This window comes from Megascapheus bottae, chromosome 10 (genome assembly GCF_031878675.1).
Source record: "Megascapheus bottae isolate mThoBot1 chromosome 10, mThoBot2.hap1, whole genome shotgun sequence".
Lineage (NCBI taxonomy): Eukaryota > Metazoa > Chordata > Mammalia > Rodentia > Geomyidae > Megascapheus > Megascapheus bottae.
The window spans coordinates 6,104,482-6,176,570 of record NC_143518.1 but is presented as its reverse complement, the minus strand read 5'-3'; the positions used below and the strand labels follow the sequence as shown (position 1 = coordinate 6,176,570).

Below are 72,089 nucleotides of genomic sequence, written 5' to 3'. Positions count from 1 at the left end.
ACTTCAGTATTAAAAGAGAAAAGGCATAGATGTATCATAAAAACCTGTTTCATAATTATCCTTGGGTAATAATAAGAGGGTTTAAATTTATATTTAATAAACAGTTATAGAAACAGCTTAAACAACTGTACATTCTTTCTTCCTCCTCTCCTCCCTGAGTTAAAAGTTAAAAATCAATTTCCATTTGAGAACAACTTGGCATGTCCTTAGAGGAACCTTTAGCTCTTGCCTAAACTGGGGATCACAAGGATCTTTATGCATGTGACACTGTGGGGCTTAGGATCACACAGCCTATGAGCCTGAGATTAGAATATCAGCCTTCCTGACAGAGAGATAATAGAAAGCATGGAGTTTATTTTACACTATCAAGCAGAGAAAGAAAGACATGAAAATAATACAGTACATTTGATTTAACCCCAATAAGTCTAGAACATGGAGTATATTTTATTGACACATAATTCTCAGTTCGGCTAAGCCACATTTTAAAGACTGATACTCCTCTGGACTAATGGCTCCTGTCCAGAAACAGCACAGCTTAAAGAGATGAAATATCACTAGAGGTTTGAAGAAGAGAGGAGTGGGCTTAAATATCCCTCCAGCCATGTACCGTGCAGCCATGTGTCGTGACTGAAAACAAAAGTGGAGGTAAAAACTCATGTAAGAGATGTGAGGATCAGAGATACAGCAGCGGCATGAGGATAGACCTGAGAAAGTCTTAAGGATGGGATCAAAACCAACAGATTTGGTGATTATGTGGATACGAATCCCAGATTTTTATCTACCACTTATCAAGATGAGGACAGCTGGAAATACTACAGTAACATGAGGTAGGCAGTTAGTTACTTGTGGGAATGTTGATTTCTGCCTGCTCCGGTGGGAATGTCTAGCAAGCTTATGGCTATAGGAGTCTTAACCTGGGGCAATACTTGGAAAAAGAGATTTAGCAAAATTGCCTTAGAAATCTTCTATAAATGCCCTGTGTGTTTATGATGTCCACTAGAAGCACTACCAAAGAATTGATAGAGGAAGAATAGTTTAGGAAGATGACAATAAAAGAGCACATAGAAGGATAAAAGGAAAAAAACAAACTTTTGTTGCACAAATTAGAACAAACAGGAGTCGAAGGTCAACAGTGCTAAATACAATCTGAGGAAATACAATCCCCCAAAGCTCATTAATTTTAGCAACATGACATCTGCTAGTGCGGTTTTAGAAAAAAAAAAACTAATAGAAGTAGAAACCACACAGCTCAAGAACTGAAGCCTAGAGAAAGGGAGAAATGGATGCAATGCATTCAACAGGCACAGTCAGGAGAGAATATGGAAAACAGGAATGGAAGGGGTTAAATAATGAAAGACCTGATTACTTTAATAGCTAAACAAAGCAGCCAGTGGAGACGCTGAGTTATAGAAACACAGCTAAGTAGATGGAGATAGAGATAGAGCTAGAGATAGATGATAGAGATAGAGACAGAGGTGATCGAGATAGAATAAAGATAATAGAGATAGAGATAAAGAGATAGCGATACAGTGTGTTGCCATAGATAGAAATGAGCACAGATAGAAACAATTTTGTTTAAAGGAGAAAGTATATAGGTTGTTCACAACAGATCTCCTCCCTTTCCATACTATAACTAGTGGCAAGACCATCTTCTAGAACTAAGGATAAACTCAGAATCCAGCTAGTGAATGTGACAAGGGCGTTTTGAGTTCATCACTGAGAAGACTAGGTGAAAGATCATGAACAGGTAACAACAATGTTGAGGGTTCACAAAGGATCACAATCGTGTACACATTGCTGATTTCCTCTAGCAGGAATGAAAGCAGAAAAGACAGAGCTCTGTGGCTCTTGACTTGAGGAACGAAGAGGTGAATCACAATAGCTACTTGGCCAATGGCAGGAATAAGAAGGAAGGCCGTGACCCTACTTTGTTTCTGATGAACACAGAGGAATGACAAGGTGATGGGGCATGAAAGCAAGGGAAGAGTTAGAACCTAGCTCAGCATAAACTTATGCAAGCATAGATAAGTAGGTATGTAAAGATTTAGTAGTGGTAACAAAAGGAAGCTGGGGTCTTACAGCAACTAACCCACGGCTCGCATGAGGAGGCTAATGAACTCTCTTTCCTGCTCACAGAAAGTGGTATATAAGGCAGAGAAATGGAGGAGGCAGTGGTAAGGTAGTAAAGAAATGCATTTTTTAAGCTAGGCACCAGCAGCTCACACCTGCAATCCTATCCCCTCGAGAGGATGAGATATAAGGATCCAGTTTCAAAGCTAGTAAGTCCCTCAAACTCTGATCTCTAATTAACTACCAAAAAAGCTGGAACTAGAGCTGTGGTTCAAGTAGTAGAGCATTAGTCTTGAGTGAGCAAAAAATGTTCAATTAAAGAACTCAGGCCCTGAGTTCAAGCTCTGGATCTGTATAATAAAAAGAATAAAAGAGTGAAAGACAAAAGGAAAGAAAGAAGGGAGGAAGGAAAAAAAGAGAGCAAGAGATGGAAGGGAGGGAAGGAAGGAAAAAGTATTTTTTCCGGGTATCTATCAGTGGCTCATTCTAGTAATCCTAACTACTCAGGAGGCTGAGATCTGAGGATCATGGTTTGAAGCCAGCCCAGGCAAGAAAGTCAGAAAGATGATTTCCAATTAACCACTGAAAAGTCAGAAGTAGAGAAATGGCTCAAGTGGCAGAAGGTCTTGAGCATAAATGTTTAGAGACATTCCCTCCCCCTGAGTTCAAACACCAGTACTGACACAAACAACTATTTTTCATAGTATATAGATCTATAGGTGCGGAGGGTAATGGGGCAAGGACAGTAGTAAAGAAAGGAAAAGTTGGTAAGAAAAAACATAATAGACAGACCTTGGAAAAGACAAGACAGAGTTGGAAAGACTTACATTTTGGTGATAACCAGGACTGCCGTGTCCAGTAAAATATCAGGTTGTATAAATCTAGGTATCTTTGGCAGGAAACTCCTTTCTCATTCCTTGCTTATTGTTTTGTTTTTTAATGTTGCTTTTTTTGGGGGGAGGGGTCTGTTTTATTTTCTTTCCTAATCTAGGATTTGAAGGAGATACAAGGAAGAGCAATTACAAAATATTTATCAGCACTACTGATAATATTCAGAAATTTAAAAGACCTTTTACTGTGCTTTTAAGCATTATACGAAATAATGTACCAATTCCAAGACCCTCCCACACACACACACTTGGGTTTATATGAACAATGAGCTGAGAATAATTTTTAAGGTGTTCATATAAATATGCAAATCTAACTGCCCCAGCTGTTCTAGGCTCAATAAGATGACAAGTTGAAAAGCGTCTCTTTTATAAGTAGAAATATGCATGTACTATTTGTTCAACAATGAAAACCCTTTGCTTTTAATAGCTTTGAATTGGAGACATGGCTCCAACTATGCAGATAACCGTCGTTTAACTACTTTAAGATGATGTGACGTCTTTGAGGCTTCAATCGATGCTTTTAAAAGTTCTTTTTAAAGATGTCCACTTCTGATGAAAGCCCCAGAATACAATATCACTCTATAACTGCAGTTTTCCATTAGACGTTTTTTACTTGAAGTTGTGAAAACATGATGCTAATACTGCCATGCCCTACTCCAAAGTGTTCTGCATCGTAAAAGGATCTGGAATTCCATTTATCAACTAAATTATATTTTGTACCTTTGATAGCAACATATTGAAACTAAACAGCTTCTCCTATCTAAGCCAAAAGATAATACAATAAAAGAATGCTGAAGTCTTTTTGAAAAGCATGATTTGCTAGATCCTTAATCTAAAACGAATTATTTTGTTTCCCCCCAAACAAATGCTGATTGTATGTCTGTCTCCAGCCTTGGCCACAGCATTTTGTTCATCTCAGTCACTTAGACTGTCAGGGAAAGAGATGAAATGAAATGACAGGGATGCTAAAAGTGTCTCAATTCTATACCTAAGAGCAAAACCCTGAGGCTTAATGGATGATTTTAGTTTCTCACCTTTCATAAGATGGAAACGTTTGTGTTTTCCTCCTGGGAAACATCAAATAAACTTCAGAGGCACATACCTATTAGTCTTGATCAAACTAATCCAAAGGTCGGTCCTATTTGGAGCTAACATAATTTACCAGATATCAAAGTTAATACCAGTTTTGAAACTGAATTTGAGGCTCACATTTCCAAGGTGGTGATAATATTTCTCCAGCCAAGTAATAACAGGAAAGTCAATCATATTTCTATAGTCTGAAACAAAACTGGAGGTTCCAAATATTTAAAATGTGCTTACTTATCCATTCTTAACACTTAGCGAAAGAGGACTGGCTATTGAGCTCTGCTTAACCTCAAGTGCAAAAAAAAATAGGCTGATAGAAACACTAATATAGAATTCATATATGACCCTAATGGAAGGAAATTGAGTCATTGGGAGGAGATGATGCTTTTGAAGTCCCCTTCAAGGCATCCGGGCATCCCTGAAGAAGCCTTCTAGGCCTGTCATGACCTTCTATGCTGCCACAGCTTAAAGAAATAGAATTAACTAACCACACATTGAAACCTATGAAGCTGAGAACCAAACTAAACCTTTTCCTTTTATTAAGATGATTATGACATAGAGTAGGTGGGGGCAGGAATGGGAGAAAAACATGAGAAGGGGTAACAATGTTCAAGAAGTAATGTACTATACACGCTACCATATGAATGTAACTATAACCCCTTTATACATCACTTTGATAGTAAAATTTTTAAAAGATGATTATGTCAGATAGTTTGTCATAGAAACGCAAAGCTAACACTTTACTATAAGTATATGATGAAAACAGTCTAAGAGATCTTTATTGTACCATTATTTTCAAATCTTATCCATTGGATTTGTTTGCCTTCAGAAAACTTGAGTTTCTGGACTCTGTATTATCAAACTTGTCCCATTCAATATCTGGGCACTGATGGGTCACACTTAGAATTTTAGCTACTAAGCAGGCTGAGATCTGAGAATTGAAGTTCAAAGCCCACCCAGGCAGATAGAACTGGGTGACTGTTTCCAGAAACTTAACCAGGAAAATAAGCCAAAAGTGGAGTTGTGGCTCAAATGGTGATGTACCCCTGTGTGAGGGCTAATGTTCCCTGACCCTTCCAACAAAGATCCCATTCCCAGGCCCTGCCTCAGTGACCTATTGCACACAAATCTCCTCTCAAAGATAGTTTCCAGATAGCTTGAACTAAGACTGGTCTCAATCAAATGTCATTTATCAGGGAGAAAAATGGGAAAGTCAGGCTCAGTGCTACTCGAATTCCTGAGTTTTCTGTGTATACAGAAATAATAACAATTCTGGTAATGACAGGTTTATAACCAATTGACTGTCACCAGTAGACTGAGGTGATTTCCTTGCCAGGTGGCTTTTTGGGTTGCTCTGAGAGTTGTATATGATCTCATTTATTTTGGGTGCCGGTGGTTCACTTCTGTAATCCTAGCTTCTCAGAAGATTGAGGTTCAAAGCCAGCTGGATATCTGTGGATATCGAGGTTCAAAGCCACAGAGATATCTGTGATCTTCTTATCTCTAATTAACTGCCAAAAGGCCAGAAGTGGAGCTGTGGCTCAACTGTAAAACACTAGCCTTAAAGCAAAAAAGCTCAGTGCCAGTGCTCAGGCCTTAGGACCGGAAAAAAAATATATATGTACTGTAGACTTAGGAAGATCATATTGTATATCAAGATAGTGTATCAAAATTAAACCCATTGTTTTACAAATCTAAATCTCTATCAATAAGCAAACATTTGAACACTTGAAACAAGACCACAAACCACTTTAATTCTCATTTCTAGTTATGTGTAGAATTTAAGTGAATAGCTACTAAAAACATATAAGGCACAAGACTTTCACAATACTTATGAGACTTAAAGGTTCTCATTTTTGTTTCTCTTGGAAGTAAATGCTTCATCTCTTATTTTGTCTACCAGACATCACCTAGAAGTTATTCATTACTTCTTAAAGACAATGACAAGAAAGACAGTTCAGAGGTCATTGCTGAAAGCTGATGATAAGGGGACAGCTTGAAGATTGAAATAACAGGACAATTTTATGTTTCAAAGTATGTCCTATCTTCCACTTCAGGCATTTTATAACCAGTTCATGTAGATAGGCATCAAGCTTTTTTCCCACTTGTCTACTGTGTGTTTTCAGGCTCCTTTACCTCTCTTCATGTGAGCATAGGAAACCATGAGGAACTATTGATTTGTCAAAAATCTCCAAGTCTTCTTGAATGCATTGAACCCGCCCTATAGAAAACGAGAAGTCCTTGTGAAGACATGTCTCTTAGCTGGCTGGTATGTGCACAGTGGTATGGAGGGTCTGTTCTATCCTCCATAGCAGTTTAGGAAGCAAAACATGGCACCATTTTTTCTAAGTTTATGTTATGCCAAGCCACCAACCTCACTGTGGAAAAAAGTATTTCTTCCATTCTGGAGTCTCCTTTTCAGAAGTTGTCATTAAGTCAAAGACATTCGTTTTTGATGGGTAGCCCCTCTAGGAGAGGAAGTAGAATCTCTTGCTTGGTCCTCCAGGCCGTTTGGGCCCTTCCAGTGTCCTGCTCACAACAGTGCTGTCATGCTGACTGGACCAGCATTTCTCCCTGCTCAACAGACAGCAACATCAACATTGGGCTCAGCTAGGATTGCTCTTACCAGAAATATGCACCATTGTTACATGGTAATAAAAATGTTGGGTCAGCATCTCCTATACAGAACAAGGCCAGAGTGGGGTCATAGCAACACCACTGCTAGCCAAGCCCTGATCACCCCAAGGGAACACTCTGGCATTGTTACCAGATGGGAAAGCCTGCATTGCTAGCCTGTCTTTCATCTTCACAAGTTCTTAAGTTTTATCCTCTCCATTCTTCAGCCACTTCCTTTAGATGCATGCCAGCACCCCTAGTGAAGATCATAGATCTATACTCTGCCTCTCCAGAATCTCTTGGTGCTATTTGGGCCAGCATGATTCACTCTGTTTTAGACATCTTCTTGCCCAGCAGGTGCTGGAATCATGCATGTAACCTGAGACAGACAGGTCCGCCCTTGGATCCTCTGACAAGTTCAGGCATGCTCAAGTCCTGGGCCAGGCCCAGCCCAGTCTGCTGCTGTTGACCTCTGTTATCACCATGACTTTGGGCATAGAGGCTGTCAAGGGTGAGAACAACTTGGTGTTGTGCTGAGGTAAGTCATCAGGAAGTTTCCAGAAAAGGAAGATGGTTTAGGTCACAGCTTAATTATGACTTTGCTGTTCCTCTCCAGTTTCATCACCAATTACCATTTTTTATCCCTTAGCACCAACCTTTTCCTGCAGGGATGAGTGACATTGTGTTTGTGAGATGAAGAGAAAAACTTTCTAAGGAAACAGGATATCTATTTTATGACAGATTCCCCTATAAGCCAGAGAATTTAGAGAACTACAAGGCTCTTGGAAGGGAAAAAAGAAAATTCAACTTTCAAAAAGTCTAGGAAAGGGAAACTAAGTTCTATTCCTAAGAAGTCACTTAATTAATGTTAATTCCCCCCAAATACTGCCAAATGCCAGCTTCAGATTAATAGACATGAATGTACACTTCTCTTTACAGTCTCTTCACAGGCTTTAGTACCTTGTGGATTTGTAGAAAGTAGTTTGTGTGCTGAATGAACAGAAATGGGGATTAAGCAGCAGACAGGGAGATGGAGAGTTCAAGGACAATGTCAAGCATCCCGAGTTTGTAACTTTCCTTTCCGCTCTTTATTTTCCATAGTTCCTCTTTTCAACATGTCCATCTTTTACTTTCTTGTCTTTTTGTTTCATCTTTTGCTTTTGACCCACTCTGGTATTTTTGGAATGGTTTCAATGCCTTCTTCCCATAGGAGAGTGTCTGGGAGGGACTTTGAAGTCTGCCTGGTTATGGGTCTCTGCTGGGGATTTTTGCTCTTTCAGAATGTTATAAAAATGTAGGGTATTCCTGTGTCAAAGCTTTTCAGCCAGCTCCAGATGAGCCCAGAGCAGCTGGCTGGGCAGAATGCTGGTTCCCTCCCCTGTTCTTCAGTTCCCATAGTCAGATGCCCACACTGCGTATCTGGGAAGCCCTAAGGCTTTCCCCATAAATCATCACAAGTGGAAAAGTGAGAGTCTTGGATTTTGTCTCTGCTTTCTAAGATGGAAGATCTAAGCTCGATTATGAAAAGGTAACCTCCAGTCTATGCAATTATCATTTAATCTATCAGAAATCACTTTATGAAACTACTTTCCCCCTCTTCCAAAGAAAATAAACTACATTCCCAAGTAAGTTGGGGGAAAGCTAGAGTACAAAACAAAGTTTAAAAATCTTGGCTCCCATTCAAGGGTTTTAAGAATGTCAGGAATATTATTTGGTGAGCTAGCAAGGAAAGAAATTAAATTGAATTTCCATTAGGTGCTACAATTCAATTAAGTAGGCATTAAACCTCTTCAGTAGGTACATATTATATATGAATTTCTGAAGATTAAAAAACTGAAGTATGAATTTATTATATGATACAAGAATTATAGTTCAATAAAGCTGTTAAGAATAGTATATAATAACTCCCCACCCCTCAAAAATAAGTTAAAGTATGGAGAAGTTAGTAATTTATGCAGTCATTGACCCTGGGGCCAAGATTCAAACTAAGATGGCTCATGGATCTGCCATTGTATTTTCCTGGAGTCTAACCTGTCACTAATAGCCAATTTTCCCAGGGAAGCCAAAAGTCCTACCCATACCTTCTCATCTGGAAGGGATGACTTCAGAGCTCCCTCTACAGAAGACTGTTGTCTAATTAGGTGCATTTCAAATCAAATGTCTTGAAATAACTATTAAAGGTAGCTAGTATAACAATACTAGTATTCTTTGAGGTCTCTGCTTTTCCGGATGCTGTGCTCAGCCCTTCACTGTGATAGAATATGAGAGGAGCGTCAGCTTTGTCTGGAATCGGAATTAGATCCTTTTCTTAGACCCACAAATCACACAATATTATTGTGGGATCAGGTCATCAAACCAGCTTATTTAACCTAGAAATGAATATTGTTATAATTTTCTCTGTATACTAAACTCTTTCACCTCATCTTAGGGAGTCCTAATAATCCTAATAAAGTTGTCTGATCACTTTTAGATTTGTTCAAGTCCAACCCAGCCAAACATGACCAGAGTTCAGTCTGTTCCAGAGAGAGCAGTAAATCTCTAAAGGCCCTCAGTTAAGATGACTTTGTCCTGATCTTTCATGGCTTTTATAAGAGCTCTTTAATCTCTTGGCTCTGCCAATTCTATGTTTATCCAGCCACAGATCCCAGCCTGGGTGGGGTGAGCCACTCACAAGCTCAAGGGCTCCTTGACATTTGCTATCTTCTTTGCATGCCTGATGGTGGGGGTAACAATCTTAGCTACTGTGTGTTCTACTCCTGGTGTCTCAGCTAAAATGGCAAAGTATAATTATTTCTTTTATTTTTTTTCTACTGTTTCTTGCTTTCTAAGTAGGATCTTTATGACTTGAGCCATGGCACCAACCCTTTTTGTTTCAGTTGTTGGTTGGTGGGTTGCTTTTTGGTTTGCAGTGGGTTTTTTTGTTGGTGGTGGTGATGGTGGTGGTGGGGTTTTTTTTTCCCTCCCTTTGGTTTAGGGTTTTTTTAAAGATAGGATCTCATGATTTTTTCCAAGGACAGGTTATTTACAGTCTTGTGTTAGCTGTGTTGACATGAGCACACCTCTGTACCCATCCTTTTTTTGTTGTTGAAATCGAGTCTCACTAACTCTAAGCCTGGGCTGGCAGTAAACCTCCAGTATCCAGATTTCTTTGATTATAAGCATAATGAACCAACACACCTGTCTCAGCAAAGAATTTCTGGCACCTTCTAAGAGATTCCATGCTTTGGTACAGTCAGAATCTTTTGTGTTGTTAGGTCCTTGAACAGCAACCATCACACCACTTTCTGTTGGGTAAGATCAGGCTTCATGAATTTTTTTAAACCATTATAGTACTTGAGCTCAGGGATTGGATGCTGTACCTGAGATTTTTAATTTGCTTAAGAGCTAGCCTTCTACCACTTAAGCTCCACTGGGGTTTTTTTTGATAGTTCTTTATTGGAGATAAAGTTTTATGCACTTTCCTGCTCAACTGGCTTCAAACTGAATCCTCAGATCTCAGCCTTCCTAGTAGCTAGGATTACAGGTATGAGCCACGAGTACCCTTCAGGAAAACTTTTTAAGGTTTTCTATATCTTTAAGATTCATCCCATCTGGCCTTCATCTCAAAATTTATAGAATATTGTTGCAGTTGGATTGAAACAAATGTTATAACTAAAACCACTTAGAAATGTCCAAAGAATCCAAGAGTCCACTAAATATGCTTTAAAAAATGTATCCTTGCTCATCTTTTTCAAATTTTAAATATAATCTAATTTTTTATTTTTCTATTTTGAAAAATACAAAATCCATATAGTATAGAAGAAATTCAGTGAGAATAGTGCAGAATATTTTTAATTTAATTTCTTTCCTTATTATAAACAATAACATATTAATCCATCTCATTGTGGTTTCATAAGTGATCAAGGGAAAAAATAACAATATAACCTGGTTTCTCAATATTCAATCTCAACAGATTTAATTAGATTTTCTTGTTTTCTGTTGTCTTTTTCTATTTTGTTTTGTTCTTGAACTCAGGACTTGGGCACTATCCCTGAGCTTTTTTGCTCAAGGATAAGTACTCTAGGACTTGAGCCGGAGCTTTTCTTCTAGCGTTTTGGTTAGAGATAAGATTCTCTTAGCTTTTCCTGCCCACGCTGGCTGTGTACTGTGATCCTCAGATCTCAGCCTCCTGCAGAGCTAGGAATATAGTCGTGAACCACCAGCACCTGACTTAAATCTGATTCCTAAAAGAAAAAAAAACAACAACCAAACTTGTCATTTGCTCGATGAACTTTTGTTGACTATTTCCATCTATTTCCAGAGATTAATGTCTTAGAGGTCATGTCGCAAATGTACATAGAAGCCTTCTATTATATAATTATAACAATGCAATCAAATGGCTAATGTTTGATGGATACACTATAACGCCCTGGCTATGCACTAAAGGTTCTTTTTGGCACCAGGATTCTGCTTAAGTCAAGCTGTAAGCATCTCTTACTTCTCCCTGATAGATCTCTGAGAAATTGTAAAGATTCAGGGTGCTGTCTTTATGAGGAGCTGCTATTCCCTCAACTGTGAGTCCCTCATGGGCAGGGCTGGTCTACTTGATGGGCTCTTATGAGTAGTGCGATCCCTGTAACAGGTTCTTCTCTATAGAATGCCATTCATATATGTTCACTCCTCTTTCTGAACTTTGTTGAGAAGATGGCAGAGCCTCCATGCAACAGGTGAAGGGACCCCGGGTTTTGCTTCTGGAGAGTCTGGAGGACAGAAGCACACCTGCTGTACTCAGGTTGATATCAGCTTTGCAGGACTGATCATTCTAATCCCCTCTCCATCCACAGGACCATCCCTGGACTCATCCCATGAGACAGGGGGCTTCATTTCTTACTCCCTTGATAATGTCTGCCTCCCCACGGATATTTGCACTCTAAGAGAACAGGTCCCTTCACCTCACTTGTATCTAAGACCTGGAACACATGCTGCTACGTAGCAGATACTCCAGAATGCAGGGCCCACTCTCACCAGAGCAAGTTGCGCTCTCTAGGCCTTAAGTCGTCTGTGAATCAGGAGCATGAAGGGAATTCATGAGGCGCCATTTGACTCTAAAAGACCCCTGTTAATCAAAATATGAGTCTCCTCTTGTCAATACTAAATATTAATATTTATCTATTTTGTCTTTTCCATATATTTACACTTAATAAATGTAATGTATTAAGACATCTTTGGTTCTATAAGCTTCTACATTACAAAAATATTAGCGTCAATATTGATATACTAAGTACATTTATTATTTTAATTTCTTTTCGTAAGTCCAAATTATTGGTGAATGTAAGAAGGGATTTATAATGTTTCCAATGTGAAATATGCCCTCAGCCTAATCTCAGATATCTGGAATAATTTTAACACCTAACAAATCCCTTCCTATTAAGCGATTCTTATTTCTTAAGTATTTTATTCCAAGCTGCCAAAATCCTTCTTGCAAAGCTCTACCACTAGCCATTCTTGCTGGGCAGGAGGGTAGGGCTAAGTTATGTGTGCTCAGAGATCCTGAAGAAACCAGAGACAAGACCATGCAAAGCTCAGTCAAAGAGAGACTAGAATACCAAAGAGATTGGGCTATCTAGGCAAGATTATATGTAGCTTTCTGGCAGGAAAGAGAGACAAAGGAGTGTCAACACAAACATATTTACAGATCCAAGGAGCTATAAAAGAAAAACATTTTTCCAAATGCCTGGCAACTCTAATACATACCAAGAGATATTATTAAACCTGAAACCTCCAATCAACCATCTTGGTTGTAACAATGGCTCAAAGCACTGGATCATGTAAATAGTAGAATAAACATTTTTCAATAAATAATTACTAAATGAGCAAGAGGCTACAAGATCATCACTATAGCCATCAGGCAATAGCAGAGTGTCTGAAATGGTTGTGGCTGTTGTTGTTGTTTGTGGGTCATGGGGCTTGAACTTGGCCTGGACGCTCACGCTGTCTCTGAGCGCTTTAGCTCAAGGCTAGCACCCATCCCTGGGCCTGAGCCTTGTTCCTGAGCTCTTCAGCTCAAGGCTACTGCCTTACCCTTGAGCCAAGCCCACTTCCCATTTTCTAGAGGTTAATTGGAGATAAGGGGCTCGGGCCCTTTTGTACCCTTGCTAGCTTTGAACCTTGATTCTCAGATCTCAGCCTCCAGAATAGCTAGGATTACAGGGGTGAGCCACTGCACCTAGCTGAACTACTTTATATAAAATTAAAGCAAGGTGGTTCTGTTTAATATTTGGGGTCTTTTCTGCTTGTCACTCAATATATTCAATACTTATTTGTATGGAACTGGGTAATCTGAGGTGACAGCTTTCGGGGTTGGAAATCCATTTATTTATTTACAACAATCAGCTTTCTACTTTCCACAAAGGGTTATACCACTCCTGGTATGCTTAGGTTTTACCTAGAATTAATCTGCAGATAATCAGGATTAAGGAGTTCCAGTTTCTTAATAATATCACGTGCCCACTTGTTTGTGTGCAGATACAATTCTTGTAAAACTGTGACTCACTGTCTTCTTCCTCCCTAGCTAAGGAAAGGTTTCAGAGTGAAACTCAGTGGCAGGACTCCCCACCTTTTTTCTTGTGCATTGACATTGGGCAAACTGAAAATGTGAAAATATGTAGAAATACTATGTATTTACATGAGAAAAGGCTTGAGTTCTCTGAAAAGAAAAAGCCAGGGGAAGAAAAGAGCAAGCCATCCTGAGAATCAGTGACAGTGAAGATAAAGTAGAGGAGCCTGGAGATCTAGAGCCTCTGGAAAGAGGTTGGAAGGAAAGGAGGCTGGGCAGGGTGAATATCAAGGAAGAGTGTTAAACCTCCCCTTCCACTGACATCATTAAAGGCTTAGATGATGTCCAGAAGATGGGCGATGAATGGGAAGGGTGCCTCTGTCCCATGCTTTTGTCTTTGTCTGGACTGTAAAGCAGGAGTATGACATAGCATTGAATGTGAATGGCATATATAAAGGTCACATATGGAGGGGATATCATTTCAGGATGGAAGGTCACCAAAGTCACACAAAACCAGGCAGGCGCTTGTCAATCCAGCCCACAATGTGTTGTGAGAAAGACAGACAGAAGCACACTTGACCTCAAGTCCATCCCTTCTCTTCTACTTTCCTCAGTTGAAAGCTGGGCTTCTAGCAGCAATCCCTACAGCTACCACAAGGCCCTGTCACATCAGCTCTCCCCTCCATGTGTTCATACAGGCTCTACCATATTGTCCCCAGAAAGAAATACAGTCAAAATCTATAACCATTTCTGAAATGGTGCGCAAGTCATTTTATTCCTTAGATTTTTCTCCCTATGGTTTCCAAATTTGTTGTGGAAATAAGAGGAAATAGATGTGGTTTTCATAACCCTTGAACTTTCCTGAATAAGGGCTTTAATGAAGTAACTCAGATTACTTAGGTGACCCCTAAATAACTTTCGTTTGGAATTAGAGCTGCTACTCACAGAGCTACAGCTCCATCAAAACTTGAACAGGATGAGTTTCCCAGTTACAGACGAGCCTGGAGGTGCTGGAATGAGGGCAGGAAGCACAGGGAATCTCCATGTTCTTCATACTCATACTTCGCCCTGTACTTCCCTTCCTTCTGCTACTCTTTGGGTTGTACTCTTCAGAGAAACCCAGTAAACCTAAGTAAAGTGCTTCCCTAAGTTCTGTGAGTCATCCTGGCAATTTCTAAAGAAGGTGATGGGGAGCCCCAATTCTGAGTTAGTCAGGCAGAAGTACCCCAAGACAGGACTTGCAACTGGCATCTGAAGTGAGGGCAGGCTTGTGGGGCTGGGCCTGGAGCCTGTGGGATCAGTGCTAACTCCACGCAGTGTCACACATGAATTCAAAGAGAGGACACCCAGATGGTGGTCAGAGCATTGGAAGAATTGCATAGTGCATGATGTGGAAACCCTACACAGCTGGTATGAGCAGTGTTGTGTGAGTGCAGAGAATCTATTTTCCCCATGGCTATGGTCCCTTGACATACATGTGTTATTTTAAAAGCAAGCCAACAAATCATCTTTCTAATTATAGCAGTTGTTAAACCATACATAAAGTATCTCTGGATATTTCTAACAAGAATAAAATCAACAATTTTGGAAACTTGATGGTCAACATTCTCCAAAAGATGGAATTAGACTGGCCTCTTCCTGTTCTGTTAAGGAAAATGATCCCCTCAGATCCCCAGCTCCAAGTCTCCTTGCCTACTACAGCTACCAGATCTGTCATAACTCATTTTGATCCTGTTCAGCGTCTACAGCGTTTCTCTCTTCTCAGCTGAATTGAAGCCACATTCCTCCACCAGTCTCCTAAGATCTTCCATAACAGACCTCAGCAACTACAGCGGAAAACCCCTGTCGAGTCCTGGCCCAACACTATCCTTGCCCAGCCATAGAGTCTAGCTCAGTCAGTTCTGCCAATTCCAGTTGTGGATTTGCCTCTGTTGATCCAAAATTCTCACACTCCTCCCTCACCAAGCCTTGAAGGTCTAGCTGAGGGTTTTTCTCTTCTGCCGCAGGCCCAGGGCTACCCATAGCTTCCTTCTTCAGACTCCTTTGAAAATTTATTCTTATTCTGTATCTGCCTGTTTACCAGAGCTCCAATATCCATCGTATTTGCCATACATAATTTAGACATTTAGTATATCAGCATATTATAACAAATATGTGAAGTATCCTTCTACCAATTTTTTCAGATATTGGACTATTTGCAGATGCATAATGAGCTATCTAGATGAGACATGGATTCAACCACAAAATTCCTTTGTTTTATGTGTATTTCTCACAACTCACCTGAGGATCATTTTGTATGATTTTTTTTAACAATTAGGGGCAGGAAATAACATTTTTTTGTATGGAATGTTTTACTTATAGCATATCCCAAAAGTTTAGGATTTGGGAGTATTCTGATTTGGAATGTTCTCATGAGGTATATTAGACTGCTACTTTTTCCTTTTGGCAGTACTGAGTTGGTCTCACGGTCTTCCTCAACTCATTCAGCTGGCATTCTACCACTTGAGCCATGCTTCCAACTCTGCTTTTGGATGCTCATTTTGGAGATGGACTCTCTTGGACTTTTCTACCTAAGCTGCCCTCAAACCACAATCTTTACTATCCTGAGTAGTTAGGAGGACAGGTATGAGTCTGTCACACACCTAACACATGTACTATTTTGATGCTATTGAAATAATCAAGTGAATATGGCAGGACTTTCTGGGAGTGGGCCTTGCACCAGGAAAACCTTGGTTCTTCTAATTGTCCATCTGACCCCAGATAGACTGTCAAAACTACATTGCATCTTTCTATTTTAACTGCCTTGAAAATGTTCTCAGTAAGTATAAAGTGACAGCCTCATCCTGAAGAGATAATTTAAGTAGCAATGGTTTCACATGCTGGGTTACGAAGTAAATTATCTTGCCAAGCATTTAAGTGATGAATTTAAAATATACAGCAAAATGCATGGAAAACTTGTTCTGTGGAACATTTACAGACATCATGCATAACCACAAAAATGTCCAATGTTCATATGAATTCAGTAAATGCTGGATTAAACAGATTTCCCTCCTCTAGTCTTGCTCAGTCTCCAACATCTGTCTTAGGAATCCCCACAGTGGGTTAGGGTTTGCAATATTTTTCCAACCCAGCTGACCACAAGATGTGTGTGTGTGTGTGTGTGTGTGTGTGTGTGTGTGTGTGTGTGTGTGTGTGTGCATGCTTCTATTGGGGCTTGACCTCAGGGTCTTCTGCTCTTGCTGGGCCTTTTGACTCAAGACCAGTGCTCTACCACTGGGAGCTACAGCTCTACCTCAAACTTTTTTTCTGGTTAATCTATCAATTCTTAGAAATTTATCAGTCTTAGAACCTCAGTCCTCACATCTCAGCATCCTGAATAATGAGAATTACAAGCACGAGCTACGAGCACCTCTCTCAGGCTTGTATTTCTATTTCTATTCCAAGAAACTTTCTGGCCAACACTAGTGTGGTTTGGGGTGGGCTTGTTTCATCCACCATATCAGGGTCTTGCTTTAACTCCTAGCTACAATTCCTTCGGAGAAGCTATAGGAAATTTTGGGATTTTTCTGATATTTGAAGAACCTGCATCTTGTATTCTGACCATGCAAAAGTTGCCAGCTGTTTCCCTGAACAGAATGTTTTCTTCAGTATTGAGCCACATCACAAGCTGGATACTTCTTTTCTATTTTCCTTTCCTCAGATTGAGTTCCAGGTCAGTGCAGTGGCTGTCCACATGAGCGCCAGGGACTCGAGAGTCCCTGCAAGCCCAGCTTATCATTCATCAGTGGAGGAAACTGGAGGACAGCTGTTAAACTCTAACTACAAAGGAGGAATCAGTTTAGAACATACCTTACCAGATTCTATTAGTTCCTTGTTTGTTTCTTGTTGCTAAGAACTGGATACATTCTGAAGAGATTGGGCTTTGTTTTGACTCACATTTCTGGAGGAATGAGGCCCAGAGGCCTCATCTGATGAGCTAGCCTGGGGTATTGCATGGCAAGTGACACAAGGGTTCAAGTATGGGGGTCCAACCCCAATAAGCTCCGAGGTTCCAGAACTAAGCACCATGCACAGAGGACGTTTCTGCTCATTGCACAATCAGGATCAGGTTTCACCACATGGAGCAGTGGAAAACTGTCAAGGCTCTAATGCATATAGAAGTGTGGGGTTTTTAGCTCAGAATCCTTGGTTCCCTCTCTGTATATTTACTTCTGTCTGGAATGATTAGCCATTTTGAATATCCATGACATTCCTAAAACTCCAAGAATTCTGTCTCTTTTTCTTTTCTGATTTGGGACACGGTGTTATTATGTAGCCTAAACTGACCTAGAACTACTCACAATGTAGCCTAGATTAACCTCAAACTCACAAAGTTCCTGCTTCAGCCTTCTTAGCGCTGGGTTTATAGTAGTGTGTATCACTACACCTAGCCAGGAAACTTAACTCTTGACTTTGAAAAACTGCTTCCTGTAATTACCTTAAAAAAAAATCTTTCTGTGCTTTGTTCAGATAAAACAAAGAGGAGAAGTAAGAGTAAGCTAAATTCTTCTCATGAGTACAGAATGGTTTTCAGGCTGAGGATTATAAAGCTATTTCCTAGTCATTTACTCTGGAATCAGCAAACTTTCTGTCAAGAGAGACAAGTAATATTTTAGGCTTTTCTTGGCCTAAAGTTTTGAAAGCACCTAACAAATTCTGCTATTGTGCCACAAAAGCAGCCATAAGCAATATGCAAGAAAGTGAGCATGGCCGTCCCAGGCATGTGATTTGAATGGCAGCCCCATTGCCCTATCAGCTAACCTTGAGGAAGTAGAAATGAAAGAAGCCAGTCCAAGAAAAATCCCAAAAAATTCTGGAGGGCTGTGGTGAGAAAATGTCAGAGAACTGTTATTCTCTGAGACAGTCCTATTCACATACACAGTCCTGATATTCTATAAACTATTTGACCAACTTTGCTGAAGCTGTTATTCCTAAGGACTTTTATGCTTATATAAGCCAGTAAATTCTCATTATTGGTTAAGCCAGGCAGTGTTGGATTTTCTTATCACATGCAAATATAAGTCATCTCCTGATACAACATGATTATGGCTATATTAAATACATCAATGAATACTTTATGGTGGTTGCTCTTAGAGTTCAATTTGCATTTTATATCTAGTTAAAACTTTTGCTGACTTACTCAGAAAAGGAAATTTAACAGCCAAAGTCTATTCCAAAAAGAATTCAGAGCCATTCATCTAAACTTTCCTAGGACATTTTAGACATTTCTAAAGTGCCAGAGGACATTATCTTTTAAGCATCTATTATTCCTATTTTATTTATAAAGCTCTCTTATATTTTAGTTATATTGTTTCTGGCTCTTCTGTTGTTTTATATAATAAAAACAAACAAATTCAACCATCAATCTATAACCCCTTGAAGGTCTGGCTCTCGCTGAGCAAGGCTCTAAGTAAAACCAACAGGCACTTCCTCTGTCTTCATAAATAATTTTCTTGTGAAATTTCTTTAATGCATCTAAGTTGGTCCTACACATAAAGCTCTAAGATGCTGTACCACCATTTTTATCATCTGTCTAGAACAAATGGGATGACTCTTAGGCAAAGTGTTGAGAAATGTCTTTCAAGTCCACCTACACATTAAGATATAAAATCCAGAAATGATAAAGGCCTTGTTCATAACGTGAAAGACAAGGATACAAAGTCTCTACCGTCTTTGAGTGCATAACAGGAGAACCTCACATGACAAACAGTCCCTTGCTCATATAATAGACTCCATTATGTCACAGCATTGTCCCTGGAGAAATCTGGGCTAGAACCATCTAGCCTTGAATATTTATCACCTACTCATCAGACCTGAAATCAGAGACATGAGCAGTGAATTTGGTTTGTGTTTGAAATCAATTTTCTACTGTTGCAGTACCAACAAGCCCAGACTAAGGGGTCTAAAACAATGTTACTTTATTGTCTTACAGTTAGAAAGAAGTTTGGAATATCTCAGCTGGGGTGCTTACTTTCTGGAATCTCTGGGAAGAAGACTCTGTTTATCTTTTCTTCTGCTTTCATTTTGCAGCTTCCAGAAGCTACCCTAGGTCTTTGAGCCCAGGTCCCTTTTTATAACCAAAGCCAGCAACGAGGGATTGAACTATTCTAGTCTGGAATCATTCTAATTTAACCTCTCCCCTTTTCCTACTTTTCAGGTTCCTTATACTGTATTGGTCCCAGTCATACAACTGAGATAATCTTTCTCTCAAGATCAGCTGATTAGCAACTATAATTACATCTTAATCTTCCTTGGCCTTGTGTATTCACAGACATGAGGGCATAGGCTATGAACATCTTTGTTTGCTATTATTCTGTTGTGTACTCAGTAGAAAATATACAAATATATATCCATATATAGAACAGATACATATGCAAATACATATGTATATGTAAATATAATGACAGGTGGTGATATGGGCAATGGAGAAGTAAAACAAGGCAGGAAATAAGACATGACTGGACATATGTGCATATGTGCAATACAATTCTGAGAAGAAACTTTCCTTTTCCTTTTTTTTTTTCTGTCATGTGGCTTGAATTTAGCTCCTGGGTGCTGTCCCTGAGCTGACTGGCTCAAGGCTAGCACTCTGCCACTTTGAACTATAGCTCCGTTTCTGGTTTTCTGGTGGTTAATCGGAGATGACTCTCATGGACTTTCTTGCCCAGGTTGACTTTGAATCTTGACCTCAGCCTTCGGTGTAGCTAGGATTATAGGCATGAGCCACTAGCACCTGGTCTAGATGAATAAGCAGAGAATGAATAAGTCTGAGGATGAAGTAGGCTAGGAGTTTAGGCAAGAGACCTCGAGAAGATCAGGAAAGAGAGTGAATGACGAGTATCACATCAAGCTTCACAGACTATAGGATTGTTTCAATAATCTAGAAACCTCCCATATTTGCCTATTTTCCTTTAGTGTTAACAATTTATTTTACTATTGTACATTTAATAGTGGCATAAAACTACGCTATAGACACTTTGGTCAGACTTCTCTGGGTTTTCCACAAATGTCCTTTCTTTGCCTCAGAATCACGCTTGTCTTCTTAGTCTTCTCTAGCCCAGAGGTTTCTTATTATGTCATGAATGTTCCTTCATACTGATCCTTGGTTAGGTACTGTCTGTAGCTTTCTCCATTAGCAAGTTTGGTTTTCTCCTTTCATGCTTTCTTTTCTTTTCGTTTCTCTCTTTTTTAAATATTTTTATTGTAATTAATAAAAGGGTTACATGATATTTTCCAGACAGAAGGTGGCATTAATTCACACACATTGATACCCTTTCACATGTCTTGGTACCCATTACCCTCCCCCTACCCCACCATCTTGGTTTTCCCCCTTCCCTATCCAATTTCAAATAACCAAATACAAATATATCAGATAACAAAGTGAGATACTGTAACAATATGATATAATCAAGGGACAGCAAAAGAGATGAGAGATAACATAGTACATTAAGGACAACAATCATTCATTATATGGTTTTAGTTTCAGTATCCTGGAGGTCCTTTCAATTAGCTTCATACTATATGGCCTTATGTATCAAGGTTTTGCTCTATTGCAAATCTCTGCTAGGAGAGCCCAAGGTTTCTACTGATTATGACAAATGAGGGAAACCATTGAGCCTAAGTTCCTTTGAGTCTGGCTTACTTCACTTAATATGATTTTTTCTAAGTCTTCCCATTTCCTCACAAATGGGGTAATGTCATTTTTTCTGACAGCAGCATAGAATTCCATTGTGTACAAATACCACATCTTGTTGATCCACTCATCAACTGAGGGACATCTAGGTTGGTTCCATATCTTTGCTATGGTGAATAATGCTACAATGAACATTGTTGTGCTAGTGGATTTAGTATGCTCTAGTTTCTGGATGGTTGGGTAAATGCCAAGTAGTGGAATTGCTGGGTCATAGGGGAGCTCTATGTTTAGCCTTTTGAGGCACTGTCATATTGCTTTCCATAGTGGTTGAACTAGTTTGCCCTCCCACCAACAGTGTAGTAGTGATCCCTCCTGGCCACATCCCCTCCAGCATATGTTGTTATTAGTTTTCCTGATCCTGGCCATTCTAACTGTAGTGAGGTGGAATCTTAGCGTTGTTTTGATTTGCATTTCTTTTATGACCAGTGATATTGAGCATGGATTCACAGCTGAATTCTATAAGGTCTTCAAAACAGAGCTCACACCAATACTCCTCAAGCTCTTCAACGAAGTTGAAAATGAAGATTCTTTACCAAACTTATTCTATGAAGCCAGTATAACCCTCATCCCCAAACCAGACAGACATTTATCAAAGAAAGAGAACTATAGACCTATTTCTTTGACGAACATTGATGCAAATCTTCTCAACAAAATACTGGCAAACCGTCTACAACAACTTATCAAAAAAATTATACACTATGATCAAACAGGATTCATCACAGGGAGGCAAAGCTGGTTCAACATACGCAAATCAATTAATATAATTCAACACATCAACAGGAGCAAGGACAAAAATCACATGATTGTCTCAATAGATGCAGAAAAGGCATTTTTTTTTGCCAGTCCTGGGCTTGAGCTCAGGGCCTGAACACTGTCCTTGGACTTTCTCAAGGCTAGAGCTCTACCACTTGAGGCTCAGCACCACTTCTGGTTTTTATCTATGTATGTGGTACCGAGGAATTGAACCCGGGTCTCTATGCATGCTAGGCAAGCACTTTAACCAAACTCCCGGCTGAAAAGGCATTTGACAAGATCCAACACCCCTTTATGTTAAAAACTCTGGAGAAACTAGGAATCCATGGAACATTCTTCAATATAATAAAGGCTGTGTATGACAAACCCACTGCTAGTATTATACTTAACAGCGAAAAGCTAAAGCCATTCCCTCTAAAATCAGGAATGAGACAAGGATGCCCACTCTCTCCACTCCTCTTTAACATAGTACTAGAATTCCTAGCCAGTGCTATAAGGCAAGAAGCAAGCATAAAGGGGATCCAAGTAGGGAAAGAGGAAGTAAAATTATCCCTCTTTGCAGATGACATGATCCTGTATTTAAAGAATCCTATAGACTCTACTCTTAAGCTCCTTGAGCTGATTCAAAACTTTGGAAGGGTAGCAGGGTATAAAATTAACCCTCAAAAATCAACTGTCTTCCTCTACGCCAACAGTGAGAGGAATGAGGCAACAATCAGGAAAGCAACTCCTTTTGCAATAGCCTCAAAGAAAATAAAGTACCTGGGAATTATCTTAACTAAGAATGTAAAGGACCTTTTTGATGAAAACTTTAAAACCCTGAAAAAGGAAATCAAAGCAGAACTATGAAAATGGAAAAACCTCCTATGCTCCTGGATTGGAAGAATCAACATTATGAAAATGACAATCTTGCCAAGGGCTATCTACAAATTCAACGCAATACCCATCAATATCCCAATGTCATTCTTTAAAGAAATAGAAAAGGGAATCCAAAATTTCATATGGAATAATAGAAGACCCTATATAGCAAAAACACTTCTTAGCAGAAAGAACAGCACAGGAGGAATTTCAATACCAAACTTTAGACTCTATTACAGAGCTATAATTATCAAAACAGCTTGGTACTGGCACAAGAACAGGCCTGAAGACCAATGGAATAGAACTGAGGACCCAGATATTAAACCACAGACTTATGGCCACCTTTGACAAGGGAGCCAAAAAAATAGAATGGAAGAAAGACAGCCTCTTCAACAAGTTGTGCTGGCAGAACTGGTTAAGCACCTGCAGAAAACTAAACTTGGATCCTTCTTTGTCACCCTGCACTACAATTAACTCCAAATGGATCAAAGACCTAGAGGTAAAAGCTGACACACTGAAAACTCTACAGGAAGGAATAGGAGATACACTAGGCCTCCTTGGCACAGGTCGAAACTTTAATAAGGACCAAGAATCACAACAAATCAGAGAAAGGCTGGATAAGTGGGACTGCATTAAACTGCAGAGCTTTTGTATGGCAAAGGACATAGCTAGTAAATTAATTAGGAAGCCTACAGAGTGGGAGAAGATCTTCACCAACCATACAACAGACAAAGGCCTCATATCTAAAATATATCAACAGCTCAAAAAACTGAATCACTCCAAAACTAACCTCCAAAATAACAACCATCCCATTAAAAAATGGGCCAAAGACTTAAAGAGAGTCTTCTCTGAAGAAGAAACAAAAATGGCCTATAGACACATGAAGAAATGCTCCACATCTCTGGTCATAAAAGAAATGCAAATCTCTCTTTTTTTAATTAAATATGAGTCATTAGTGCAATCCACACTAGCCAAGAAGCTAAATTCTACATTTGGGTATAAGGAGTATCAAAGGATTTATGTGTGTAAGTTAAAACCACTGAACAATTAGAAAGGATTTGGGAGGAGATACAGTGAGATTTTCCTGAGGCAATGGAAATATTCTGTTGAATCTTAAAGTTGCCCCCAATTAATCATGGCTTCCTTCAGTGGCTCATAGAGTTCTATATCCACAATTTCTCCTATGCACAATACTGGGAAGATTTCTGTAAGAAAGATTTGCCTCCTTTGTTATCTTTTATAAGTTTCAGGTATTGCATTTAATCCATTTTTTTCCATTTTTCCATCACTACTATATAAAGATGATATGCAGCAGGATTATTTACATAAATCTGGTCATGAGTATGGAGAACAATTCTTTTTGAACCATGTCTCCCCTTTTGTCGCTTTCTTCAGACTTTTCCCTCCCATCCACACTCACAAGGTGCACAGTTCACTTTTCACATAGTGTCAAGTCTCACTACATACTTGCTCACCCTTGTCCCATCGTTTATGTCCCCTCTCATACCCTACAAATACAGACTAACAATCAAGACAAAAGGAATAGAAAACAAAAGCAGCAACAATGGCAACCAAAAAAAGTCTCTTGTTTCCTTTACTTGGAATTTATTTCATAGAAAATTATTTTGTATAATCACCTGCGCCTAGCTATTGAGCCTTTGTCCACACTCCTATGTACAGCCTCCTTTAGCTTCAGTGTGTGAACCACTAGATTCCTGCAGAATTCATCATGTCCTAGTGTGTGAGCATATTATATAGAAATGCAAATATCTATATACATACATAAAATCCTTCAGTGTGTTTACTTGTAGATTTACAGGTACATTCCAATTACCACAAATATGGAAAACCATGCAGCTTATATTTCTTTAAACCATTTAGTTGGTTTCTATGCATGCTACGACAAGGTTCAGGTTCAGGGTTTATTATTGTTGTTCTTGTACTTGTTTTTGCTTTTGGCTTGGTTTTGGCCATATTTATTGAAGAAAGCATCCCTTCTATATGTGTTCCTGGTATCCTTGCTGAATGAAAATCTGTTGACTGTATGTGAATGGATTTATTTCTGAGCTATTTATTCTCTTCCATTGGTTTCCATTTCTACCTTTGTGCCAGTACCATAGGGTTTGATTACTAGAGTTGTTTTTATTATACTAAAATGAAGTAAAACAACTCCAGTTTGATTCTTATGATTAGTTTGCCAATCATACCACTGTATGATCAACTTCTTGTTGTTGTTGTTCTATAGGATTGTTTTTCAGTTTCTATACAAATTGACATTTGATTCTGATAAAGACCAAATTATCTATTGATGGAAATACTTACATAATTAATTATTGATATTTCATAAAGTATCCTTATTTTGCTTTTTATCACTAGGACTTTTTTTTTCAGTTTTTCCCCACTCTTCTTTAGGTTACTTGGGCATTTTAAAGTTTTTTCATTTTGATTTATTAATAATGTCTTTGATATATCACTGTATAATTTTCTTCAGAGTTTCTCTGGACATAGCAATGCATATATGTAATTGATAGCAGCCTGTTTTTCAATGTTGTCATCCTCATTAAATATTCAGTGTTCATGCAGAAAGTATCTACAACATACCTGTATGGGGGCAGTACATGCTTTATTTAGTTATTTGACTAACTACAGCCACCACCAGCCAGAGCAAGACCAGCAAGGGCTGTTAGAATGCCCTCTGTAATTGTTGACTTAAGACTAGTAGCGAAAGCAGCAGGAATTTTTGCCTTCAATTATATTTATATGCAAAATTGATTTTTAAAGATACATAAATAAAACAATAATAACTTGTTAGATAAGGAATCAGTTAAGGTCCTTAATAATATTCTATTAAAATACAATGTAATCTGTCAGGTGTCAATACTTCATACCTGTAATCCCATATATTTAGGAAGCAGAGATCTGAGGATAGTTTCAAAGCTAGCCCAGGCATGAAAGTCCATGAGACTCATCTCCAATCAAACACAAATATTAAAAATGTCATAAGTGAAACTGTGATTCAAGTGGTAGAGTGCCAGCCTTGAGCAAAAATTCTCAGGGTCAGGGCCAAGGCTCTGAGTTCAAGTCCAGGATTAGCAGTCAAATAATAGATAGATATATAGATAGATAGATAAAATATAATGCAATAACTAATAAAAAATAAAGAGGACTAAGTATGTATTGTAAAAACAAAATGAATGCATCACATCTTTAGGTCACTGTAGATAGAATAGACATTTTAATAAGATTGTGTTTCATAAATAATGAATATAAAATATATTTGTATTTGTCTATGTCTTCCTTAATTTTTTTGGTACTGTTGATGATTATACCCAGAGCTTGTACATGCCAAGTGTTCTACCACTAAGTTATATGCTTAGCCCTTAATTTCTTTTTTTATTTTTTTATTGTAATTAATAAAAGGGTTACATGATATTTGCCAGATAGAAGGTGCATTAATTCACATACATTGATACCCTTTCACATGTCTTGGTACCCGTTTCCCTCCCCCCCCCACCCCCCCACCCGTCTTGGTTTTCCCCCCTTCCCTTTCAAATTTCAAATAACCAAATACAAATAAATTCAATATATCAGATAACAAAGTGAGATACTGTAACAATATGAGATACCCAAGGGACAGCAAAGGAGATGAGAGATAACACAGTACATTAAGGACAACAATCATTCGTTATATGGCTTTTGTTTCAATATCCTGGAGGTCCTTCCATTAGCCCTTAATTTCTTTAACAATGTTTTGTAATCTTTCTGTAGACAATTATTTTACCACCTTAATTTATTGAGTATTTTGTGCATGTGTATGTACAATACAAATATTAAGACATATACAAATGTTCCTGTAATTCCTGTTTGGAATAATTTATTGTTAACATATAGAAATACAATGTATTTATATTGTTTTTGTATCCAGCAACTTTACTGAATTAGTTTATTAGTTTCAATATTTTTGTTGTTGTTGTTGTTGGTTATGGGGCTTGAACTCTGGGCCTGGGTACTGTCCCTGAGCTCTTCAACTCAAAACTATCGCCCTCCCCCTTAAGCCAGAACACTACTTCCATGTTGCAGCAATTTTTAAAGGCATCTCTAGGATTTGATCTTGCCACTGGCAAACACAAACAACTTTATTTTTTGGAGTTTAGGTGCTATCTCTTTCTTTCTCTTGATTAATTGCTCCTGACAGGACATCTGGTTCTTGGGAGTAAGTAATCTTGCCTTGTTTTGGAACTCAAAGGAACAATTTTCAGTTTTATAATGCTATACAATCAGCTAGCCCATGGACTTTTCATGCATGATGTTCATTAAACTGAGAATGTTTCCACTCTTAGTTTGCAGAGGTTTTTTTTTAATCATAAAAGATTATTGATTTTTATCAAATGTCTCTTCTTGTGTCTATGAGAGAATCATGTGTTTTTATCTTATTCTGTTTACATGGTATAGCACAATATTTGATTTTTTTCTGATAAATAATCATCTTATCACAAGGATAAATCCTATGTTGTTGTGCTATATTATATTCTTATTTGCTGTATAGGCCAGTGGGGTTTGTTGTTGTTGTTGTTGTTGTTGTTAAAGGTCTTGTTAATTTATATCATTTTTCAGAAATATTGGCCTTTAGTTTTCTCTTTTTATAATGTTTTTGTCTGGCTCTGACATCAGACTTTATAAAATGAGTTTGGAAATGCTCTTTCCCCTTCAACTTTTTGGAAGAGTTTGAGAGTGATTTATATTAATTCTTCATTAAATGTTTGGCAGAACATGCCACTGAAATTATCAAGCCCTAGGGTCATCTTCAGTCTGAGATATTTGATTGCTTTAATTGTTTTTTGGTATGTTCAGATTTTTCTATTTTATTATGATTCATTCTGAAGAACTTGTATGTTTCTCCAAATTTATCCATTTCTCTAGATTACCCTGTCTGTTGGCATGTAATTATTCACTAGCAGTCTCCTGCAGTCTGCTGTAATTATTCAGTATTTCAACAAGAAAACAATTGTAATATCCCTTTTATTTCTGATTTTACTCAGTTTAATCTTTTCACCTTAGTCTAGCAAAAAGTTAGTCCATTTTATTTATCTTTTTAAACTACAAGCCTTAAGTTTCATTGATGTCGTCTGGTTTCAATGTCATCTTCCCCTCGTGTTTCGTCTCCAACTAACTTTGGGTCCATTATTTGTCTTTTCTAGTTCCTTGTGGTAAACAGAATAAAAGATAAGAACACATGATCCTCTCATAGACAGAAGAAGGCATTTAATAAAAATCAATAATCTTTTATGATTTAACATTAGGCTGTTTGAGTCCTTTCTATTCTATTTAGCACTAGAAGCTTCCTTCTTTGAATTACTATTGCAAACTTTCATAACCATTGATATTATGCTCCCTTGTCATTTATATTTATATTTGTCTTTCTTATGACTTCATTGCTCTGTTTTCTGAGGGATTTTTATTTATTCTGTTCTGCTTTCTTTGGTAGTCTTGAACTTGAATGTAGCCAGCCTTGCATTCGCTGCACTTGAGTTCTTCCTTCCATTTAATTCTTTTCAAATTGAGCCTAATGTTTTTTTTTTTCAGTCTAGTCTCAGTGGTCTGTCTTCCTGCTTATGACTTCCAGCATAGTTCATATCAGGTACCCCCCTGTCGATGGAAAGGGGGTCTGACTAGCTTGTCCTTGTCTTTCTCCATTTGGCTTTGAACTGTGATCCTTCCCTGCAGGTGATGAGGGTCACAAATGTAAACCATCCTTCCTGGTTGAAAGCATGTTCATTTCCATGTTGTGGCCGGGCCCACTGCGCACACACACTGACCGCTGCTCCCAGCTCTCTGACACTTCTTCTTCATGGCTTCCAGATCCAGGTGGGCAAACAAGAGCCCTGGCCTTATCATTGGTTATCCTCTGATGGGAAGCTCCTCTCTGGACATTGGTTTTTTACTATTTGAAATGTGTTGCTTTTAATGCCTCCCAGTCACAGGAGCAGTCTTAAGAAGCGAAGGGAGCTGAAGGCTGGGCACAGAACCAAGGACAGAGCATTCTTTATTTCTGGGTTTCCAGGGAACAAAGGACAAATGTGCAGAATAGGACTGGAGATGCTGCAAAGGGTTTTCCTGTAATGTTTGTTCTGAGCAACAGAGATATTCCTCAAGGCCTAGGGTAGGTCCACCCCAGGCCACACAAGGACATTCCAGGGGCACAGGTAGAAGATGAGATGGGGCTCACCTTCCTCGGGTGAGAAAGAGTGTTGGGACACTGCTGATCTCCACTGGGCTCGCCAAGCTTTGCTTTATCAGAAAGCAGTTGTCCTCAGAGTCCTGTAGATGTTACTGAGTTTGAAGAGTGATTAATGGTAACCTTCAGCTGGAAAATGGATCCCCAACAGGCCAGAATGAATCTCACTTATTAGGAAAATCTTGTGGATTCAAAAATAAATAAATATAAGGCCTCCCAAGCCTGAAACATGGGAAATAAACACAAGAAAAAGCAGATGAAGAAAAACAAAATTTGAATGTGTGTGAAGTTTATGAAACCTTTCTTGCTGTATGTTCTTGCTCCAAAAAGTTCTTCTGTCCAAATGTTCCTGTCAATCTCCTGTCCCACCCTCACAATTACAAATTAAACCTCATTAGCCCCTCCTGCCTTCTTCCTGGAAGGGAAATCTCATCCACTTACATGTATCTGTAAATCAAAACTTACTTGGCTATGACATTCCTGCAGACAAGGCAAAATAAACGCCAGCCTGGCTGGGCTAGGATGAGGGCTGAGTGCACAATGAGATCCATTCATACCTTTGGGTTTCTAGAGAATCGTTGTCTCAACCAAAGTCGCTGATTTCAGAAGTTCATTCTTAATCATCCTCTGCCCAACTGCTGCTAAAAATATATTTTTTTTCCTTTTGAAACAAACACTCAGAGATAAGAAACAAGCATATGAGGAAATGTCAAATCTGACTGAAAGTTGGATCCATTTAAGATATGCAGTTTTTGTTATCTAATGAATTGACTGTAAAGCGTAATTAAAGACACCTCCTATGCTACAGACATTACTCCCTTGCAAGATGTACAGAGAAGATGTACTACCCCAAATGTCTACACATATTACCCCAGTGGGCACATACAACTTCTTTTCTTTTGATTCCTTTCTTTCTATGTTCTGTCCTCCCTTCTCTTATTTCTTTTTGCCTCTTGCTTTGATTTTTTTTCTTTTATTTTAATGACAGAAAAAAATATGTACTGGGAACCAATTTTGGTGACATGTTTTGCACATATGATATTATTCATCCTAACATTGACTGTAGGACTTCTTCTAATGGTTTAATCTGGGGGAAAAAAGCCAAATTTCCAATGAAGACATTTTTAATTTCTACTAAATAGCAAAGGCACTTTATTAAATGAAATGTTTTCAGATGTCTAAGTGCTTAATGAGCAGGGCAGATAGATGAGGAAACATGAAAATTACATCATTTTCAACAACTATCAAAAGGGCTAGACTAAACCCCAGGAAGTAAACTACATCAGCAGATCAATCCCCCTAAACTCTACTTCCTTTTTAATGTTAAGTTTCAAAATTAGAAGAAATGGGAGGAGTCTACATTCTCTTTTATTTATTTTTGGTGGTGTTGATAGATTGGAGGTAAGAGTCTCAAGACTTTCTGGCCTTGGCTGGCATTAAAGAAAGATCTTTTGATCTCACCTTCTTCTTTGAAATGAAAGAAATCCAGCAACTCTTCAAAGCTGAGTATATAAAACAACAACATAAAGGACCACAATCAACAAAAAGTCCTGAAAGTCATCTGTGTTCTGGGCTGGCCTCTCCCATCTTACTCACCCAGAACCATTGTTGCAGAAGTAATGGTTGGAAGTTTCTATATTACCATGATGACATGGACTTTCCCCCACCCAGAAAGACTGAAGCCAGCAAGGAACAGCTGCCATTTTGAATATCTAACTTTCATACATGGAAAGTAGGAAATATTTGTTATCCTTGCTAAATAGTTGTATCTTGTGTTTCTGTGAAACACACTGAAACAATTTTCAGGAATGAATCTCAAAGACCTGAGACTTGGCACGGAAATAGTTATTTGTTGGTGACAATATGTCCAATATCTAAAAGCCTGCTGTCCTTTCTATACGTAGTAGAAACATACACGCACACACACATGTATGTTAAATGTTATAGTGAGGTGTATAAGTTAGGTTACATGGCTGGTTTGTTGAATGCCTCTTCCTCCCTCCCTCTGCCCCCACTTCATCCCCTAAAAGGCTTGATGAGTCTCAGTGCAAGACATAGCTGACTCCACCCTCACTCAGGAAGTCCCTGTCCTTTGAATCTTCATCCTGACCTCTGGCTAGCTCATCTTTCCTCTGCCACCCATCCCACTGTTCTCCTCATTTGCCCCGGCTCCTCTGGACTTCTAGGCAGAATGGTGGCATAGGAAGGGAAGCTTGTCCCAGAAAAGAAGAGATGTATCATGGCTTCGTACTTTCCTAGAGGTATACCAAGTCCCTTCAGGCGAACAATCTATGGACGAAGATAATCACTCTGATGGAAACATGCTGGAGTTAGGTAGATGATTATATGGAACCTTAACCTAGTAGACAATGTCCCTTATTGGGCCCATTTCCATCCTGACAGCCCCTGTCCTCACTTGCCCCATACCCTGGGGATGGCCTGTGGCTTCTTACATTAGGGACTCCTTGTTCCCTGCACACTTGGGGCTCTAAAGGAGAAGAGAGGGCTTTGTACTCTAGAAATTGTATATTCCCCTCCCCACAGTTGGCATTCATTTCACAGAATATTATGAAGATTAACCTTCAAATGTGCTCGGAGATGCTAAGACTCCTCTGCGTGGCCTCATACCTCCTGTTCTCCCTGACTCCTCTCTGGCTGGCTCTTACCTGCTGGCTGTTGAGTGATTTGCTCAGTGGGAGAGGAAGCTGAGTAATGGTGATGACTCACCCCTGGAATCCTGACTAGTGAAAAGGGTGAGATCTGAGGATTCTGGTTCCAAACCAGCCTGGGCAGTAAAGTCCCTGTGACTCTTATCTCCAATTAACCAACAAAAAGCCAGATGCTTGCCACAAGGCCTGGATTTCATGGGTCTCCAGAGCATCAAATGATGTCTGACCTAATATCGGGTCCACCTGGTGTAGGAAGAGTCTCTAAAAGTACTTCCATGATCTGGGGTGAATAGTCAACTCCTTTCTTTCACCGAAGAAGAACTGTGAATTGAAGAATACATTCCAGGTGAGAAACAATGGAGGTGGTTTTTGCTTGTGTAAACTCAGGAATGGGCTGGCAGAGAGGTGTGACTTCTGACCCAAGCAGTGGAGTCTGGGCCACTGACAACTTCCTTCTGATACTTTCCTTCCCTCTTTCTGTGCAGTTCCAAGCGGTGGCAAGAAGCTAGATGTCTGAGAAGCTACGATTCAACAATTTAACTTGTAGGTTTTATAGGGCTACATATGCTACTCTACCAAGTAGTATAGTTTATAATTTTGCCATGATATCTGTTCATATCAACCATTCACATTTGTTGCAGTGTCAGCAGTAAAACCATATGAAAATTTCATATCGTATTTATATATTAACAGCACATGCTAAGAGCCAGGTAACTGCTAGCCAAGTTCATGAATATTTGGGGAATCTTGTGACAAACAGTGTGAATCTTTAAGTTTCCAACGTACTCACTTTCTGAATGCAAGGAATTCTGAAAGTATTGCAAGGTCACGTTCAGCACATTGTTTCTCTCCATTCCAGAAATAGAGCTCACAAAGGTCAGGCTAGTGAGAACCATCATTTCCATTTGATGTTTTGCAGGACTTGAAGAAAGTAGCAGATATTTTACGTGTGCATTTGGTGCCCTCTAGTGACAGGGTGAACACTCTCCACTCATAAGCTGTTAAAGCTCATGAGTATTCTTCCTAACTTTGCCTTGGGGGGGGGGTGGGGGGGGGGTGGGGGGGTGGGGGGGAAACACTCAGAAGCTAAGTACTTCCTCTGTAATTCAGAACACAGAATTCGGCAGACAGCTTCAGGGCTATGAAATAGAGTTCTTAAAAAGCAGTGTGGGGAGGCCAGGAGTTTGGCTTGCCCAGCATGCACGAAGACCAGGGTTTGATTCCTTGGTAGCACTTACATTGAAAAAGCTGGAAGTGATTCTGTGGTTCAAGTGGTAGGGTTCTAGCCTTGAGAAAGCCCAAGGACAGTGCTCAGGCCCTGAGCTCATGCACAGAGCCCTTTTTTTTTTTTCAAAAAGAAAAACACAGTGGGTGAGGGTGGCAGAAGATTAGAATTCTCCTCATGACCTATGTAACTGTAACCCCTCTGGACATCACCTTTACAATAAAATTAAATAAATAAATAAATAAAAAGAATTAAAAACTTTTTTATTGAATCCAATGAGACTTTATTACTGGAGTGACTTTTCCCCAAGTTTTCTTTCAATGATATATAGAAGAATTACACTTACATAAGTCAGGTAATGAGTACAGTTTGTTTTAGACAGTGTTATTCCTCATTTTTCTTCCAGTTTTTCCCCTCCAGACTCCCCTGTCTTTTAAGAGAAAAAAAAAACTTTTCTAACTTTCCCAGTGTCAGAGCTGAGTTTTCAAACAGAGTTAGTGTAATTCAGATAGATACACCTCTCAAAGCATACCATCTAGAAGAAGGTGAGACAAAGTAGGAGTCATTCAACTCAGCACAAGTAGCTCATGCCTATAATCCAGCTACTCAAGAGGCTGGGATCCTGTGTCCTAGTTGGAAGCCAGAACAGGCAGCAAAGTCTGTGAGACTCTTAACTCCGATTGAGCAATTAACCACCAATGCACTGCAAGTGGGAGCTGTGGCCCAAGTGATAAAGTGCCTAGCCTGGAGCAAAAACATTTCAGGGTCTGTGCCCAAGCCCTGAGCTCAAGCCCCAGGAACACAGCGTACTCACACACAAGTACGTGCACACGCGCACACGTGCACACACACACACACACACACACACACACACACACACACACACCCAATAGCAGTCCTCAAACATCCCACAACCTGAAACTGACCCTCAGCACACTGTGTCATCCCAGTGGCCTGCACTAACTTAGCCCTAAGCAGCAAGCACACTATCGTCCCCAGTTCCTCTCTCTGAGTCATCATCAGTTGCCATTCATTGTCTGTTCTGGACATTATTGCCTGAGTCCTCATCCTAACTCACCTCTGAGACTCCACCCAATCCATTCTCTCCCCCACCCAACCCTATTTGTCCTCCATATTGCTACTTGTTCTTCCAGAAAACACACTGGGTCGTCCAGATAGCTTCATTTAAAATGATCCCGTTCATTTCTTTGGCATCTTCTCTTTCTTTAGACACAGATACACCGATAGAACCCTGTAGCTCGTGCCACTCTCCTATGCAGTCACACGCTCAGCCCTCAGTGGGGAAGCCCCAGGCCCCCTTGCAAGGCCAGCAATGCCATTGCCCTCTAGGAAGCATCCCACAAATTCTGCTGGAGGTGCTTTGGCAGCAGGACCTGTCAGGGGAGGACTGCTTTCCTTGTTTCTTCAGCTGCTCCAGAGGAGGACTCCAAGCTTATTTTTCCAGTGTGCCACAGGGTCGCCCAGCATGCCCTAGTATATATGTGCCATGTACACATGGATAAAGAATGTAAAGTCACCATGTTTGCAAATGGAGATGATGTACCTTTGATGCAAAGTAAAGACTAACACCAACAATGCACTGTCTGTAAAGATCTGAGGAGTAATTAGGATATGGTACCTCATAGAGTGGAGTTCTATCTATCTATCATCTATCTACTTACCTACCTATCATCAAAACTGCAATATGCATGTGCACTCATCCATCTTTCTGTGAGATACATATATAGACAAGAAAGGGAGTTTGATCTTCTTATAGGAACAGTAGAAGTTCAGAAAAATCCAGTGAGCTCTCTGATCTTATGCTGACTATATGTATTGGGTTCCCATGATTCCTTGCACATTCCTTGACTGATTTTGTAACCAATGGAAGTATATTCAAGGTCAAAGTGTTACTTCATGGAATCATTTGCCTATTATTCCTTAGTTTCACCCTGGGAAAGGAAAGTGTGTTTTTACGAGTAGGCAATCAATCATTGCTCTTCTGACCTCCTATAGATATACTGAGGCATAGTCAGCTGAAAAAACAAATTGAATAAGCAAGTTGCCCTTTCATCATTGTGTCCCAAAGTTCCTGCCTGCTGCAATAGCTCATCTATTCAGAATGGAGTGTTCTGGATGAACCAGACACACAGCCCTCCTTTCAATTTCAGACTTTTCATAAAACACTGGCTGGCTGGTTGGCTGGCTTGCTATCTTGAGGCTAAAGCAAAGCACAGAGTGGGGACAAAAAGGAGACATTAGTTTCCAAGACCCTGCTGTTAAGATTACTTGCTTATGGCTTTAACATAGACAAAGGGAAGATTGGAAAAGACCTGACTTGCCAGAAAGCCATTATGCAAATGTAAAAATCCAGCATGAAGTCTTACCCTCTAAAGATTCTTTCCACAACCAGCCCTAAATTAATTGGTGCTCCAGTTACAAAACTGTTTCTCTTTTCATGTTATAGAAAAGAGGTAAGAATCTAATTACATTTATTTAGACACATAATTACTTTTTTCTATTGTTTCCATGTTAAAGTATTCATAAAAGAAGTTAGGCTGTGTGCTGGTGGCTCACACCTGTAATCTATTTACTCAGTGGGGATGAAACCTGGAAGCTCAGTTTGAGGGGGAAAAGTCTGTGAGATTCCATTTCCAATTAAGTAGCAAAAAACTAGGCTGAAGTGGTGACTCAAGTAGTATAGGACCAACTGGGAGTAAGCAAATGGAGTCAGTGCAAGACTCCAAGTTCAAGTTCCTGTTCTGGTAACCAAAAAAGAAAAAAGAAAAAAAAGGGAAGAAAAAAAGGAAAGAGGGAGGGGGGAGAGGAAGGAAAGAGATGAAGGGAGGGAGGGAAGGAGGAGGGGAGAGAGAGAGGGAGGAAGAGAAGAAAGGAGGGAGAAGAGGGAGGGAGGGAGGGAGTGAGGGAGGGAGGGAAGGATGAGGAAGGAAAAGAGGGAGGGAGAGCCGGAGGGAGGAAGAAAGGGAGGGGACGAGTTGAGGAGTTTAGGCTATTACACTCCACTGCAATTCTTTACCATTTTCTCCACTTTTCCTGGGAAACCAACACTGATTCCCAGTGGATAAAAGGAGACTCGCCTTTTACTGGGGTCAAAAGCACAAATCCAACGGTCAGATTCTAGGGAAATTAAAGGGATGTGGATAAACAAAGTGATAGATAACTGAACTTAGCTGTAATCTTAAGATGTATAATGTATATTGTGCAACATCCTATTTAATTCCACTGAAATAGGTGGGGACCACACAAAAGAAGGCTGGAACTATCAGGTGTTGTGGTCAGAAGATATGTGCTTTCACAGAAAAGCCAAGCAAGGGCATGAATGGGTCGGTCCCAGGGCTCACACACATCACTGAGTTAAAAATACAAAAACATTGTCTTGAATTAAGTAGTTTTTAAAAAAACTGGGCAGAGGTGTACAGTGAGCAATAGATGGCCTGTTATGCAATATTCAGCATTGTATGCCTAGTTGACTAGATGATTGCCTCCAGTTATCAAGCACTAATCTAGGTGTTACTCTGAAGGATTGGTGCATGTGCTTCAGACCTGCAATCCACAGACTTAATTTATCCTCCAGTATCCAGGTGGTCCAGCTCTTATTATTTGAGCATCCTCAAAACAGATTGAAGAGTTTCATAGTTGAAATTGCAACTATGGACACTGCTCCAACTCTTTCTCCAGAGTATCCAGCCTGTTGTTCTGCAAGTTCCACAATCACTTAAACAAATCTCTTGCTTCAGACAGTCTTAGTATATATTTTCTACTGGTTTTGTGTTTCTCTCTTCTGTTTCTTTGGTGAATCTCTAGTCAATCATGTTCAGATTGTAAGGACCAAGAAGAGTAGAACATAATTTTCAATGAATAGTTTCCAGTGAAAATGAAAAAATAGTGTTAAGTAAGGTCATTCTCCTGAAAACCTTACTCATTGTAAAAGTCAATGTGGACCATTGAGTCGCCCATAACTGAGCTCTGGCATTGACTTTGAAAGTTTTAATCCCTTAGATTTGGAAATGACCTGGATGGAAATTTTGAATGGGAGCTCTTCTTAAGACAGCTGGCCTGTTACCTTTGTTCAGGAAGCAGCCTGATTTGCCCAATCATAGCAGTCCTTTCCAGTCCAGCTCAAGTAGATGTCCCAAAAAAGACTATGTCCATTCTTCGTGAGGTCTGGTATCTTTTCTATAGCTTTTGGTCTCAAGAACACAGAACTTGAGTTCAGTTGTACAAACGCATCCACAGAAGCAGTACCACATATAACCAACCAAAAACTTCTGTGAATGCTCTGGTAAGCATGGAGATCTATTCATGTAGTCTTAAGAATAACACCATTCATATGATCTTATGAAATTTGTTCAGTCTTAGCCATTCTTACCCTAATGACATTGCAATGGGAGGCTTAACATTCTTGTCAAAATTTCTTTAGCTAGAGTTGTAAGAGTTGGGAAATTTCTTAAAATCTAGATATCTTGATTCTTTTAGGGGACAATCAGCTGATGTGTCATAGTCACAAATGATATGGAAAGGCCCACGATACTGTACTTGCTGCCAGTTTCAGTTGTGTTCTTTGTGTCTTAGCTGAATCCTGTGCCTTGCCCTGGAAGGAATCCTTCTGCTTTGTCTTTTTTCTGTACCCCGCACTCAGCCCTTTATTGCTGCCCTCTTTTCCCATTAAGCTACCTTCCTGGTCTTTCCTTAAGGTGAAGATAAAACTCTTTATCATTATAGTTACTAGGAATACAACATTCTTTTTGTTGAGCTGGAGTTCTTAATGCCAGGATTTGGTTTTCTTAGCTTTGACTTAACAATCACGAAGGTTCTGACTGATCTGTCTCTAACATTTTGTTCCCCAAACTTGTTTCTTGGGTAAATCTCTAGCCAGTCCTAGTCAAATTGTGAGGACACAGAAGACTAGAACATAAATATTTTCAATGACAAGAAAAAAATACAAACCAGCATCCCAGAAGTGTTAGTCAGTTCTAGTTCTGGTACATAACTTTATAGGAAACCAGGGACTTACATAAATCCATAGACCAACTTGTTTGAATACAAAGTCAAAGCTACTCTTGGAAAAGAGTAAAGAATGACCAGTCTTGTGGTTAAACCCCACTGAGCTCTTTCCTTTAGTCTAGGATCATGTTTCCACAGCTGGCTGGCACTGAAGCTGTCTTTCCCAGGTCTGTACATACAGCATCACTGTGGAGAGATGTTCATCAGATACAGGAATGCAGAATATGTGTTTCACTACAGGAGTGGAGAGAAATGGCAACTTATCATGTCCAGAATATTGTTTTAAAAACAGTAATAAACTCAAATGAAACATGGGTAAGAGACTTGGTACCTCAAATGGGAAGATACCTAACTAGCAAATATAGAAATAGTCACTCAATTTTATTATCACTAATGTAAAAATTAGGCAAATCAAAACAAAAATAAAGTGAAGAGACCTACCAATGTCAATAGTTGACAGAGATGTAGGACATTAGTGGTGGTAGGAGGGAAAATTCAGGATTAATCATATAGACATTTTAACCTCTGCTGAAAAGGAACATACCCAAATCTTACAGCCCAGAAATTCTAGTAATATTTATCTATAGTTCTAACAGAAAGTCTAGGCGTATACACTAAAAGAATTGTACATGATAGCCATAATTCCATTATTCACTACAGCCAGATACCAAAAACAGCTCAACTATCCAGCAATGAGAAATCAATTAAAATGATATAACATTATATAGGAAGGCAACACATCCTGCTGTATACAACACTCATAATTTATACAAATACAATGCTTAAGTCAGAAACAAAAAAATATGTACTGCATAATTCCATTAATATAAAATTGCATTGAGTGGCAGATGATCTATGGATATTAGAATTCAGGAGTGTTCTTTGGGGAGCAAGCTATTCTTTTTTTTTTAATGGTCCAATTGTATTTATTTTCTTTTTTTATTGTAATTAGTAAAAGGGTTACATGATATTTGCCAGATAGAAGGTGCATTAATTCACATACATTGATTCCCTTTCACATGTCTTGGTACCCATTTCCCTCCCCCCCACACCCCCCACTCGTCTTGGTTTTCCCCCCTTCCCTATCAAATTTCAAATATCCAAATACAAATAAATTCAATATATCAGATAACAAAGTGAGATACTATACCAATATGAGATAACCAAGGGACAGCAAAGGAGATGAGAGACAACATAGTACATTAAGGACAACAATCATTCATTATATGGCTTTTGTTTCAATATCCTGGAGGTCCTTTCAATTAGCTTCACATTATATGGCCTTATGTATCAAGATTTTGCTCTATTGCAGATCTCTGCTAGTAGAGCCCAAGGTTTCTACTGATTATGACGAATGAGGGAACTTCTTTTCACTAGGGTCTGTGAGTTTATCCAGGTATAAACAGTAAGGACTTACTTTATAAATGTTAGTGCCTCTTTCCTTTCTTGCAACAACAAAGGCCTGTTCCAGGGTTCACACTTTTTTTTTCCTGCAGGTCTTGGGGCTAAAACTCAAGGCCTGAGTACTGTCCCTATGTCTCTTTGTGCTCAAGGCTAGAGCTCTACCACTTGAGCCACAGTATCACTTTTGGCTTTTTCTGTTTATTGGAGTCTCACAGACATTTCTGGCTGGGCTGGCTTTGAACCTTGATCCTCATATCTGTTTCCTGAGTAGCTAGGGTCACAGGTGTGAGTCTAGAGTGCCTGGCTTTACCCATCCTATTTGCTTGTCTAGCTTTTTGCTAGTTAACTAGTCTCTTGCACTTCTCTCTGTGTGGGCTGCTTTCTAACCTGTTTGTAAATCTCAGCTTGAGAAGCTAGGATTATAGGTTTAAGCACAACTTGCATTTAATTCTCAACATGAGTTCAGTTTAAGAATTTATATTTAGAAGACTGACATCATTTCTAAGTTTTTGGTTTCTTAATAGCTGGTCGTGCCAATTTAATTTTTTTTTTGCCAGTCCTGGGGCTAGAACTCAGGGTCTGGGTACTGTCCTTGATCTTTCTCAAGGCTAGTGCTCTACCTCTTGAGCTACAGCACTACTTTCAGCTTTTTCTGTGTATATGTTACAGAGGAATCAAACCCAGGATTTTGTATATGCTAGACAAGCACTCTGCCACTAGGCCACACTCTCCTGGCCTTGGCAATTTAATTATTTTAAATCTGTATGTGTGCGTGCGTGCGTGCGCGCATGTGTGTGTGTGTAACAAGTTTGAACTTAGGGCCTGGGAACTGTCCCTCAATTTTCTGTCCAAGAACTCAGGATAATAAATGCAGAAAAAATTAATTTTATTTTAAATTTATTTTTTCTTTTGTAAGAACATAGCCATTTTTGGAAGATAATTTAGCAGATTTTATTCAGTGAAACAAACCACAACTCTTAAGTCTAACATTTAGTAATTTACCTGTTATGAACCCAGAGTCCACACAAAACCCAGCAAACAAGAGAATTAAGGCAGCTTTATTTATCTATCATTGTCAAAATGTAGACTCAACCATGATGTCCTTCAGTAGGTAACTGGAGGAGTAATGTGTTATATCCACACAATATATCTATTTGTGCTCAGGAGATGAACTGTCCAGCTATGCAAAGACACAGAGGAAGCTTAAATGTTTAATACTAAGCCGAAGCCACTCTAGAAAATGAAAGGATTAACAGGTGTCAGGGAGTTGGGCTTAGGGTGGGCTTGAACAGGGAAGTAAATTTCAGGGTATTAAAAATACTCCATGATATTTTAACGATGACCATGCCATTAGACATGTATATAAACCCATTCACTACACAACCTCCAAGGTGAATCTTGAACCATAGACTCTGAGTGACTAATTTGTCAATGATGTTCCTCAATTTTAACAGACTACTTTGTTGGGTGGGACTGATAATGGGCGATGCTGTGAATTTGTGGAGACAAGAGACACAAAGGGGAAAAAAATCTCTTACTTTCCTCCTCAATTTTGTTCTGAACCTAAAATTATTCTAAAATAATTAAGTCTAAAGAAAAAAAAAACATACATTTATGGAGGTTACAAGAGGGCAAATTAAAACCAGCACCAGGGAGGTCTCATGAACAGGCCTTAGCATCCTCCTGCCCATCCCTTTTATCTCCTAAATACCTTGAGTTCTCTGACCTTGCTGTTAGCAACTCTACTGTATCTGAATGTTACAATTTCCCTAGCAACATGGTGCTCTATGTTTCTATTCTACAAGAATGCTGGGCAGTCACTAAGCCAACTAAGACAAAAAATATGAGTCTTTGTAATACATTATTAACAATGCATTTGAAGATCACTAATACAGCATTAGGAAATAGCCAAAGTTTTATTTATTTATGACACATTTACATACAAACTGACTATCCAATATGTCTTTTTGCATAATATCACCATATCCTGGGAGTAAAAGTCCCCATTTCTTCATAATTTATATTCAATCCAACAACTTTGAAAATACAGCATGTTATCAATTTGGCATCACAAATCAAAAAGTCCTATTTAGAATTGTTTCTAGCCAAGAAATGGGGTAAATTAAATACATTAAGTAGTTCAACTGACCCTGAGTATTGGTACTTTGCATAACTGAATAATGCACATTGAATATAGTCATCTGCACCCTTTTTTTACTTCTACTCCCTATCACACTATCTTGGTTTCTACCAAATAGCTGAGGAATGAAAAATGAGGAAGCAAGATGATAAGAGGATCATAAGAGTAAACCACCAGCTTTTTACAACTTCACAAGTGTGAGACGGTTCGGATCTACCTTGGAAACTTAACAAGGGGCAAGGGTAGGGCTTAGCCATATAGAATTTGCTCAGCATGTTTGATGCCTTAGGTTCAAAACCCAGCCCTATAACAAACAATAAAATAAGTGATTATAAGGAGGATTCTTAGAACTGATCCTCTGAAGCTGATGTTTAATTACTTTTCTTCCATTTTTCCTGAGGGATTTTTTCATACTAATTATCTTTATGATCACAAAAGTCAATGATTTGCAATAAAATTTACAAAATGCCATAATCTGTAGCTCTTCATTTCACAAAACGACTGTAACATAGTAATTATCTGGGTTAAAAGCAAGTTTCCCCTAAAAATCTTGAGAATAAGAGCAAAAGATAACCAGTTATATTCCCTGAAAAATACACACACACACACACACACATACACACACACACACACACAAGAAATTGTAAGGAAATGAGCAGAAAGGACTTAGGAGGCCCAGAGGGCTGGTAAGGGGTTAAGATATGTGTGATACTTGGGTAGAACTGATGCTTAAATATTATCACCCAGACTGCCTGGCTTAGTCATCCTGGTGTAAGACTATAAATTATACTTCCTGTTCCTGGCATAACAGGGAAATCCCAGGATGACAAAATAAAAGGAAAGGAACGTTAAATGTGTAGAGTCAGTCATGCTCTGAGGTCTTTCAAAGGGAACCCTAGGCCAAAAAAAAAAAAATCCAGCCAGGATAGATCAGCCCTTTGTTTGTCAAAACCCACATATTTCTGCTCCTGAGAGCAGAAGGCTACAGCTACCAGCAGGAAAATCCCACTTCAACGGAGCCATGGCAGAACTGCCACTGTTATGTGGGGATTTGAAAAAAAAACACCACTCACTGAGAGATCAATGCTCACTTGTGATTTGGTGAGAACAACCCTCACAAAAGTCAAATAAAATATTGAAGACCTGTTGAAACAAAAAAGAAAAAGTCAGGTCTTGTAGGATCTATAGCATTTCCCTGTAATAAGAGAAAAAGCAGCAAAAATATTTAAGCATGGGCATACCTCTTGACCTCAGTCTGAATTTCTGTCATCTGGCCAATGCCCTGATAAAAATACTGTTAGGAAAGGATGGCTTTTAAAAGCAAAAGATAAAAGCAAATGGGAGAAAGGATTTCTGCTCTCAGGCTCTACTGTCCCAAGACAAAGGGCACCATAGTAACAGGATACAGCTCTTTTCCAGGTCCCTGTACTTCTGACTACACCAATTCCAAATACCACCGAACAATTGGGATACAGTGCTTGGATGTTGCTTACAAATTGTATGTGCATACAGTTTCAAATTAATTCTTAATTCTTTTCATCCTCAGTTAAAGCTAACATAAATGAAATAATTACTTGAAAATACCTTACACATCAGGACAGCCCAAGATAAGAGCTTTAACGCTTTTATAAAACTGCCAGAGAGAGTGCTAATTCATTTGCTTTTATATAACTGTCGAGAAGAGTAAATAAAAATTAAATTTACATTTACATATGAAACTATTTTCAGAAAGTTATTTGAATTTACAGAGCTCAACTGTATAAGAAAAACATTTACTTAATTTTGATTTATATAAGTCCAAAAATGGTAAAATATATTATTTGAGGGAAGAAAAGCTTTCCACTCAATACAAACATAATAGATCAAATAAACCAAGATCAATATAAAATAGTTTCTTTGAAAAATGTCCATAAAAAATAAAGACAGAATAGCACAAAGTTAGAAAACTGATGTCAAATTAAGAAGCAATCCTAATTAAAAGAGGCAATGCAACAAGGTAATCCCTCTCTAAATCTTCCAGTCTCTTCCTTGGAGAACATGAGTGGAAGCAGGTGGATGTTTATTCTTGGAAGTACTGAATAGTAACAATAAAATAACATGAATACTTTTGATAAAATACACTGGGATTGTTTATCTTTTAATAGTGATTAAAATAAAAAGCAATGGAAAAAAGGCCTAACTCCAATGTTTTGCAGTAGAAATCTATAAACTACCAAAAATTATTTTTAAAAAGGAAAGAAATACACTTTTCCAAATAATACAAATACATGATGACCAGAAAGAAATGATCAAGGTTGTCATTTTGGCTCACTATGTAAAAGGCACCCAGAAATGTACATGTCTACAGGTAGGTGTCTTAGGGTCAATTCTTGAGCATACTGTTCACCAAAAGAATCCAGTATGTATCATTAAATTAAATGTGTTTGCATATCAAGTTCCACTCATTAAATTGCATCCTAAATATATCTGCATCCTTTCTTTTTCTGAGGAACTAGGTAAAATTATGATTGTAAAAAGTATCTCTTTTCTCCAAAGGAATGACACCATGCCTTATAGAAAAAAAAAAACAAAACCAAACAAACAAGGAAACAACAAAAAACAACTGCAGTCTATGGGAAACTTCTAAAACCTTCTGGACTCCATGAAGCAGTTTAAGAAGAGGACACATCTTCACATGAAGCTGAGAGCGAGGGCAGTCTTGGCTGCTAGCTAGGCCATCTCTCACACAGTTCTTGGTGGCAGGCGCTGTTTGTACATGCCCGCTATGGCTTTGGCTGCACTGTAGATCATCTGTCGACGAGACATGCCAGTGAAAGCCAAGTGCCAATCAGTCCGGCTGATGTTTACCAAACTCTTCTCCAGGACTTCACCTACTGTCACCAAAAGGCCTGACCACCTTAGATTATAGTCCTGGGGAGTGAGACTTTGAGCCTATGGAAAAAAGAAATCCATGTTACTTATAATACTTCCTTATAAGCACAAACTATGTTATAAATAACATTTCAAAATTTTGAGTCAGATTACTTCTTTTTCCCCCCAGTCCTGGGCTTGAGCTCAGGGCCTGAGCACTGACCTTGGACTTTCTCAAGGCTAGAGCTCTACCACTTGAGCCTCAGCACCACTTCTGGCATTTTTCTATATATGTGGTACCGAGAAATTGAACCCGGGTCTTCGTGCATGCTAGGCAAGCACTCTACCACTAGACCAAACTCCCGGCCCCAGATTACTTTTAATATAGATTATGACAACTCAGAGAAACATCACTCTGCTGTCCATGATATAAAGTCACAAGGCTATACAAAAGAGCCAAAATAATGCTGTACATCTACTTTGCTAAAAATAAAAACATGTTAAGTCTTTCTGTTGGGGGTGATGGCAGTATGTGTACCTGTGTGTATGTGTATGTGGTGGTGGTGAGGTGTGTGTGTGTATGTGTGTGTCCTCCTGAGGACTGCACTCAGGACTTCATAGATTTAGACATCTAAGTCTTTTAACAGCCACCTACTCAGAGCTCAGTCAGAAGGCTTAATTCTAGTTTTATATTTAGGGTCATTTCAAGTTTATTAATAATAGGTAAGTGCTAAAATGATCATTTATAGCCATATAATTCTAAGAGAAAGAGACTATGTATCCAGACTTTAACATATTTAGGAAATAGTTTCTTTGCAGCTTTTAGGAAGTACTCCAGACAAGATTAATATGTGGTCAGTTAGTACAGATAGATTAAGGGGTGGTCAGTTAGTATATATCAAACCCAGGAGAGCATCAGTCACTACTACCTCCTCCCCATGGTCCAACTTGTATTAGTCTACTTGAACAATCTGCTCACGAGAATAAATAATAAAATAATCTGTTACACAGGAATAAAAGAACAATAGCCAATGATTTCCTGACTTAGGATGTTAATCATAGTCAAAAGGAAATTCTTCTCTATATAGAGAACACATCTATATTTTAAACTGGACTCTCAAGTGTGTTATGTATTACAATAAATCATCTGAGGGACTTTTCATTAAAACTAGTTTCTCATACCTCAAGTAGGACAAGAGAAGTAAGAACTCTATGGTTTATACCAAGATAAATGCTATATGTTATATAAATACATATTATATTGTTTATATGTTATATAAACTATCTTGAGCCAATTTGATAGAAACAGAATAGCACAATCAGTACTTCACTATACTTCAAAGAAAAACCAGATCAATTCCTAAGGTCTTTGAACACTGAAATGAAAATACTTCTCATAAATGCCCGAAAGGTCTTGTTAAAATGAACATCCCAGTTGTAAAACCTAGCCACCAGGGCCTAAGAAGTTAATTTTTAAATCAAATTCTCAGGGAGCATTTACGATGCTAGGCCAAGAAAGGGGAGACATTGATCAGGACATATTGCATTTATAAACTGCTTTGGTGATTGGCAACTCCACTGGACAACTATTTAAAGATAATAAAATTTTAAAAATAAGCGAGGTTTTATTGAGAAAAGAGGAATCATTTTTAATTAGAATGAATTACACAAAATTCTGTTCTACATTTTCACTACTATATATTCTGATGATAATTTAATTTCTCAAAGGACTGATTTCTATTCCACTGAATTACTAAACTCCAACAGCAAATAAGCAGAGATATAAATACAAAAGAAACAAGAAGTACTGAATGGATAAAAAATAAAAGGCAAGCATTTCAATGCACTTGATCTTTTATCGAATCTTGAAACCACATGTGAAAAAAATTAAATGAAACAAAATAAGAAAGCAAACACTGGGCACCAGTGGCTCATGTCTGTAATTCTAGCTACTGTGGAAGCTGAGATTTGAGGATCACAGATTGAAGCTAGCCAGGACAGAAAGGTCCTTGTGAGACTCTTTATCTCTAACTACTCAAAAGCCAGAGGTGGAGTTGTGGTTCAAAGAAGCAGAGCACTAGTCTTGAGCAAAAGAACTCAAGGACAGCACCCAGGCCTCATAACTGACAAAAAAAGGAAACAAATGACAACCTTTCAGTAACATTATTCAAGTCCCCGTATTAACATCTCAGTGTGCATCTTTCCAGGCACTTTCTTTCTCATTTGTAAATATTTCAGAGCATACATCTCTCCCTGTTGTAAATGGGATCATTCTAAATGTGCTGTTCTTGACAGTAATTTTGAATGATTCATATTAATACTTTGAATCAATAATGATAAAATCAGTGTTTCCCAGAAAAATCTACCCTTTTATCTACATTTTAAAAGAAACTGATAAAATGAACTGTATGAATAGTATTTAACCACAATCTTTTACTCATTTCATCATTGCAATGACTCTAATGTTAATACCTATAAGAATTTTTTAAAACTTTTAAAAGGAAATTATAGTATAAATAAGTTTCAATAAAATTTAAAAATATAAGCATCAATTATAATACATTTTCTGGTCTGTGAACCTTAAAAGGGCCACATAGCTGCTTCAGCAATAGTATGAACACATATGCCAAATGTATATGTAAATGTAGGAATGACAAAACACACTTGTTTTATGATTATAAATATCCATAAAACAAATAATGTTAATACAAAGAGGTCAGCAAAACAACTTAATAGGGCTAGGAGCTTGGCTTAGTGGTAAGAGTGCTTGCCTAGCATGCATGAAGACGTAGATTTATTTCCTCCATACCACATACATAGAAAAAGTGGTGCTGTGGCTCAAGTGGTAGACCTCTAGCCTTGAGAATAGTAGACAGACACACGCAAATAATAGCCCAGCCAGATGAGGTGACTCATGCCTGTAATCCCAGCTACTCAGAAGGTTGAGATTTGCGGATCTCAGTTCAAGCCAGCCCGGGTTCTAAAGTCTGTGAGACTCTCATCTCCAACTAACCACTAGAAAACCAGAAGTGGCATTTTGGCTTCAAGGGTAGGGTGGTAGCCTTAAGCTGAAGGGGTCAGGAACAACACCCAGACCCAGAGTTCAAACCCCACGATGCACACGCACGCACACACGTATACACACACACACACACACACAAAATAATAACAGCCCAGATGATATCCATTTCACTAGAGAGCTAAAGATGTTTTATATAAAAACAGAGGATAAGAATCATTGTTCATAATTAAAATATTTTGGAAACTGTACATGAGATTTTTTTTTGGACAGTTCTAGGGCTTGAACTCAGGGCCTGGGCACTGTCGTTGCCACTTTGTGCTCAAGGCTAGTGCTCTGCTGCTTGAACCACAGGCATCAAACCCAGGGCTTCGTGCATGCTACCACTAGGCTATCCTCCCAGTCCTAGGTTTTTTTTTATCATATATTTTTTATTGTAATTAATAGAAGGGTTATATTATATTTGACAGATAGAAGGTGCATTAATTCACATACATTGATACCCTTTCTCATGTCTTGGTCCCCATTTCCTTCCCCCCACCCCCACCCTTCATCTTGTTTTCCCCCCTTCCCTATCCTATTTCAAATAACCAAATAAGTTTATTGTTCAAGTTTCTAATCCTGGCTTGTATTGAAGATGAACTACTAAAATGGAGGACCAGATGACAAAAAAAGGGAAATAAGAATGCCAATGTAAATAAAGACAAGAGATGAAGAGAAAAGTATGTGAAAGGTAGTCTAAACACAGGTAGAAAAGGTAAACCTTCCGACTTCAGAGTGGGAACACAATCCTAACAACAAAGGAAAAATGGAGAAAGTAACAATTATCCATGTAGTATATTATCTTCCCAAAGACATCTGGAAAACAAAAGCAAAGAGGAGCTGAAACATTCAAGAAAACTCAGAAAAACCCAAATGAGAAAAAGGACACACAAAACCAGGAATATGTTTTTACCCAAACTTCTAACACAATTTTTACTCAAAGGACAATACTGAAGGTTTTTCTAGAACATAGTACAGGAGCAAAAGAGGAAACTAACCTGCTGCACAAACTCCAAAGGCAGTGGTGTAGCTTGAGTGAAAGTTTCCAGATGAATGCCATGCACAGGATCTTCAACTACCAAGCACCCAATGTCAAACCATCTGCAACACAGTACTGTTAGCTTCAGGTTGTTTGTGTGCTAAGTAAAAGTTACAGTGAAATACCAAGAAGGAAAATCAGATAAAACAAGCAAATTTCAGAATTTTCTAATTAATGTTCAGGAGTACAATTTATAAAAATATTATCTGCTACTGTTTGAATTCCAAGAAGAAAAACTAATAACATAGAAAAATAATTTAAGGGGCCGGGAGTTTGGCCTAGTGGTTAAAGTGCTTGCCTAGCATGCATGAAGACCCGGGTTCGATTCCTCGGTACCACATGCATAGAAAAAAGCCAGAAGTGGTGCTGAGGCTCAAGTGGTAGAGCTCTAGCCTTGAGAAAGTCCAAGGACAGTGCTCAGGCCCTGAGCTAAAGCAAAAAAAAAAAAATAATAATTTAATGCTACTTACCAGGAAATATCCTTCTTGCTAAGACTGGAGAATGATGGAATCAGGATATTCAAATACTCAACAAAGTCATACACACGAGAATGTGAAAAGCTCCTTTAGGAGTAATGTTTTTTGTTATCTTTAGTCAGACAAAGGATTTGCCATTTAATAAAGCAGTTTATAAATATAATGCATCCCGATCAATGTCACCATTTCAACATTCTTTTTTTTGTTGTTGTTGGTTGTGGGACTTAAACTCTGGGCCTGGGCATTGTCTCTGAGCTCTGCAGCTCAAGGTTACCATCCTACCCCTTGAGCCAATACCACTTCTGGTTTTCTAGTGGTTAATTGGAGATGAGAGTCTCTTGAAGGATTTTAGTTACCACTCTGGCCTCCTGAGTAGCTAGGATTACAGGCATGAGCCACCACGCCTGGATCCCTTTGAACATTATCACCCATTCGTTCCTTCCCCTGTCCAAATCCTTCACTACATTCTCTTCACCCCTTCTCCTGGGTTCTGCCCCAAAGCTATTTTGCTCAAGGCTAGCACTTTACCACTTGAGCCTCAGCTCTTCCCCTAGCTCTTTTGGTAGCTAATTGGACACAAAAGTCTCACAGACTTGCCCTCCCAGTCTGGCTTCCAACTACAATCCTCAGATGTTGGCCTCCTGAGTACCTAGGATTACAGACACGAGCCACTGGAGCCCAGATACACTTTTTTTTATTGATAGCAAATGTTATATGAAATTTCTTTCCACTGTGGGAAATTTCTATTACTAAACCTATAACTAACATGTAGCTATCTAACAATGTTTCTAGGACGTTTGAAAATAAGCTTATTTAAAGTATTCATGAGTTATCCTCATGATTAGTCCTTCTAACTGCTCTGAATTTTTCACCAGGAATCTCAGGTTTCAAAAAGTCTCATGAAATAAAGAGAAAATTTCAATTTAAAGACACTAATAAATTACTAACAGTAAGAGAATTTTAAACTTATATAAGACAACTGTAGCAACTCTGTATTTCAGCTACCAGAATTAGTCCCTAACTCATGAATTTAAATAATTAGAGAACATGGAGCAGGAAAATGTTCAGTGCTTTTATTATTAAAGAAAACATAAAATGTGTTCAGATTCTTATATACAAATTCAACAGCAGTTTCCAATAAAAGCACTGAACATGTTTTCCTCCATCCAGAATTTCCTAATCTATATTTCTAATCTATATCTTCTCAAGTCTACCAAATCCACTTCAATCCATAACTCTTCATTAATTTCTTGTGGTACTACCACAACACTGAATTATCACACCTAAAATTTCACAGAACATTTGCTATCAATAAAAATTATAGCTGGGCTCTAGTGTCTCATGTCTGTAATCTTTGCTACTCAGGAAACCAACATCTGAGGGCTGTAGTTTGAAGCCAGCTCAGGAAAGTAAGTCTGTGTTCTTATCTCCAATTAGCTATCAAAAGAGGTAGAGATAGAGCTGTGGCTCAAGTGGTGGAGTGCTAGTCTTGAGCAAAAGGCATCTCTGGGACAGAACTCAGGCCCTGAGTTCAAGTCCCATGACCAATAAGTAAATAAATAACTTTTTAAATACTTATTTCAAACTGTGTACTTATACTACACCCAGAAACTTAAAGGAATTTTCTCCCAGATACACTGCTATTCAATACCAAATAAAAAATAATAAAAGTAGCCGGGAGTTTGGCCTAGTGGTAGAGTGCTTGCCTTGCATGGGACCAGATTCAATTCCTTGGTACCACATACATAGAAAAAGCCAGAAATGGTGCTGTGGCTCAAATGGTAGAGCTCTAGCCTTGAGAAACTGCAAGGGCAGTGCTCAGGCCCTGAGTTCAAGCCCCAGGACTGGTAAATTAATAATAATAATAATAAAGGAGAAAATAAATAAATAAATAAAACCATGAAATTACCAAAGAAGGTACATTTTAACCAAGAGAAATTATTTTAATATAAAACAAACTCAGCAAAACAAAAAGTTTCTTCCACTAAAAATCATCTATAAAAATATAGAACCCTCAAATATAACCAGATCAGTGCTGTCTGGGAGTTTTCTGAACATCTAAGGGAGTGCTCAGCAGAAAACAAGCGACTGCTGTCAAGGCCTTCTTGTCCATGCCTGCCAAATTACTACACGTGACTGTGTCAAGTACTATTTGCTATTCACATTTAATGATATCCCAGCCAGTAACAAACCACAACATCACTCTGTATTCAAAGCTATTCTAGTAAGTAGTTGTAGCACCTATATACAAAGACACTGTGATCTCCATTTTATAATTACAAAAAAGACACAAGATAGAAATCTGAGTTAAGTAACCCAGGACACAGACAGGTTCATGAGAAAACCAACAATAGAATGAACTACCAGGTATCAGTGTGAACTCCCTGGCTCACTAGTGTTTTGCTTCAAAAAAGAAACAAGTCTCTTACTTGTCAGGCAGCAACTCTGCAATGAAGTTTTCCACCGACACGGCCGTCTGCTTTGCATGGATCACGCCAGTTCGGCGCAAGCTATCTATGCGTTCCTGGGCACCCTAAACAATAAAGACATAGACTAGAAATCATTTTTCTAAAATAGTAAATGCACTAATTTATAATTAACAAATAATACACTCATACATTTGTTCACACTCACATACCCACTTGTAAATGTCAAAAGAAAACAACACACAGTAAAACTGATAATGTTCAATCACATCCCTATCATTCTAAATGAATTTCCTATGTATATTCTTTTATGTATTATTATGCTAGCTGCAACAATAAAGTGATGATTGGAAACATTACATTTTAGAAGGAAGTAAATCTTGTTTTATAATATTCAGCTTACTGACTCAGATAGGGATCTTATTACCTTTTCTGTCCAGGCTAATCTTGAACTACAATCCTCCCTAATAACTGAGATTACAAGCAAGCACCCAGGCTTTTACTTTTCTTATTTTTTTTTTGGGGGGGGGGTCTGGATCATGGGGCTTGAACTCAGCCTAGGCACTGTCCCTGAGCTCTTCAGCTCAAGGCGACCGCCCTACCCTAAAGCCATGCCCCACTTCCTGTTTTCTAGAGATTAATTGGAGATAAGAGTCTCAGGTCCTTTTCTGCCTGGGCTGGCTTTGAACCTTGATCCTCAGATCTCAGTCTCCTGAGTAGCTAGAATTACAGGCATGAGCCACTGCGCCCAGCTTTTAGTTTTCTTTTAAGCTAAAAATCCACTACAACTTTGTAATACTACAGAAGTAACTAGAAGAAAAACTGATTGTTATTTCAGTGTATAAAAACACATTAGCTGGGCCAGAAATGTGGCCTAGTGGTAGATGTTTGCCTAGCATACACAAAATCCTCCCAGGGTTTGATTCCTTAAGACCACATACACAGAAAAAGCTGTAAGTGGTGCTGTGGCTCAAGTCATAGAGCGCTAGCCTTGAGAAAGCTCAAGGACAGTGCTCTGAGTTCAAGCCCCAGGACTGGAAACAACATATTAGTCTCACAGAAACAACAGGGTCATTATCACCATTATGAAAAGTTTAGGTGCTAGGTTGTATGTCCTGAAAAAGGAGTACTACTACTTACTTTCAATCCAGCTGCATAGCCCACCGGCTGTGGAGCAATGTTGGACTGCCCAGCTTCCCCAGTTACCATAGCCAAGCCAAAGACTTCCTGGAAAGCATCACGCACAGCAGCCACTTTGACTTCTTTCGTCGATGTCACTACAATATCTAGCTCACCCCCAGACTCTATAAAGGACAAAGTTTTGATTTCAAATTTAAATAGTGACATTCTCATAATTACTACCATACCAACATTTTATGTACATAAACAAGCATAAAACTATGCAAGATGTATTTTTTCCCTCTGGGATTGAAGAAACAGGCTGATAAGTCTGCACAAGATAACAGCTTTCCGGCACTAACATCAGAAGTCAAACCAAGATTTGCCTGCAGCTGACCTAACAAGACACATCTTTCAACATGTACTAAGCTCCAATCTACTTATTTTTCCTGAGTTTTAGACCTGCTGAATTTATAACATGTTATCTGAAGAAGTTTTACTTGCAGCATAAAATGGAACAAAAACTCTTAACAGTTCTGAGTATTAACTGGTACACACATTTTGGTAGCTCTGTCTCATAGGAGAATTTTGTGGTGAACCATCATATTTACTTGGAAATTCACATTGCACATTAACATATTTGAAAATTCATTAATTAAAAATAGTAAATCTAACTCAATTCTGTTCATACTTAATCTGATCATGGAACATTTTTTCAGCATCTAAGAATGGCTCCTCAAAGTGTTCCATAGATTTAAATTTGGGAAACTAATAATGAAAACAGCTTTTCTTTTTCTTTTTTTTTTTTAAACCAGTCCTGGGACTTAAACTCAGGGCCTGGGCACTGTCTTTGGATATTTTTTGCTCAAGGCTAGCACTCTGCTACTTGAGCACTACTTCAAGCTTTTCCTGTGCATGTGGTTCCAGGGAATCAAACCCAGGGCTTCATGCATGCCAGGCAAACACTAGGCCTACCATAAGCTCCAGGTCCAACAGCTTATTTTTCAACTCAACTGCTTCTAATTAGCTTAACCTTTGTATGGACAATTATTGCATTTTTAAGATTGTAAATACAAATTTTCCCTGCTATTGGTTAATAATAACATATCTAGTTGGGCACTGGTGGCTCATGCCTTTAATCCTAGCTACTCAAGTGGCTGAGATCTGAGGATGACAGCTTGAAATCAACCCAGGCAGAAAAGTTTACACAATTCCTATTTCCAATAAATTACTCATAAAACAGAAGTGAAGGTATAGCTCAAAGTGGTAGAGCACTACCCTTGAGCAAAATAATAGTAGTAGTACCAGTAATAATAATGACACATCTGTCATACTATCTGATACAACCTTCTAACACCATGTGATACCAGTTTCCAGCCCTCCAGCTATAAAGCAATCACAAAATTAAACATCTGGCTTGTGAAGTACAGTTATACATTTGAGATATCCTACAGGAAATTAATGGTTCTTACTGACAATACATGCTCTTAGTACAAAAGGAATATACTAAGCAAGACCTACCACAAAATCTTCAAAAAGATTCATTTTTTTCTCTAGGAAATATTTTAAGTAAGTGGGTTATCCATTTTCTTATATACTTTCACCATTTAAAGTGTTATAGCAGTTACAAATTAATTAAATGAAATATTATAGAGCTCAAATAGTACAATTTTTTAGAAAGACTAAGAAAAACCCAACAAAATAAACACCAGGATCTGGGAACTTGCAAGGGGGCAGGGATGGGACCAAGGGGAAAGAGGTAGATGAATGAATGGGAGAAAGGGGAGAAAATAGTCAAAAGTTCATTGTATCACAAAATTAAGAAAAGTAAGGGAAAGGGAGGTCAAAGGGAGGGTGAGAATGTTGAAAGAGGTGACACAGATCAAGATGCATTGTGTTCATAAGCTGTTTTGTTAAATGGCACTTTTTTTTGTACAACTAATTAAATAAGAATTTTTTTAATTTACAAAGTAAAAAAAAAGAGCATACAGTATAAGTAGACATTTATCTGTCAACCATACATATACTTCTGCCCTAATATCTTAAAAGTGTAACCACATTAAAAATTGAGAATATTATAGTATATACTTTACTTATTCATCAATTCAAACATTTCAAACTCTTCAATTGCTTTTAAAATCTGTGTACTATCCTTTATAAAAAAATAATTTGACAAAATGTTTTGTTTTCAAAAACTATATCCTAAAATTTTGTCAGAGGTTGAGAGCCCTTTTCATAAATACTTGACATGAGCAGTATTTTAGAACTCAGATTCAGAAGTATTTGCTTTTACTGAAAGTTATCTCAGGACAGTATGAGCAAAAACATTGCTTAAATGTCACCAGTAAATAAAGTCAAAGTCATAAAAAGCAACAGTAACATGCTTACAATTAAAATCAGTACTGCTGCTCCTCCCAGGTTCATTCTGTAAGGTTTTTTAAAACTTATTTCATGGTAAGTAAGATGGAAACTAAGACAAAGCTAAGTTAATAATGCCAAAAACTAAGCCTAACACTCATCTTTGGGGTAAAATGTGAAGAGGAATTTTCATGGTTATATTGATCAGTAGAAATGAACTGAGTGTTACAGTGAGTGTCTAGCATTGAAGGTGACAGAGCCTACTTTAACCTAGATACATACTGATATAGGGGGCCATGCCAGGGTCCAGTGTGGTAATCATGCTCTCCACTGAATGTTTTGTCTTATCAAGCACAGATTTCACCATAGGATTCCCAGCCACACCCTGCAAAGAACAACAACAACAAAAAAACCATAAATGCATACTCAAGCAAAGAGCACTATTATCTTCATGACTGTGAAGACAACTTCATTTTTAAAAAATTTGAATACATCCTAGACAAATATTTTTAAAATGTAAGAAAAGTAAGGTCTGATCAATGTAAAGGATTAATGTTTAACTGCCATGAATGCTCTAACTTCTTTACCTTTCATATCATACTATAGAGTAACAACAGCCCACAACACGCTTTGAAGAGCACTAGTCTGCAAAGTATCATGCTCTGTGGATTATGTATGTATACACATACACATATATATGCACAGACACACACACATATATATGCACATATTGTGTAAGGGCATGTATTTCATTGCAAATGAATTAATGTATTTCATGTCTATGTATCTAAAACATATGTAAAACATGTTCCTTAGGGGCTCAAAGAAAGACTGTCAGCAGATGTATACAAGTCTTTTAATTCTGTTCCTCCCCCAAAATAGGAAACATTTGTCATTCTTAGCCTCTAAAAATTGTCAATATGTTCCACTAAAGTTATCTCTTTCTTATTTTGTTCATTCTCAAACTCTTCCTTCTCAGCCAAAACATTCTCAGAACTACACTATGAAATGAAGCAACCAAGTCTAAGGGGTTCCCTCTTGGACTACACTTCTCCCAAGTACAGAGGCCGGGGGAAGCAGACCTCTTTCTACAGTATACAAGGCCAGGTTTTCCTCTTCCTATTTACAGGAACTACAGTGGTTCAAGACCACAACATGAGAATATACAACTCTCAGATTAATGACTAAACTTATATTCAAAAATCTGTAAAGTTTCTGTAGTTACAAGCCTGAAGAGTTGGCTAAACAACCGCTAACTGACAAATACTCTTTTTTTCCCCTCTTTTTATTGTAATTAATAGAAGGGTTACATTATACTCACCAAATAGAAGGTGCATTACTTCACAAACACTGCTACCCTTTCTCATGTTTTTGTCCCCATTTCCCTCCCCCCACATCTTGTTTCCCCCCTTCCCTATCCCTTCAAATAACCATATATACAATATACCAGAATACAAGGTAAGATACTATAACAATATGAGAATAACCAAGGGACAACAAAAGAGTTGAGAAATAACATATTCCATTAAGAACAACAAGTATACATTATATGGCTCTTGTTTCCATATCCTTGAGGTCCTTTCATTTAGCTTCATCCTATATGGCCTTACGTATGTAGGTTTTGCCCTTTGTAAAGCACTGCTAGGAGAATCCAAGGTTTCTGCTAATTACGACAAATGAGGGAAACCATGGAGCCTATGTTCCTTTGAGTCTGGCTTACTTCACTTAATATGATTTTTTTTCTAAGTCTTTCCATTTCCTTACAAATGGGGAGATGTCGTTCTTTCTGATGGCAGCATAGAATTCCACTGTGTATAGATACCACATTTTGTTGATCTAATCATCTACTGAGGGACATCTGGGTTGGTTCCATATAACTGACAGATACTCTTACAAAGTAATTCCATTCTGTCTTATTACTGAATGCATTTATACCCACCTCAGCACATAACAGATTTTCATCACATACTAGGGTTATAAAGTGAGCCGAGAGTTACAAACAGGCATATATAAAAGGATGTTCCTGAGAAAGGGGTGGAAAGGGAGGGGGGAAGGCAGAGGGCAAGTGGGAGGAAAATGAAAGGGGGGACAATGTCCAACAAGAAATGTACTTATTACCTTATATAATTGTAACCCTCTGTACATCACCATTACAATAAAATTAAAATAAAAATTTAAAAAGAAAAAAGTATGTTTCTATTGCAAAGACAGGGAGAGAGGAGTAGAACAGAGACACCACCATTGGTGCTAACATTTAGTAAATAAGAGAAAAATAACATATCAAATCTGAAGACATGATGTGAAGACAATCCATTACTTGGAAAATAAATTTGATATCTACCTTTATATAGCATAGTAAAGTATATCAGCTATATCAAACTGTTAAATATAAAAGGAATTAGAATATATCAAAAAGAAGTGCTTATAATATACATATAGGAAAAGGTATTTTATAAAGCATAAAAATTGAAGGCTCACAAATGACTGAAAAATTTTGTCGTATGAAATTTTTGTTTAATAAACAAGCCAGTTGTCAGTGGCTCATGCCGAGAATCCTTGATACTCAGGAGGCTAAGATTTGGGACACTGAAAGTTCAAACCAGTGCAGGCAGAAAAATGCATAAAAGTTCATTTCTTAAAAAATCAGCAAAATGATCAACTGGAAGCATAGGTCAAGTGAGAGCACCAGGTGAACAATCAACCGAAGTAAGAACAAACCCTGAGTTCAAACCTCAGTATTAAAATATTACATTAATAAACTATTCAAATGGAGAGGAATGTAACACATAGATATCTAAAATGTTCTTAAAAGCTCTTACAAGCTCTGAGCCCAGTTTTAACGTTGTGGCATTTTCTGAGAAGCCAATCAACACAATATAAAACTGAGCAAAGAGCATGAACAGAGAATTCACAAAAGAAAATATAAATAGCAGAAAGTCTGATGAAGAAAAAGTTCAAATTCATAGAAATAAAATGCTTGTCTAAATTATTTTATCAAAACTCAGTTAAGGGCCAGGAGCACAGCCTAGTGGTAGCATGCTCGCCTAGCATGCATGAAGCCCTGGGTTCCATTCCCAGGAATACACAGAAAAACCCAGAAGTAGTACTGTGGTTCAAGTGGCAGAGTGCTAGCTTTAAGCAAAAAAGTGTCTAAGGGCAGTACCCAGGCCCTGAGTTCAAGCCCCAGGACTGTCAAAAAAAAAACAAACAAAAAAGACTCAGTTAATTTCCAGAGTTGCCAGGTGAAAAACACCCCAACAGTGTACAAACTTCTAAAAAGCAGTACTCATCAATAACTTTAGGTGGCACTTATACACATGGAATTTTAAAGTCATTAGAAAGAATATATAATTGCAGGGAAATGGATAGACCTAGAACAAATCATATAAGTGAGGTAAGTCAAGCTCTGAGAGACAAATGGCACATGTTTTCTCTTATATGTGGAAGTCAGATCTAAAATACACTGGGATATGATCAATTATATACGACTATAGACATACACACAGAGAGACAAAAAGAGGATACTTTTAGGGAAACAACACAAAGGGGCAATACCTATGTGCTCTTTATATTTATATGTGTGTGTGTGTGTGTGTGTGTGTGTGTGTGTGTGTACATGTATTGTGAAATTAACCCCAAATAGTGCAAACAAAGGATCTCTTTTGGTTTGTTTGTCTTCTTTTCTTCCTGTAGAGCTAATTCATGAGTCCATCTCTGGAGGGTGGGGGAAGGGCACAGAAAAGGGAAAAATGGTGAAAAAGATCAGCAGTGGAGCTCCCTGAACTCTGTGATGCTAGTGAACTATACAACTCATGGGTAAAGATGAGAAAGAGGGACTGGAAGGGAGTAAAGAAAGGGAAGATATATTATGAAAAGAAAGATATTTAAGCTGAGAGCTTGGCTAAGTGAGAGAGTGCTTGTTACCAATTACACAGAAAAAGCTGGAAGTGGTTCTGAAGCTCAAGTGGCAGAGTGCTAGCCTTAAAAAGGCCCAAGGACAGTGCCCAGGCCCTGAGTTCACGCCCCAGGACTAGCAAAAAGAAAAAGAAAAAAAGGAAGAAAAAGAAAAGAAATATATTACCTGACTCATGTAATTATACTTTCTAATAAATTTAATACTGTTTAATAAATAAATAAAAATTAATCCTAATTAACAAGAGATGCCTACAGAGATATATGCACAGAGGGGCTCATTACAGTAAGCATCTTCACAATTCTGTTTAAAATAATTATACTGATGAAATTATAATTCACGGTTGAGTTTCAGGAAAAGAGAGGCATTATACATATCATTTAGAGGTCATTTAAATAAAACATTGGATAAAAAGACATACAATAAAAACAATGAAAATCTGAACCTGTTTAAAAATAAATATTGCTATTATATGCATTTCTAAGTAATATTTAAGGTTGTGAAGATGTTCATATCATCTCCTAGGTTAAAGACAATAATAGTTATCAGTTACCATCCTGCTTTTATTTTTTTAGCTAAGCTCACCTACAAAGCTATGCATAGACAAGATGAGAGCACCTCAGAAAATAGATCACTTTTATGCTTAATGCCATTTTGTAGTTTCAAACTTCCCTGTAATGAATACAGATCACTTGGAAAATCAAACACAATGTATAAGTTCCTATCCCTTACCTTAATAAAACCCCAGATTCCACCAGCAGACACTTCATCGGGCACTCTATTAATTCTAGGATCATCCTGCTCCTCTGGGAAAGTAATGGCTGATGTGGTTCCCTGTGCCAGGGGTGACATGCTAGCTTGTTGAGTAATTGGAGTTGGCAAAATACCTAGTCAAAGGCAAAAGTTTTAGTATGTATCATTCTACAAATGACATACCACATGAGAATAACTCAAAACTGCTTCCAACTACATACATAAGCATTTCAATGTTAAATTCTAAACTCAAAGAATCACCTCAATCTTTGTAAGATTCCAAGAGAAATTTCTTTTCCTTTACATAGGCTTACACTCAGGAGTTCTAATAAAGGATAACATGTATGTATGGGATATTAGACACATGCACACTTTCACTGTGATGAAAAGTTACAAAATTAATTGTGGCAAATGACTGAACTGCACAAGTTGAACTGGAGAGCTATATAACACCTGAATTATAATACAATTGTAAAATAACAATGATAAACCATTAAATATATAGTCATGTATTTCAAAGAATGGCAGGTGGGAATTACCTGTTACTGGAGGTGCAGAAAACGATGGCATGAGAGGAGTCTGAGGAGCTCTTCCCGCATGCCCCCTTGTGATATCATAGGTTGTGCCCACAGAAAACCCCGATATAGGAGGACCAGAAGAGGGTGCAGATGAAACAGGGCCGGGAGCAGAAGTTGAAGGTGGGAAGTAAGCTGAAGGAGGAGTACTGAAGGCTGTGGCAGCTGGTGGAGGAGCAGAGGGGGACACAGAGGGAATGTGGGCTGGGACGGGAGCTGTGGGTGCAGAGGGCCGCACAGAAGACAGGGGTGGCTGAGGAGTGGAATGGGCATGGGGAGGCAAGGACTCCAGAGAGGACACATTTGGAGATGGGAAAGAAGTGGTTACAGCTAGAAAGAAAGAAAGGCAGAGAGGACAAAACACAAAGTTAGAAAGGTTTTTGGTATTTTTTTTAAGTTTGTTTTCAAACTTTCTTCTTGCATAATTTTTAATTTACCAGACCATATCCTAAGAATTGTTTTTAAAAGCATAAATTAACATATACACCAACTACAACTGACTACAAATAACTTCAATTCTCCCCAGTGAAAGAAGCAGGAATACATCAAATTACCACAGCACTGTTCATCAGCAGCCCTCTAGTTTTCAGTTCATCTGTTCTTATGTGTTTTTAAGAAAATAAAAGTCTTTTTCATCCCTAGTTTGAGCATAAAAACCCTATGCACTAGAGTCTCACAATGATAAATAATCACAGTCACATACTTTTAAGGAGATTTGGTCATCATAAGAGATGACCTCTAGTTAGCATGAATATACAGAACCAAAGTCTACTTAAGCAAGGCTTCTAATAGCTGCTAAAATACACATTTCTCTACAACACCGTCTCAGAGAAAACAGTGTCTCTGCCCTCCTCCGATGCAGTAGATGTGAAAAGCCTTGTGTACCTAAAGGAATGGAGGAAGACGACACTGTGGCCAGGCCTACAGCGTGTGGGGGAGGAGTCCCAGGGGGTGTCGTCTCTATCCCACTCTCTTCCATCATTTTTCTTCAATTATAGTACACTGTAAAAAGTATTTTAAAAAAGAGTGAATTTCACAAAGGAAACAATATTGTATTTATAAAACTTAAAATAGCATGCTTTGAGAACAAATAAGAGCAATCAAATGACAGGTGCCTACTTGCACTTTGTAATGAATCTTATTTCCAGATAAAGGACCTATCAAAATTCCTGATCAGTCTTATGAAAATATTTAGTATGCGAACGATCTATGACCTTCCATATACACATTTCACAATTAGGAAATCATTTTATGTTAATTATATAATTTATTAACCAATATACTGCAAATGGTAAACTGCCAAATTGCTTTTGATCACATGAATGCCTACTATTACAGCTCCAATTACATTTCCATTTTGTAACTTTGAAACTCCTCTTCTTTCCTCATAAAGCATTCTATCTAGAATACTCCTGCTGACATAAAAATGTTAAACGTGCTTGACTTAATAAATGCATCAATGTAGGCTGAGAATATAGCTAGTGGTAGTGTTTGCCTAGCATTATGAAGCCCTGGGTTCAGTTCCTCAGTACCACATAAATAGAAAAGGTCAGAAATGGCACTGTGGCTCAAGTGATAAGAGTGCTAACCTTAAGCAAAAAGAAGTTCAGGGACAGTGCCCAGGCCCTGAATTCCTCAAACTCCAAGTAAATAAGTAAAGAAGCAAAAATGTGCTCCACTTGATGAATGCATTAGTTTCTAGTTTCCTCAGCTCACATTTTGAAGCTCATATAGTAACTGTTAACCAATATGCCTCAGATTTTAGAGAAGTTAGCTAGGGTATGCTTGACATACACAGCAGGGTCCTAATAGGTGATAATGATCTGTAAACATGGGAATGTGTCCTTACAAATTAGAAGTCATCTTAAAACCAAGCTCTAAATACAAGACACAGTGAAGTTCAGTGAAAGTGAACTGCTTAACCGCCTCTAGAAGTGCAATGGTTAACAGAAACAAACAGAATGCTTAGAATGTAGTGCAGAAACCCACCAATATACAATGGGACAAATGTAATAAAATACCAACTGTAGAAATGTAGTCTGAATTACAAGCGTTTGAGGTTAAGAAACTCAGCTGTTTAACAGGAATATGACTTTGATTTGATCAAGCAAAGGTTCACCAAGTCACAGATACACTGAAAAGGTTCACCAAGTCACAGATACACTGGGATCTAAAGAACAAACCAAACTGAGGGCAGGGGGAGAGAATAAAGAAGGCAGCTAGAGGTGGTGGGTGGAAGGAGAACATATAGAAGATATAAATACCAAGTAAGGAAGAGGGAACAAGAAAACTCAAGAAGCAAGACAGAAAAGAATTCACATGGGGATAGAGACAGGAGCCAAGATCCTGTGGGCTTAACCCTAACCAGGTTAGGAGATGGGTTGCTTAAAAATCAAAACTCATTGTAAGGCCTTCAAGGTGGAGGAGGTAAGGCATATTTATCTTTGGTTTTGTTCTAAATTTTATGAAAATTTAAATCCACAAAAATAGCAAAGTTAGAGAACTCTGCTATAGTTATAAGACTACTGCACAATGATGAAATGCTGAAGGCTGACAAAGGTATAATAGTACTTGAATTTAACCTGTTTTTACATGCAGGCATATGTAAAGGTATACCGTGCTTCGTACCAGCAGACTGCATATCACCATTACTACACAGAAGTATTCCATCATTCCAAAGAAACTCCTTTCCTTTGTCATATCCTCCCATCAAACATAAGCCTGAGCAGTCAATCACCAATCCTGTTCTCATTTTCTCACTCTACAATATGGCATATATGGAAGCCAACAGAAAGTAACCTTTTGAGACTAGCTTTTACTCAACCAACATAATGCCTTTGAAATTCATACTACTTGGTACTTGTAACAGTGGTTGACCAGTTCAAGAATAGAGGTCATCAGAGGTGGCAGTGGTAAGATCTCAAACAATGCCAAGCCCCAACTTCCATGCAATTATGCAAGCCACCCTGCCTCAATCACCGCTCCTCATCATCTCCTCAGTCTGGGCTAGTGTGTCTGTAGGAGTTGACACTATTGATACTTGGGAAGTTATTTGTAACTCTTATGGGGAGGGTTTTCAGTGGCATCTCCAGTCTCTTGTCTACTATATGGTACGGTACCCTCTGCTTGTACCAACTAAAAAATGTCTACGGACATAGTCAAGAAAACCCTGAGGAACATGATTTTCCTAGGTATGTAGAAAACTACCCTACAGGGGCCGGGAGTTTGGCCTAGTGGTTAAAGTGCTTGCCTAGCATGCATGAAGACCAGGGTTCGATTCCTTGGTACCACATACATAGAAAAAAAGCCGGAAGTGGTGCTGAGGCTCAAGTGGTAGAGCTCTAGCCTTGAGAAAGTCCAAGGACAGTGCTCAGGCCCTGAGCTCAAGCCCAGGACTGGCAAAAAAAAAAAAAAAAAAAAGAAAACTACCCTACATCTGTTGTGGCTACTTAGTGGCCTAGTCTACATCCATTGGTCGACCTCGGTATTTCTGAAACCCAAAGGTTGTCAGTCCTGGGGCTCAATTTGCTTATGTGTTCTTGAACCGGTGTACAAATAAATTGGCTAAGGGAGAGCTTCTGGCCCTTTGTGTAAGCCCCAGAACGGGCACAAATATTGAGGCATCACAGTTGGTAAAGTTTCTAGGGAATGGCAAGTAATACTAGCTTTATCAAGGTTAAAAAAAAATAATAAGTGATGGCTTGAAAAGTTGAGTGTGGGTCTAAGGTGAGATCTGCGGCTCCGACCTGCAGGCGCTTCGGTTTTTCTCCTGGGAGTAAGATGGACGGCAGTCCGGAGCACTACAAGCTGTGATTATTGAAGGACTGCTGCTGCCCAGTCCCCAAATCAACTTGCGAGATGGTCACCGACTTCAGGAGTGTCGGAAATGCGCCACGTTCACCGAGGTGGACACGCTGTCTGCCAAAGCCTGACAGAAGTGCTCTCCGATAGGAACTCTGCCCACCCGGAAACACGATGCCCGGCAGCCTGGACTGAAGCAGCCCCAGGAGGAGAAGGTGACGGTGGCAGGCGCGGGCTGGGGGCGGGGGGCCTGGGCAGACCAGCCCCTCTCCAGGTCGGTCCCTCGCGTCCTGCAGGAGCCGGCGGCCTCCCGGCACTGCCACGTCGTTCCCGGGCAGGGCCCGGCCGGGCCAAGGTCCCGCGGCCCGCGCGCGGAAGGCGGGGCCGCTGTCACGACTCGGAGCGGGGCCGCACCGGAGTCCAGGCTCGGGCCGCGAGCGACCGGCGGCGGGACCCACCACCTCGCGCGCGTCCGCCCGGGCCCCGCACCGCCGCGTGCGGACCCCGCCGCCCCAGGACGCGGCCGAACCCCCGGCCCGCCCCCTGCAGGGCTCCGCGCCTCGGGTCCCGCGCCGGCGCCCGCGTCCCACGTCACCGCCCCGGGCGCGCGCGGCTCAAACTCACCTGGGTCCCCAGCGAGGACCTGCGCGGCAGACGCAAACCGGGGGTGCTCGGGGAAACAGAGAGGTCGGGGTGCGGGACGAGCGCTCCGCGAACACAAGGAAGGAACGGGCCAACGCTCACCTCCGTGCGGCCCCGCCTCCAAGATGGCCGCCGCGGTGCACGGCCCAGCCACTGCCACGTCGACGCCGCGCGCTCCGCCCCCTCGCCCCGCCCCCTCGCCCCGCCCCGCCCATCTCGCCCCGCCCCGCCCATCTCGCCCCGCTCCTCGCGCACCACACGGCTGATCTCGCCCCGCCCAGTGCCTCTTCGCCCCGCCCAGTCCTTCTGCCCCGCCCAGCGCGCACCACACCGCCCCGCCCAGTCCCTGTCCGCCCTGCCTGAGCTCCCCCTCAGTTCCCCTGCTCCCCGATTCCCGAGGTTAGACTTCTGCTGGGATCCACAAAGATCTAAGGACCAACCAGGTGCGGCTCTGCCCAGCCCCCTGGAAGATTCTCCTCCAGCGAGCTCGTCCAGCCCCTGGTACCAGGCTCCTTGCTGGTCCTGGGCCCCAGCTGGACCGTCCCCGCCTCGGACACAGAGAGCTTAACCTGTTATCTGCCAAAGCTATCTAGAGAAGAAAGGCTGCTACAGGAGAGGGGCCGGGAGCAGGGGTCATTTTGTCCTAGTAAATGGAAAAAAGATGGAAAAAAAATAAGATGATCATCTTTTCTATCCATGCATATTGCACTTGAAGCAGTACCTGGAACAAGCTGGTGTCCAACATGAACATTAAACAAAAGAGTGAGTGAACTGCAACGAAGAGAAATAAGCAATTTCAAAGCTGAAGCCTTGAGTCTGGACCATCCAAGGGCCATTTGTGCAGTAGCCTTGTACAGGTAATTTCCACCTGAAAAATGAAAGCAATGAAAAATGCAAATAATATTATTTGTCATCACTAATTCAGGCACGGAAAAGTCACATAGGATAAGGTACATGAAAACATTTTAAAAACTACTGAACATCGCTGAGTGGCTCACCACTGTAATCCTAGCCACTCAGGAGGCTGAGATCTGAGGATCACAGTTCAACATCAGCTCAGGCAAGGAAGTCCAGAATCTCCAATTAACCACCAGAAAACTGGAAGTGGATCTGTGGATCTGGAAGTGGAGCTGTGCTAGCCTTGAGTTAGTAAAAGAGCTCAAGGAGAGTGTGCACACTGAGTTCAAGTCCCATGACCAAAAACAACCAAAAAGAAGAAAAAAATTGTAGCTTTGTTTCAGTTTTCATATTTGTTGTTTCAGGAAAGAATGTATAGCTTTAATATTAGTCTATTCCTGAATTTGACAATAAGCCTTGAAAAAGACCTTGCTGAAGAGTAATAGCAGTTAACAACAATTCTAGCTGTAGATCTAGCTTTGTGACCACAGTTGGTTGTTTGTTCCCTTGGGTGGCAACTCCTGAGCACTGAGAGCTGTGTAGGTGGCCTTCTAGGTTACTCTCCTTTCGGCAAATGTTGTTTGGGGTGGTGCTGAAAATTGATAGTATCTCCATCCCCTTTGATCCACACCCTTAATAAGGTGTTTTGGTTTCTTCATTCATGCAGCAAACATTTATTAGCTCTGAAGCATGCTAAACACTGGTACTAGAAATGCTGTAATGAACAGGATAGACAAGATCTTGACACTTAGATAGCTTTTCTTTTAATAGGAGAGTTGCTATGAACAGGCAAATACACAAGGAAAGTCGAGTGAATGATGTGACACCGTAATTCCACTCAGCCATTTTGGATAGTATGAGCAGGTCACATCTTCTCTGAAGAGGTATGAGTTGAGCTGAGATCTGCCATGAGGCAGGCTGATTTTCTGGAGAGAAGGAAAATCGTGCAAAGTGTTGCAGAAGATGTGTGTTTAGCACAAATGCAGAACAGCAAGGAAATGAACAAGTAGTGATAAATGAAGGGAGACTTGGTGCAGGTGGCTCATGCCTATAATCCTAGCTATTCAAGAGGCTGAGATCTGAAGGTTGTGGTTCAAAGCCAGCCCAGGCAAGAAAATCCATGAGACTCTTATCCAATCAACCACCAAAAAGCTGGAAGTGGAGCTATGGTTCAAGTGATAGAGCACTAGCTTTGAGCATAAAAGCTCAGAGACAGTTTCTAGGATCTGAATTCAAACCCCATTACAGACACATAGAATTAAAAAAAAATAAAATGATGGCAGAGACTTAGCAGAGGCGTGGCAAGATCTATCTTTTTAGGCATGTCAAAGCCTTTGGATTCCATTCTGAGAGAAATGAGAAGTCATGGGAGAGGGAAGAGAAAAGGGAGATGGACACTTGATGATATTTGGCTTAAATTTCATTCACACTTTAATTTCTATATGCCTATATAACCTTAACAGATAAAACAAGGACGACCAATAATGAGATGATGGAAGTTTAGAATCCTTGGTGGGTTGGAGATGGGATGCGCTGTGGACATATTTTGAAGACTGACATCAACATTCACACATTGATTGGATGTGGGCCATAGTAGTTTCTTCATTCGATCACAACAGATGATCACAACTAATTGTATAAAACCAGAATTTTATGCTTTCACAGTTCCAGCAGCCAGCAATCAAAAATCAAATTGTCAGTAGGGCCTTTCCAAAGACTCTAGAGGAGAATCTTCCGATGTCTCTTACAACTCCTAAGCTTGTCTCAAATATCACTCTGCCTTTCTCCTAACAAATGTATATCTGTCATTAAACTTAGAATCTAACTTAAATCCAAATTTATCTCATTGCAAGACACTTGCAAAGAACGTATTTCCAAGTAGGGCACATTCAAAAGCTCAGATGGACTTTTCTGTGTTGGAGACCACAACTAAATGTATTTTATAGACAAAGAGACCAAAATCAACAATAAGTAAGACTGTAAGGCTGTAAGATGGACTTGAATGTTGTTGATCTTGAATTACATTTACAATTTAGTCTTGTATTAACACTTTAATCTGAACTTTAACTATGTAGAAGATACTATTCCAGAGATAGCATAATTTTTGCATACAAATTCTATTGTGAAAATTTCAGTACCTGCTTTCCACCTGCCCCATCCACCCATACACTACCAAGTTTCATTTTAATTTTTCTTTAAAAGAAGAGCTAAACCAGACCCAATTGTTCCAGTCTGTAACCCTAGCTACTTGGAGATGAAGACTGAAAGATTGTGGGTCAAAACCCCTCAAAGAATAACTGAGTGTATGCTAGTCTTCCAATGGCAAAGGGAAGTACAAACTGGTGAATTGAAATCCAAGCTGGCATAGGCCTAACAGAGAGAGAGAGACAGACAGTCAGACAGACAGTCAGACAGACAGACAGACAGACAGAGACAGAGAGAGAGATAAACTGGTGGAGTGATTCAAGTGGTAAATCACCTATTTAGCAAGTGTGAGGTTTAGTTTAAAACCCTAATATTGCCCAAAGAAGAAAAGAATTAATTTATCTTCAAAAATATGTATTTGCAAAAAAAATTTTATGACTGTTAACTAGCTTTCTGTTGCTATGACAAAAAGTCTGAGAAAAAATCAAATTATGAAAGGAAAGGTTTACTTGAGCTCTCAGCGACGTAAGTTTTAGTGCATGGCTACTTGGCTCTGTTACCCTGAGGCTGACCACATGGTTGGGAGCAATTCTAGAGACAGGTTGCTGAGCTTTTAGAGTCAGGAAGTATAGAGAAAGAGGGAGGGCAGGCTACTAAGATCCCAGTCGAGGGCACACCCTATTGACCTACTTCCTCCAATCATACCACATCTCCTGGAGGTTGCTCCATCTCCTCCTATCACCACAGGCTGACAGCCAAGCCCATCACCTCAACCCAGGAAGCTCTTCACCCTTGTTTCCAACTCGTTTTTCCATCACTGGGCCCCCACCACTGTGCTGCTGATCCATTCTTGCTGTTTCTCACAGGTATTGGCCGGGTTGCATCTTGAGCCATTTGCATCTCGTCCCTGGCTTACTACTGGCTGCTTTCTCCTGTCATTTGTGTCCTAAAGAGGACATCTCTGTAAGCATGGTGTTTTGTCATCACAGCACTGGGCACAGCCCAATGTTACAACCCACAACCTAAGTCCATTTGCTGTCTTGTCCATCTACATTGTGGAAATAAGCTTCATGAGCAACCTTTTCTGTTTTGCTATGCTTAACTTTGTTCCCCACTGCCTTCCCAGTGTTACTTCCAGGCACTTAGTAAACACGCAGCCAGCCTTTGCACTGAGTCAGTGAATGTAGTGAGAAGCAAGTCATTTCCTCTGTACTGCAGTTGCTGATTCTGCCGAGTGCTCCCACCATTCCTGTCCAACACTCATAATTTCGATTCTATCTAAAAATATGATGGCACACATAATTCAGTTCCTAATTTTCTTCCTATACATAAAATTCATTTCCCAATTAAATTTGGCCTCAGAAATGTGGGAGTTAAGAGTCTATACAGAGTTTATAGGCTTATGTATATGTATCATCTGCAGCTTAAGTTTCTACCTGTCATAATTCCTAGAAATATTTCAAAACATTCACACAACTGACATTCATTGAGTAAAGCTCCACACTAGAAGCCATGACCAGAAATAAGACAAACTAATTTCTTTCCTGGAGGAATAGACTAGCAGTAAAATAGACATGTTCCTAGAGTGTAAAAACACTGGTGCTCCCCGACATGCACACACAATATGTGTCCTAAGTGCACAGTGTTGCATGAAAAGGCCTCAACCTTTCTAATACAGCTTCTTGGAGAAGAGTAAGAGCAGCTGCTGTTGCTATGCCTTGTATTTGCTCATGCACTATTATCTTTTGAACAAAATCCATCACTTTGTAAGACTTTATTATCCCTTGAATCCATGATGCTACACAAATAAGTTCTTTCATTTCTTTTGACCACTCCTTTTTCTCTTATAAGACAGGTTGTTTTCATCTAGGTTTCCTTGCAGTCTTCTTTGAGAAATGCCTATTTCACCTGGACATTGTGAGTGGTATCTTTAACAAAGGGTGTTTGGTCACATTAAGATGTGTAGGATGTAGGAATAAGTTCCTACAATCTCTAGACACATACCCTGGAAAGCCAATGCTGGGGCTCCCCTCGCATTCCCACAACAGAGAAAGGCAGGAACCAGCAGTTAGTCAACAAATATTGAGCCTCTGGATTATCACCCATCACTATCCTGTCTGCTCCCGTCTCCCTCCTCAAATCTACCCCACCTCCCACCTTCATACATTTAAACACCCTTGGATTTTCAGTCCATTGCTTTTAAGGACTGATAATCTCACAGTGCACTCTCTATTCCTGCAAGAGAAATAACTCTTGAGCTTTAACAGAAACTCTCAATTCTGTGTCTTGCTCTCTGATTTTTCTCTAGAACTTTAATTCACTTTAAAGCTCACCATCTTCTCAAATACAGTTGACTCAAAGTCACATAGAGCTTCCCTGAATTACACACCTTACACATATATATGCATATATGCTCATATATGTGTGTATATATGTATGTAATGTATATATATGTACCAAATATGCATATGCACATATAAACATATATCTTGGAGTGTATTCCCCATGTTCTAGACTTCTAGTAATAAAGAGATGCATCGTCTTCTTTTAAGTAAATCAGATTGCCAATTATTCCTTTAACTTATAGCATTTAGTGAGCATTTAATTCACTCCAATCTTTTACTATAGTGCATTTATTCTGCTTCCACATGTGCAAGCATATATGTAGTATAAGTTCTTTAACAATGAAGTTACTTGGGCTGGGAATGTGGCTTAGTGGTAGGGTACTTCCCTAGCACACATGAAGCCCTGAGATCAATTCCTCCATACCACATAAACAGAAAAAGCTAGAAGTTGCTCTGTGGCTTAGGTGGTAGAATGGTAGACTTGAACAAAGGAAGCTCAGGAACAGTGCCCTGACCTTGAGATCAAGCCCTAAGATTGGCAAAAAAAAATAGGAAGTTACTGGATCAAATCCTATGTCTGAAATTTTGCTAATGATGTGTCATAATCCTTTTTTCCCTGTGAAGTCAATAATAAAGTGTTCTTTACTATTTTTCTTGATCAGCTTAGCTAAAAGTTTGTCAATTTTTCCCCTCAAAGAAGCAACTTCTGGTTTTGATTATTGTATTCATAATTTACTACTCTTTATTTCATCCAATTCTATTCATTATTATTATATGATTTTTGTTTACTTTATATTTATTTTCATCTTGTTTTATACTGTGTGCAGGTAGACTGTTTTTTTTGTTTTGTTTTGTTTGTGATGGAATTTGAACTCTGGGCCTGGGCGCTGTCCCTGAGCTCTTCCAGTTTTCTAATAGTTAATTGGAGATAAGAGTCTCACAGTCTTCAGTGCCCAGGATGGCTTTGAACCGAAATCCTCAGATCTCAGCCTCCTGAATAGCTAGGATTACAGGCGTGAGCCACCTCACCTGGCTTATTCCTTCTTTTTTTAAAAAGAATTTATTAATATTGATTTTTACATCATATTTTAAATGACAAGTTTAACATACAAGTGTTCAAGAAGGGAATCTCTATTTACAATCACTGGGACTTAGTATTTAGAATTTAATCAAAATTAGACTAAGGGTTTATATGTCATAGAAACATATTAATTAATGAAATAAAACATTATGTCTGTAGAGTCATAGGTTTTTATGTCTATATAGTTATATTTCCATTACCATGTCCATAGCTTTGGGTATGCAGTTATTGAGTCCTCGCTCTTATACTCTTTGGATTTAATAGCCACATATTAAGGATACCATGCACCTTTTGTTCCTTAGGTGTTGACTTGTCTCACTCAACATGATTTGCTCTAGATTCATCCACTTCCCTGTGAATGCCATTATTTTATCTTGTCTGTTGGTATGTAGAATTCCATTGTGTACATATACCACATTTTCTGTATCCATTCATTTTCAGTAGGGCATCTGGATTGTTTCCATTTCCTGGCTATTGTGAATAGTGCAGAGATAAACATAGCTGAGCAGGTGTCCTTATAATATCTTGGGTTATGCTGTTCAGGATAGATGCCCAGAAGTGGTATGGCGGGATCGTAGGGAAAGTCTATTTGCAGTTCTTTAAGAAACCTCCACACTGCTTTCCAGAGTGGCTGAACTAGTTTACATTCCCACCAGCAGTGCAGTAGGGTTCCTTTTTCTCCACAACCCCGCCAGCAACTGTCGTTATCGGAGTTCAAAATCTTGGCCATTCTTGTTGGGGTAAGGTGGTATCTTAGGGTTGCTTTTATTTGCATTTCCTTTATGACCCTGAATGATGAACATTTTCTCATATGCTTTTCTGCCATTTTAATCTCTTCTTCTGATAAGTCTCTCTTTAGTTCCCTTGCCCATTTAGTGAATGGTTTATTGGGTTTTGGGGAGATTAGTTTCTTGAGTTCCCTGTAGATACTGGATATTAAGCATTTGTCAGATGTATTGTTGGTAAATATCTTTTCCCAGTTGGTTGGCTGTCTCTCTACTTTTGCGACTGTGTTTTTATCTGCACAGAAACTTTTTATTTTTAGGTAGTCCCATATATCGAGTCTCTCTCCAATCTGTTGTGACCCTGGGATTCTGTTCAGGAATCTTTTGCCTGTGCCTACGAGTTCCAGTGTCTCTCCTACTTTATCATGTAGCAGTTTCACGGATTCCAGTCTGTCGTTGAGGTCTTTGATCCACTTTGAGTTAATGCTTGTTCATGGCGAAAGGCTAGGGTCAATTTTTAGTTTTCTGCATGTGGCTGCCCAGTTTTGCCAGCACCAATAATTGAATAGACTGTGTTTGTTCCACTGTATATCTTTGGCTCCTTTGTCAAATGCAAGTTGCCTATTGGTATGTGGTTCTATTTCT

At 39.1% G+C, this 72,089-nt stretch overlaps 1 protein-coding gene across 1 annotated transcript; it reads right to left on the bottom strand.

Annotated features, from left to right (window-relative positions):
• Nucleotides 1-41,882: 41,882 nt before the first annotated feature.
• On the bottom strand, nt 41,883-60,830 carry Prrc1 (proline rich coiled-coil 1). Its single transcript, XM_090340114.1, has 8 exons — nt 60,694-60,830; nt 59,773-60,138; nt 59,213-59,367; nt 54,850-54,952; nt 52,231-52,394; nt 51,094-51,197; nt 48,148-48,250; nt 41,883-44,169 (listed from the first exon to the last, which is right to left on the bottom strand). Exons 1-8 carry the CDS (start codon nt 60,788-60,790, stop codon nt 43,960-43,962), a joined length of 1,302 nt encoding a protein of 433 aa, XP_090196240.1. The 5' UTR covers nt 60,791-60,830; the 3' UTR covers nt 41,883-43,959.
• Nucleotides 60,831-72,089: the final 11,259 nt, after the last annotated feature.

Excerpts from the sequence above, each read along its gene's own strand:
- Prrc1 (XM_090340114.1), bottom strand. The coding sequence starts at position 60,790 with ATGATGGAAGAGAGTGGGATAGAGACGACACCCCCTGGGACTCCTCCC. Across the intron at positions 54,953-59,212 it reads GAATCTGGGGTTTTATTAAG|GGTGTGGCTGGGAATCCTAT; the intron begins GTAAGGGATAGG and ends TGTTCTTTGCAG. Across the intron at positions 51,198-52,230 it reads GCTATGCAGCTGGATTGAAA|GGTGCCCAGGAACGCATAGA; the intron begins GTAAGTAGTAGT and ends TTTATTGTTTAG.